The following is a 72,089-nucleotide window of genomic DNA, read 5'->3' as shown; positions in this document are numbered from 1 at the left end:
TGTATTTTAAACATGGGCTGTGAGCTTTCTACAAATTTTTTTTTAAATATAAAAAAGCATGTCAGTCACCTGAAAGAGAATATTTTGGGACAAGCATGCAATACGCACCTACCTCACACAGCTAACAGCCTTGGCTGAAAGCTATCCGATGACTCTGGGCTGGGCTGGAAGCCTTGCCGCTGCATACCACAATTTGAACACTATTGACTGAGTTATTATTAGGTGTCTGACACTGTGATAGGTGTAGTAGGGACCGATAGATGTGTAGGATTCAGCCCCAATCTCAAGAACTTATAGACGAATGAAATTAGACCATACTGGTTATACAATAAGGCAGACCAGAATCTACTGTGCCAGAAATACGAAACACAGGGAGCTGGCATTATAAAAAGGAAAGATCACACCATTCGGTTTGAGGAATCAAGAAAGATTTCACAGAGGAAATGGTATTTGAAATAGGATCTTGGGATCTTGATATATAGAGACCGAAAAGTTCAGGTGATTTGATTTCTTTGTTTACACTGTGATGCCATTTAGGAAGGCACCCCATAAATCTTAACTAAGTAAAGATTCTTCACAACCTTGCCAGCTCATGGCAAGGATTAGAGATGGGGGAGAGAATGGCCATCCAATTTTACTAAAAGATAAAGAATATGAGCAGGAAAAATAGAAGATGACACTGGAATACATGATTTGGTTTTATAAAGACAGAAGACCTTGAATGCAAGTAGAGCAATTTAGCTATTAAATAAATTCAAGGCCGGGCGCGGTGGCTCGTGCCTGTAATCTCAGCACTTTGGGAAGCTGAGGTGGGTGGATCACCTGAGGTCAGGAGTTTGAGACCAGCCTGGCCAACATGGTGAAACCCCGTCTCTACTAAAAATACAAAACTTAGCCAGGTGCGGTGGCACGCACCAGTAGTCCCAGCTACTCGGGAGGCTGAGGCAGGAGAATTGCTTGAACCTGGGAAGTGGAGGTTGCAGTGAGCCAAGATTGAGCCACTGCACTCCAGCCTGGGTGACAAAGCCAGTCTCCATCTCAAAAAATAATTAATTAATTAAATTCAACCTGCAATGGGGAGTCACTGACCACTGCCAATATTCTAGGTTGTGATTTTACTTCTAAATTCTACATCCAGGTGGGCGTGGGGAGGGACTATGTAAGGAAAGATGGTCACTGGCTATAGTGTAGTGAGTGTATAGTATATGACCCTACCTATTCTATTGACAGCCTGGATTATGACAGCACTTCTCAAATTTTTCGCTACTTCAGAGTCCTCTGGTGGGCTTGTTACAACACAGACTGCTGGGTCACACCTGACAGAGTATGAGTGAGATCTGAGTTCTTGTTAAATGCCAGTGTTGCTGGTCTAGGCACTATACATAAAAAACAGCTTGTCTATAGGCTCTACAGAACATTTTCCAAGGTATAGAAAGCCACCTCATCCTAAGGATCATATTGCAAAAGTATCTCCTGAATCCCTCCTCCTTAATTACTGTTTCTAAATCTCAATGATCAGTAACATCAGATAATTTTTACCTTAACTACATGCCTATTTGGGGTAAAACCATTTTACTGTTGAAAACATGGTATGCATAATGATATAAAAACTAATTTTTAGATGAGGCATGGTGGCTCATGCCATAATTCCAGCACTTTGGAAGGCTGAGGCAGGACTGCTTGAGCCCCAAGAGTTCATGACCAGCCTAGACAACATGGTGACACCCATCTCTAAAAAAAATTTTTTTTTAAATTAGCCTGGCATGGTGGCATGTGCCCGTAGTTTCAGCTACTCACGAGGCTGAGGTAGAAGGATTGCTTGAGCCCAGGAGGTTAAGGCTGCAGTGAGCCGTGATTGCACCACTGCACTCCAGCCTGGATGACAGAATGAGACCCTGTCTCAAAAAGAAAAACAAAAACTAAGTTTTAGAATAGGATTTTAAACTGCACATTCTGCAATCATAACCAGGTGTCCAGTTGTCAGGGTCTGGAATAACTTAAAAGATAGTACAAAAACAGAGATATAAAAAAAACAAATTGATAAGTGAGCAAGATCCCTTTTGGTAAATTTTGGTTCTTTAAAAAATCAAAGCACACAAGTTATTATCAACTGCTACAGTCCATGTATATCCTATTTTTATATTTGACTTCCCCAAAAGGAAAATATAAATAGCCAAGAAAAATAAATGTGTAAAATGGCAGAGACAATTATTAAACTGAATGTTCAAGAAAAGGAAAAGACTAAAGTTCAGCACATATGCATATTCGCTAATTTGAAGTCAGAAAAGTCTTTCGACCTGATTTAACGTGATCTTCATGTGATCTATAGTCTGGGCCAGATCAAGTATGGGTGCGCCCCAACTTTTAGCAAATACCACACATAAAAATCTAGCTTTACAGAAAAGATTGAGATTCATTGAATGTTAAGGCTGAAAGAGTTCTGGAGGTAACTTATGGCTTTATTTTCAGTTAAGGAAGGTGAAGCCTAAAGATTAAGAAATGTCCCCAAAGCCATCCGGTTCCTTCTTTCCATCCCCCTTCTGACCTAACTCCACAGCCAGTGAGTAAATCCTCTTCCCTGCTCTCATTTTCCACACCATTCATGGGTAAAGACCACAGGGCGGCATTTGCTTAAACCAGGCCTGGAGTCCCTGGCCATTGTTCCCCATCTGTTGGTTCTGTCTCTCCAGCAATGATTGCAAATGCCTCAAAAACAGGAACCGCTTCTTCAATCCTCTCCTGAATTCCCTATGGATACATGAAGAGGCTGATTATTCCGTTGATTAAAAAAAAAAAAAAGGAATCTCCAAATTACAAAAGCATTCACAATGGCATCTGTATTCTATAGGCTCTTTCAGGTTGCAAGAGCAAGGGAGACCAATCATGCTTCCCTCATTAATGGGGGTTTATTGTAAGGACAAACAGTACGAGGTCTAGCAGCTGCACACCCAGCCAGGCTCCGCTGGGAACTCATCACTGCTTGTTATTGTCCTGGATAAACCTGTGGCTCTCACAGCCAGGCAGCTGCTCTCCTGACTTAACTGCTTACCCTCTCTGTGCCTTGGGTCCTTCACGTCTAAAATGGAGATGATAATAATACCTCATTGGGTTCTTGTGAGGATTAACTAAGTTGACATGTGTAAAGCCCTTACAAGGATATCTAGGGCATAGTAAATGCTAGAAGATGTTAGCTATCATGATTAATTCAGTGCAATCCGACAGGTCTCCTTGAATGGGAAAGCTCTGACTCCTCTGACGGATAGAGGTGAGAAATTCCCTTTTTGTCTTCTTTGAGAATTTGACTTTTTCTCTCTCCTAGTTTCTGCTCATTAGGATCATTACTTCCCTGGTGGAGAAAATCAGCTCACTGCCCGTCCCTTCAGAAAAGATATTAGGAGCTACCGACTCCACGGAAACTTGCCACTGGTGAGCAATCATTTATTCTACTGCCAAACTGCTGGAGTGTGGAGAGAGGAAATAGAGGATTTAGCAGTTTGGCTTCCTTGTACTGAGACAGTTTGATTTTTCTCTACAAGTTTTGGCAAATCTTAACTATAGCATGCCTAAATTATGCAAACACCGTGGGATGGGAAGTGCACGTTTCTGGGTGGACCAGAGCTGAAATGTTATACATAGACCTGTGTTGCTCCTGAGGAGTGCTCCTTGGGGCTAGCTGCAAATCCAGCTGAGGTTAACCGCGTTTTATCATACTGCAAAGAAGCTCCCTTGTAGTTAACCCTGCTGTGGAATTCAGAGCCTGTCCTGAGCCTTTTTGCTTGAGGCTATGCACGTGGACCTTGGCAGAGCATCATTAAAACCCCTATTAGTGAGAGTAGACTGCTTTTCCCTGTGAGGAAAAGTATTACATTGCAGTAAAATGCAAATCCACTAACAGGCAACTGCAGATTTATAGCACTGCAGTTCCACAGGAATCACAGGGAGATAGAACCTTGTTTCCCCCGGCAGATTGGAGTTACTAGTGTGTACAAATTGCCCAGAATTCCACACAGGACCAGGTACGTAATTTGCAGGGCCCAGTGCAAAATGTTCAAATATTATTGAGATTTGTTCAAATAGTATTGAGATTTTCAAGATGGCGGCAACAGATCATTCGTCTAAGCATCTGGTCATTCTGAACACAGGGTCCTGTGCTACTGCCCAGATTCTATGTGTCATTGAAAAATGGCACTTTCAATTTTGGACACATCATATGGCCTTTGGGGAAAGAATATAAGTGCAGATGTAAACCTTGTTAACCCAATTCCTTCAGCCTGGGGACACCCACACATTGGTAGATAATCAAAATGGCATGAGCTACTGAGCCCCCACCTAGTGTTATTATTGATATTGTAAGTCCCCTCCCACCACCACACACACTCACTGACCTCCTTTTGCTGTGAGTATGAGGACACTCACACTCCTCCTCTGATCCTTATGTTTTTTTGCTTTGTATTCAGTAAGAAATGGAATAGCACAATACTTAAGCGTATAGACTCAATACTACTAGTAGTTGTGCACCCTTGGGCAAGTTATTTAACCTCTGTGTGGCTCGGTTCCTTCATCTGTTAAAAAAAGCAGATAATAATAGTACCTGCCTAAGAAAGCATAGTGTTAGCACACATAAAATACTTAGCATTGTCCCTGGCACATGGCAAATGCTCTGGAGGTGTTAGCTGGTATTAACCTGCTACCTTTGCCCCAACTGCAGTCAACTCCACTGCTGCCACCACTGCTGTCCTCTAAAGTCCTAATGTTCATGTAAGGGCATTCCTTTATGAGAAAAGAGGGCATTAAGCTAGGACCTCAATTAAGGGCCAAAATTAGACAATTATTGTTTATTTCCAAATGAGTTTAGATACATACTGTCACAGAAGTACACTGACAGTGTTGGAAGAGCCTTCAACTCTCATACAAATATAATTGCTAATAGGTGTAAACATTTTAACTACAACAGAAACCTATTTTGACATGTCTTCATTTTAAAATATACCTGGAGTCTGGAAAAATAGAGGTGGCCTTAGCAGTGTGGAAGGTCCCTGAAGCAACCACTCTTGATCATCCTCATTTTTCCTTTAATTATAAGAGCAAGAACAGAATTCACATTGTTTTGCAAATGAGGAAGCGTGCAGGAAAGAGGACAATAGCAATGGCCCTGGAGCTCTGGGGAAGCAAACCTGACTCAGACACCAACTCTGTTTTCCATGGGGCAAGCCACATCATTTGAAGGGGACGTGCATCTTTTTTCCTGTAGAATGCAGTTCATAATGAGGGTCCTCCCTAGGTCATGGTGCTGCTGGCAATTGTGCAGGATATGGACATTAGAAAACACACTTAGAAATGAGCCAAGGGGACAGAAAAATGAGAAACATTTTGAGGAAGCAAACAAGAACAAAATCAATATGGCATCAACTAAATCATTTCAGGCATCAAGGATGACTGAAAATGGAAATATGGAATGAAGTAGGAGTTGAATTTAGGGCTCTGAAGGAAAACAAAGTAAAAGTTAAAACTTACTTTGTAAACAGGGAACCACCCGGAGAGTTATTATGTTAATTTCTTTCTCTTCTTTGGTGGTGGCTTAAAAGAATTTTGAATAAAACATGAAAGTATCTTTCCTAATGGGGGGAAAAAAGAAAACCCTACCTTTCATTTCAAATGAGTTAATGGATGGGACAGTGCCTTGAAAAGTCCTATTATGAAACCAGCCAGAGCATTATCAGCCTTTCTTCTTAGATTCAGTCGCCACAGCTGCCAGGCCTGTCCAAACAGCAAACAGGAAATGAGAAAGGATCTGACACCACAGCTTCAGAGAGTTCTTACCGACCTCCTGGAGGTGTGGGGGCAGACAGAGAATCTTGAGCAAATATGTGTACTTTCCACTTTATTGATAAAAATATACTTTTATTGCACAAGATTTATCAAAGTGGCCCTGTCTACAAGTGTTTGTTCATTCTTTTAAAACATTTTTAATGGAAAAATTGCATTTCATTTGCTTAGATCTATGGATTAAGAGTTTTTTTTTAAAAAAGCATAAAAGTTCCTATTGCAGCAAATGATCAAAGACAGCTGATTTCCTCCCATAGCTGTTCCTTCAGGTGTTTTTTATTCTGAAAGGTTATTTTCCTCTTCTTTTCAAAATGGTGCTCAGAATGAAAAGGCAATCTGTATTTAAATGTTTGCTTTATATTTCCTTTGTTATTCAAGAAATTGTATGTGCCTGGACATTTAGTGTTCACATTACACTTATAAGAAAACTGGAACAAGTACTCTGAAACTGTATATCTGTAATTTGGGAGAATGTGTTTAAATTTAAAAAATAAAACTTTTTCCAGGAAGAGGCTCTATGCACAGTATCAGGATGGGGCTACTCCATTCAGAATCTGTTGCCATGGTGACCGACCTGGGAGCCTCGTGGGCTCTGTACAGGAGGCATGTGTGGTAATTATATAAGCTGAAGTGCTGTTGAATAACCCCAGGAAGGCAGGACTGCCACAGTGCAATTTCTCGGAAACCACTATTTAAAAATTCATACATCATAATGCCTTCTTCTTTTATATGAAAATCCGCCATTTAAGTATTTTTCTTACATCAATCTGATAAGACTGATATAACGGAAAATAGAACTTACTCAATTCTGAGCGTATAAAGTATGCCAAATGAGCTGCATTATATACTAACGAATTTATTTCCAATAATTTTATTTTTTATGAACGAGCAATGAACCAACAATTAAATGCATTACTGTTGTTCTCATAATAAGCCATATGACTTACTCCTTTTCTTTAATATGTAATATATAATAATTATAAAAGTATAAGTAGGCAATTGATTGAAACAATAAATCAATGCCATTTTTAATTGAATAAACAAGTGAAATTAGTTAAGCATGAAGTGCAATCAATACATATTTTCCGATAAAAAATGGAAAATTTTCTCATTCCTGTTCACATTTAACATTTTACATTGTCACATGTAGGTCACAGGCCACACTTGTAGGAGACAGATCATTACCTGACACATAGGAAATTGGTTTCTGGTGATGATGTAATGTTATTCTTTCATTCAACAAATTGTTATTGAATGAGGAAAACTAAATGTTTGATCTTAGCAAGTCTTTTTGCCTCCTCAGGCCTTCAGTTTCCTCATCTGAGGGCCTTTTGACCTCAAAAATTCTATCATTCCAGAACTCACAAGATAAAATTGTCTGCATGTCAGTTGTTTTATAATTTTACTTTGAAGCAACAGAACAACTGTTATGTACTGAGTGTATTCTAACACTGTGACAGACATTTAACTGATATTACCTGTAGCACTGTAAGGTAGACACTGCTTTCCCATTTAACAAATGAAGACACAACTTATATAATTTAAATCTGCCCAGCTCCAAACAAATGGAATGAACTTTGTATTGCCCCATGCTGCCCATACACTGGTGAAGAAACTTCAACTCTCTTACAGATAAATTATTTTTTGTACTGATAAAGAAATGGAAAGTATGATTGTACAACATGTCAAAAACTCTAAGAGCACTGATTTTTTAAAATTTTTAAAGAACCCTGGAATCAAAGCAACAAAAGACTAAATTGAACTGTCACAAAACAGGGATTTCCAGATTCATCCAAAGGCAATGAGATGCAGAAAGTGGATGCTACTTATTGTAAGAACAATGCTAAAAACAGGACTTGGACATGCGTTTACTGCTCATTAGTACCCACTTACGTCTAGTCATACACAAGTGATTAATCATGGCTCTATGTCTGATCAATTGAATTTTGTACAAAATTAAATGACGGTTAAAAATAAGCATTGTAATGAGCACTTAAAATGACAGATATGACTTAGTGCAGGGTTTCTTCATTAACTTGAGTGTTTTTCCTACTACTCTTCTGAAAGTGCTTTCTCTCTCCCTGTATTTGAAGATGTGGCTGATAATGATGTTACCATTCAGGTGTCCACATTTATTTGTGAAACCATTGTGCGTTCCACAAGCTCCCTCCATTACATGCATGGTCTTCTGTTCAGTGGTTTTACATACTTTTTACTGAATTAGTACTGGCCCTTTCCTGTTCTGTTCATAGAAGAGGCCCCCCCACATGCTTTACAAGTCAATGAATGCAATTTCTGCCTCTTTATCCTGGAGACTTTTTTGCCTCAAGTCTCAGTGTTATACCCCATCTTGGTTTTTGTTGTGTAAAAGAGTGGACTGATGACAGATTTCATTTCCCAGAATTTATTACCTATTGTGTATATTGCAGTTCATTCACAATGACTCCATCTGCATTTAGGTTGAATGGGGCCCCCCCAACCCAATTTAATAAAAAAATAATGAGGCCACTCAAAGCTCATAGATGTGTCAGCACTATGAAAAGGCTCTATAATCAATGCAAATGTGATGTTTTCCTGCTTTGTGGAGCACAGAGGTTTGACACCCATCTCTTTTGCTGGATCAAATCAGGCTCCCTCTTTGCTTTGAGAATCTAATGAAAGGTATGGGCTCTCTTCTTCCCTCAAAAAAAAATGTATGTGGCTGCATAATTTATTGAAATGTTAATTGGTGAGTTGTTTCATGCTGGAGTTTTCCTGTCTCCTGCTCCAAGAATGTGGTCAAGCCTCTTGAGATGTGAATGGTGCCCCTAAGGTTGTGCAGAGCATAGACTACAATCCATTTATGCGAGCCCCGCTGGAAAGTTCAGGAACCTTTGCACTGCCCACAGGTGGGGCTAGGAGAGTATCAGCAATGACTGAGCTTAGATTTTCTCCCATCCAAGACACAATGGTGGCTTCAGATCAAGTTAAATTTGATTTAAAATGTATTAAGTAATATGTTTTTGCACATGTGTGTAGGTGTAAGTTCACATCTTCTGTATAGGTCTATAAACACATACACACACACACACACACACACACAATTTTACAATGTTTCTGAGGACTTGTGATCTCTGTCCTCTAGCATACCCTATCCCACTCCCTGAGGCCAATAGTAAGAAATTTAACATTTATCAAGTGCTTACTACTGAGTTTTCTTTTTTTCCCCACACCCCACCCATCCACTACTGAGCTTTCACAAAAAGTAATTCATCTATTTTTGTGAAAAGGAATAAGGGTTCAGAAATTAAGTAACTTTCTCAGGGTCACACAAGCTGTGTTGGTGGAGTCACGATTTGTATCCAGATATGAAGAGGGTAGCAGTAGGCTATACTATTGCCACAAAAACCACTGCCTCTAACATTAATAAATGCTGTATTAATGGATGCATATATTTTTGTTGAAATTAGTATTTCTTTGCATACGATTTTATATTCTCAATAAGCATGATTTGTTAAATGAGTTTTAAGTAACTTAATTTTTACATTTGGTAAGCTGTTTACGTATATATAAGTTCACAGAAAAAAATCATTCTTTATTTTGTGGTTCTAGAAAAATAACTTATTGTTGGCTGATATAGTTTGGCTGTGTCCCCACCCAAATCTCATCTTGAATTGTAGCTCCCATAATCCCCACGTGTCATGGGAGGGACCCGGTGGGAGGTAATTGAATCATGGGTGCAGGTTTTTCCATGCTGTTCTCATGATAGTGAATAAGTCTCACAATATCTGATAGTTTTATAAAGAGAGTTCCCCTGCACATGCTCTCTTGCCTGCCTCCATGTAAGACTTGCCTTTGTTCTTCCTTTGTCTTCTGCCATGATTGTGAGGCCTCCCCAGCCATGTGGAATTGTTAGTCCATTAAACCTCTTTTTCTTTATAAATTTCCCAGTCTTGGGTATTTCTTCATAGCAGTATGAAAATGGACTAATACACTGGCAATAAACATAAAATGTCTTCTTTTTTTAGTTTGTATAAATTGACTTCTTTATAAGTTAAGGGTGGTAAGATAAAAATGTCTTCCTTTACACAACCATAGTATTTTGAACATATTTCACTGTTGTTTTTGGATTCCATAAAAATTATGTTTACAAATATCCATTTTCCCAAACTAGACTTAGGACTCCTCAGGACTGGATTTGGTTTCTTTCATTTTTCTTAGCTTCCTAAAAATATACTTGAGTAGTCCATAAATCTAAACTTGGTCATAATGTACCCATTCCCTACACAGTGATCAGGCACTATAAACATTCTATCATGTTAAAGGGTCCCTGCTGTACGCCCTCACCTTTTAAACCCAACTCCCCATCTCATTACCTCACCTCTTAGAACTGTGTGGCTTTGACTGGCTATCTTATCTCTTGAAACTCCAAAATCTTTATAAGTAGAATAGGGATGATAAGAATACTGATGACATGAGATTGTTGTATGAATTATATAAAAAGCAGGGGACATTAAATACTTGGCATAACCAAGGTGGCTGGATAGCTCAGTTGATTAAAGCATGGTGGTAATACTTGGTATAGGGCCTAGGACATGATAAGAGTCCAGTAAATGGCAGCTTATTATCATACTTAAATTGCACTATTCTAATTGGGAAGACTTGCATTCAGTTTTCTTTTTGTTTGTTTGTTTGTTTGTTTCAGAAACAGGATATCATTATGTTGCCTAGGCTGGAGTACAGTGGTTACTCATAGTTGCAATTGTAGTGCACTGCAGCCTTGAACTCCTGGGCTCAAGCAATCCTCTTACCCCAATCTCCCGAGTAGCTAGGACTACAGGTAAGTGCCACTGCACCTGGCCTTGGTTGTCTTTAAAAGCAAACAAGCAAGGTGGGAGGATCACTTGAGATCAGGAGTTCAAGACCAGCCTGGTCAACATAGTGAGACTCCATCTCTAAAAAAATTTTTAAAAATTAGCCAGGCATAGTGGCATGTGCCTGTAGTCCCAGCCACTCAGGAGGCTAAGGAGGGAGGATTGCTTGAGGCCAGGAGTTCAAGGCTGCAGTGAGCTATGACCATGCCACCGCACTCCAGCCTGGGCAGCAGAGCAAGACCCTGTCTCAGAAATTTTTTTTTTAAGTGAACAAGACCATGAGTCTGGGATGATTCCTCTAGACTTCTAAACTCTTCTTTTGCACTACCATAGTATTTTGAACATATTTCTCTGTCATTTTTTAGATTCCATAGAAATTAGTTTTACTTATATACATTTTCCCTAACTAAACTGAGCATATCATATCGATCTTTGACATCTCAGTATCTAGCCTGGGAGCCAGAGGCTCCAGAGGATGCCATTTATATTTCTTATAAGTAGCATCCACACCAGCCCCAGTTGTGCCTTGCTGCACTCTGGGTAAGCCTAGAATAAAATATGGCTATAATAAGGATAATTCTGTATGTTGAAATGCTAGGTATAAAGTCATATTTGGAAAGAAATAGAAAAGGGCCAAGTGTGTTATTTTCAACTATTTCATCCTTTAGTATTAATCTTTTCCTGATTCTTCTGAGGTGTCATTTAATTTTCCCCTATAACAGAAAATTCAGAAGGTAGCAGTATTCCTAAAGACATCCAGCCATAAAGTACACTAAAGATTTTGTTAGATGTTCTTTATAGGATTTCATTTAGAATTTAATATTGAGAAAAATAACTTATTGTTGTCAATAAACATAAAATGTCTTACCTTTCCCTAGTTTGTAGAAATTGAGATATTTGTAAGTCAAGATTGGTAACATAAAAATGTCTTCCAAGCTGGTGCACAGAACTTCTGCACCAGTCATTTAAATGAGTTCTGAATGCATTTAAAAGAATCTTGATTTCATTCAACCTTACTATTGATGTGTCTCATGGGGAAAAAGGTTAACTGTAACAAAATCGTCAGACTTGAGGGAAGGTTTCAGGAGGATAAAATTAAAAGTGTTAAGAATGTAAAAGATAAATCAAGCTTTTCACTTTAGAACAGAATATAATTCAGGCTAGACTAATTTTAAATTTATGATAATTTCATTAACCGCAGAGAAGCTGCCTTAATCCAATCTATGAAAGAGTAGTTTGCTAATTAATAATTACAAAATATGGGCGATGTTTAAGCATTATTTTCAAGCACTATTTGCATTTGTTGTTTTCAAGCATCATTTACTCACAAGCTGCTAATTGTCACTTTAATTTATTTATCAATCTAGGTCTAACAGAATCTCTAGTAATGTTTTACTAGTCATTCCCAATGTTATTGTAATTACTAAAAAATTATATAAATGTATTTATGTTCAAATAATGTAACTCAGAATTTTTAAAGTAATTAAACTTCACCTAATGGTGCAGGCTATGTGTTAGCTTTCAACTTACTCAAAAAGATTTAACAGACAATTTCTAAGTTCATATGCTCAACTGTATAGTCAAGGGTGAAGAAAGTAAATAAACCAATTTGTCTTAGAAATTTATTAGAAAATTGGAAAATGACTGTTGGAAACCTGTCAGAATGATTTTTTTTTTTTACTAAGCTACAAAATTTTTATCTATCTGTCTAAAACTCACAATCATCAGATAAAATAATTTGTCTCAACTACTTAATGCACTAGGGCATCTTTTCCACTTTAGTTAAAATCCTTACATCTCCACAGCTGTCATAATTTATTTTTCTTTCTCAAGCTGTCCATGTTCATTTCAGTGGCAAAATGATAACTTATAGTAATTATTCTAACAGATGATTAGATTGAAGACAACCTGTATAAATCCAGGAGTGCTTTTCAAAATGATTCAATTCTTTCTATATCAAAAGTAATATGGAAGTCACAGTATTAGTCTGTTCCCACACTGCTATACAGAAATACCTGAGACTAGGTAATTTATAAAGAAAAGAGGTTTAAGTGGCTCACAGTTCCACAGGCTGCACAGGAAGCATGGCTGGAGAGACCTCAGGAAACTTACAATCATGGTGGAGGGGGAAGGGGAAGTGAGCACATATTCACATGGCCAGAGCAGGAGGAAGGGAGAGAGAAAGGGGCTGCTACACACTTTTAAACAACCAGATTTTGTAAGAACTCTACTGCAAGAGCAGCACTAAGGGGATGGTGCTAAACCATTAGAAACTGCTCCCATGAACCCATCACCTCCAACCAGGCCCAACCTCCAACATTGGGGATTACAACTGGACATGACATTTGGGTGGGAACACAGATTCAAACCATAGCAATCACAGATCCTCCAGTGTTCCTCTTAAATCTGTGACAAATCTTAGAAGTTCTCCTCGCTGGGCACAAAGGCTCATGCCTGTAATCCCAGTACTTTGGGAAGCAGAGGCAGGAGGGTCACTTGAGGCCAGGAGGTAGCAACTAGCCTGGGCAACATAGCAAGACCTCCACTCTACAAAAATTTAAAAAACAGGCCAGGTGTGGTGGTGTGCACTTGTGGGCCCCACTGAGGCAAGAGGATTGCTTGAGCCCAGGAGTTCAAGGTTCCAGTGAGCTATGATCATGCCACTGTACTCCACCCAAGGTGACAGAGCAAGACCTTGTCTCTTAAAAAAAAAAAAAAAAAAGACAAGAACTTGTTTCTTAAGAAAAAGAAAAAAAGAAAGTCTCCCTGAGACTTCCCTTATTTCTCTTTTCTCTGGGTTTCCCTTAGGATTCTCACCTAAATTTTTTTCCTTTCTCCTTCTCATTCACCTTTTGTATAATCTCAACTACTGCTATGGAGTCAACCATTATAATAGTTCCCAAATCAATAGCTGTCTAATTTCTCACAAGCAGCTCAATCCAATAGCTCAATTTGTGTTTGTGGTATGTCTTTATATATGCAAAACCAGAATAATCCCAGTTTTAGTTATTCAAATGCTAATACTAGTTGATGCATACATTTTTGCTAAAATTAGTATTTTTTGCATATAATTTCATAATTATCAGTAAGCGTGATTTGTTAAATGAGTTCCATGTTATGTAAGCCTTTTACGTGTTAATAAGGTCACAGGAAAAACATTCATTATCTTCTCGTTCTAGATGACAGACTAGGCCCATGTAGAAGTCTCTTGTTTTGATACTAAATAACTAGAAATAACAGAAAGATAAGCCATTTGAAAATTTACTGTCACAGAGGTAAATTTCTTTTTAAAGGAAGTAAATATGAGGGGGGGGAAATCCTGCTAAAATATAAATAGGTGCTATAACAAGATGTCTTAGAAAAAAAAAGAACTTTTTTAAATAAAAGAGCATAAATAGGAAAAAGCTATTACAAAGGGGGCTGCTCTGGAGATTTCTGGTTCCAGATAAGATGGAGTAAACACATTCCATTTTATTCCTCCCACTAATCACAGGAAAGAATCCTGGACCAAAAATATATATATTTATATCACAGAGAAGACTTTGAAAGGAGGAACAAACAAGGTAAAATGGCTGGAAACCTCAGAACTTGAGAAACAACCTGGAAGTGAGCTTCCTGAGTATTTTGTTGCCTCATAAATACCTTGGCCTGGGTGCTAGAGAAGGCCACTATATTAGTCCATTCTCATGCTGCTATGAAGAAATACCCAAGACTGGGTAATTTATAAAGGAAAGAGGGTCAATTGACTAACAGTTCCACATGGCACGGGAGGCCTCAGGAAACTTACAATCATGGCAGAAGGAGAAGGAAACATGTCCCTCTTCACATGGCAGCAGGAGAGAGAAGTGCCAAGCAAAAAGGGGAAAAGCCCCTTTTAAGCCCCACTTAGTTGATGGTTTTAACATCAAATCTTGTGAGAACTCACTCACTATTACAAGAACAGCATGAGGATCACCCCCATGATTCAATTACCTCCCACCAGCTTCCTTCCATGACACGTGGGGTTTATGAGAACTACAATTCAAGATGAAATTTGAGTGGGGACGCAACCAAACCATATCATTCCACCCTGGTCCCTCCCAAATCTCATGTACTCACATTTCAAAACACAATCATGCCCTTCCAACAGTCCCCAAAGTCTTAAATCATTCCAGCATTACCTCAAAAGTCTGTAATCCAAAGTCTCATCTGAAACAAGGCAAGTCTCTTCTGCCTATGAGCCTGTTAAATCAAAAGCAAGTTAGTTACTTCCTAGATACAATGGGGGTATAGGCATTGGGTAAATACACTCATTCCAAATGGGAGAAATTGACCAAAACAAAGGGGCTACAGGTCCCATGCAAGTCCGAAATCCAGTAGGGCAGTCGTTAAATCTTAACGTTCCAAAATGATCTCCTTTGACTCCATGTTTACATCCAGGGCATGCTGATGCAAGAGGTGGGCCCCCACAGCCTTAGGCAGCTTCACCTCTGTGGCTTTGCAGGGTACAACTTCCATTCTGGCTGTTTTCATGGGCTGGCATTGAGTGTCTGTGGCTTTTCCAGGCACACAGTGCAAGCTGTCAGCAGATCTATCATTCTGGAGTCTGGAGGATAGTGGCCTTCTTCTCACAGATCCACTAGGCAGTGCCCCAGTGGGGACTCTGTGAGGGGTCTCCACCCCCCACATTTCCCTTTTGCACTGCCCTAGCAGATGTTCTCCATGAGGACTTTGCCCCTGCAGCACACCTCTGCCTGGACATCCTCCACACGTAAGCTGCCAAGGCTTGGGGCTTGCACCCTCTGAAGCAATGGCCTGAGCTGCACATTGGCCCCTATTAGCCATGCCTGGAGCTGCAGCAGCTGGGATGCAGGGCACCATGTCTCTAGGCTACATAGAGCACGGGGGCCCTGGACACAGCCCAGGAAACCATTTTTCCCTCCTAGGCCTCTGGGCCTCTGATGAGAGGGGCTACTTTGAAGGTCTCTGACATACCCTGGAGACATTTTCCCCATTGTCTTGGTGATTAACATTTGGCTCCTCATTACTTGTGCAACTTTCTGCAGCTGGCTTGAATTTCTCCCCAGAAAATGGGTTTTTCTTTTCTACTGTATTGTAAAGCTGCAAATTTTCTAAACTTTTATGATCTGCTTCCTCTTGAATGCTTTGCCACTTAGAAATTTCTTCCACCAGATACCCTAAATCATCTCTGTCAATTTCAAAGCTCCACAGATCTCTAGGGCAAGGGCAAAATGCTGCCAGTCTCTTTGCATAGCAAGAATCACCTTTATTTCAGTTCCCAAGTTCCTCATCTCCACCTGAGGCCACCTCAGCCTGGACTTCATTGTCCATATCACTATCAGCATTTTGGTCAAAGCCATTCACTAAGTGTCTAAGAAGTTCCAAACTTTCCCATATTTTCCTGTCTTCTGAGCCCTCCAAGTTGCTAGGAAGTTCCAAACTTTCCCATATTTTCCTGTCTTCTTCTGAGCCCTCCAAACTGTTCCAACCTCTTCCTGTTACTCAGTTCCAAAGTTGCTTTCACATTTTGAGGTATCTTTACAGCAGCATCCCACTCTCTGTGGTACCAATTTACTGTACTAGTCCATTCTCATGCTACTGTGAAGAAATACCCAAGGCTGGGTAATTTATAAAGGAAAGAGGTTCAATTGACCTACAATTCCACATGGCTGGGGGAGGCCTCAGGAAACTTACAATCATGGTGGACAAATACATCCTTCTTCACAAGGTATCAGGAGAGAAGAGTACCAAGCAAAAGAGGGAAAAGCCCCTTATAAAACCATCAGATCTCACGAGAACTCACCATCACGAGAACAACATAAGGGTAATCGCCCCCATGATTCAATTACTTCCCACTGGGTCCCTCCCACAACATGTGGGGATTATGAGAACTACAATTCAAAATGAGATTTGGGTGGGACACAGCTAAACCATATCAGCCACAATCTAGAAACACCAGTAGTCACTGACAGAAAATAGCCCCCAAGAAAAGTCAGCTTTCTCTAGCCAGAGGATGAGGAAAGAGGCAGCCCAAAGACAAAAACCCTTTAATCATATCTGCCTGTTCTTTGGGTGAATACCAAGCAAACACCATATGTCTCCCCCACCACAATGGCACTGCAGTGGCAGAACCAGTGGGCAGAGCATCGTATTCTGCCCTGCTCTTCACAGTAACAAGAAGGTGCTCCTTCCTCCAGGGTCTGTGGGCAGAACTCTGACTTCTACATGTCCTTTGAAGGAATGGGCATGCCTCCTCCCTGCATAATCTTTGGGAATAACTATGACTTCAACCCTTTTCCTGGAGGTGAAAGGAAGATGCTGCTTGCCCACAGAGTCTATGTGTAGAGCTCTAACTTATAATCCCCACTTCAGTAATGTGGAGGTAACTATCACCAGCTGAATCAGTAGGTAAAATCTTGTCTTCTAAAGTCTTCCATGTAGTAAAGAGTGGCACCCCTCCAACTATCCAGCTAGTGCTAAAAGACTGTGGGATGCAGTGCTGTCATCTGGGTAACACAGAAATGGAGGAGATCAGAAGTGTAGCATGGTAAAGTCTTACTAAATTAGGCTAATATTTGCACTACAACTCACAAAAAGAGTGTCAGGATATGCATTTTGAACCTCGACAGTTTGCTAAAGTAGAATATTTAATAGGAACCAGAGTCTTAAAACAACATTCAAAATGTCCAGGATACATTCCGAATTACTGGTCATACCAAGAACTAAGAAAATCTAAATTCAAATGAGAAAAGATGATCAATAGACGCTAATGCCAAGATGACACAGATATTGTAATTGTCTGAATGTGGTTTTCAAGAAGCTGTCAAAAAGTGGTTTAACAAGCAATTATGAAAACTTTTGGAACAAAAGAAAAATTTAAAAATATCATCAAAGAAATAGAAGATGTGGTAGGGCATGGTGGCTCATGCCTATAATCCTAACACTTTGTGAAGCCAAGGCAGGAGGATCATTTGAGTTCTGGAGTTTAAGATGAGCCTTGGCAACATAGTGAGACCTCATCTCTATAAAATTTTTTAAAAATTAGCCAGATATGGTGGCATGTGTCTGTGGTTTCAGATACCTGGGAGGCTGAGATGGGAGGACTGCTTGAGCCTGGGAGTCAGAGGCTACAGTGAGCTATGATTGCACCACTGCACTCCAGCCTGGATGACATATGCGAGACCATGTCACAAAAAAAGAAAAAAAAGATATAAAGAAGAATAAAATGTAAATTTTATAACTGAAAAATACAATAACCTAAATTTAAAAACATTTACTAGGTGGGCACAATAGCAGACTAGAGATGGCCAGGAAAGAATCAGTGAACCTGGGAGCCCCTCTGAACATATCCTGGTTTTGGAGCTGCCCATTGGAAAAAAAAAAGAATCAGTGAACTTTAAGACAAATAAACAGGAAGTGTTCAATTTAAAAAACAGGAAGAAAATGAATTGAACCCTATACACCAATGAGATAATAACAATTCATCTAACATTTCCATCATCAAAGTTCTAGAAGAAGGGAAAAAAGAATGCAAGACTGAAAAATACCTAAAGAAATAATGGCTAAAAACTTCCTAAATGTGATGAAAGTCACAAACTTACATATTCCAGAAGCTGAGGAAACCCCAAACACAGTAAACCCAAAGAGATCAACACCCAAATACATCACTGTCAAAACTGTGAAAACTTAAGACAAAAGAAAAAATCTTGAAAGCAGTTAGAAGAAAATGACAATACCTACAGGGCAACAATGATTCAAATAATAGCAGATTACCCATCAGAAATCACAGGGCCAGAGGAAGTGGTACAACATTTTTAAGTGATGAAAGAAAAGAATCGTCAACCCAGAATTCTATATCCAGTGAAAATATCCTTCAAGAATAAGAAGAATCAATGCATTTGAAGACTTAAAACAACAAAACAACAACTAAGGGTATTTATCACTGGCAGAATAAAAGAATAGCTAGAAGAAATAGTTTGTACAGAAAGAAAATGATAACAGAACTAAGAACTTAGTTCTGTTGCAACTAAGAACATCAGATATGAAGAAAGATGTAAAGAATAAATATAAGTTTAATAAATAATTTTTTCCTTGTGATTTAAAAAATGTGTTTAATAGTTAAAAGCAAAACTTATGATAATGTCTGCTTTGGTTCTCAATGAATGTAGAATATTTTCAGACAACTATAAAGGGAGAGAGTAAAATGACCTAAATTGTGGTGATGCATCCATATTCCACAGGAAGTAGGAAAATCTTGATAGTAGTAGATTATTAATTGTAACCCCTAGAACAACGGCTTAAAAAAAAACTGTGAAGCAACACACTCAAGAGTTATATTGTAGATAAATCAGAAAACTAAAGTAGTGCTCAAGTAGCCCACAAGAAGACTGGAAAGGAGAAACAGAGAAATAAAAAAAAGAAGAAGCAAACAAAATAAGTTTAAAAATGGCATCCATAAATTATAAAATATTAATCATTACCTTAAATCTAAATGGTCCAAAAACACCAATTAAAAGACAACAATTGATAAAAGGATTTTAAAAATATGACCAACTATATGCTGTCTACACAACTCACTTTAAACATAGCAATAGAGGTATGTTAGAGGTGAAAGGAATAGAAAAATTATACCATGCAAACAACTAATCAAAAGAAAGTTGAAGAGGCTATGTTAATACTAGATGAAGTGGACTTCAGAACAAAGAAAATTACCAGGGACAAAACAAGGCATTACATAATGATAAAAGGGTCAACTCATGAACAGAATATAACAATCTTAAATGTATATGTACCAATGCACACAGGGCTTCAAAATACATGAAGCAACAACTCACAGGAATGAAAGGATAAATAAACAAATCTACAATTATAATTGAGGACTTCAACAACCCTTTGCTAAAAATTGGTAGAAACACTAGACAAAATGTCAGCAAGGACTTAAAAGAATTGAACAATATCAATTAATAAAATCTAATTGATATTCATAAGAACACTTCACCCAACAACAGCTGAATACACATTCTTTTTAAGTATGCATGAGATATTCACAAGATTCCAGGTCTTAGATTATAAAATAAACCTTAACAAATTCAAAATAATTGAGATCATAAAAAGTATATTCTCTGATCATAATGGAATCAAACTAGAATACCACAATAGAAAGATATCAGAAAAGTCTCCAAACACTTGAAAATCAAGCACCCTATGTCTAAATAATTTACATGTCAAAGAGAAAGAGGTTAGGGAAAGGGGAGATGAGAGGATGGTGGGTTGGTTATAAAAGGGCAACAGAAGGGTTCTTTGTGGTATTGGAACTGTTTGGTATCTTGACTGTGATGGTGGATACAGGAACCTACAAAGGTGACAAAATTGTTTAATATTTAATACACACACACAAGTACACATGCAATGAGTACAAGCAAAACCAGGAAAATCTACATAATATCAATGGGTTTTATTAATGTCAATATCATGGTTGTAAAATTATACTATGTTTTGGAGAATATTATCACTGGGGGGAATCTGGGCAAAGTATATAAGGGCTATATCTCTCTGTATTATTTCTTAACCACTGCATGTAAATCTGTGGGATATAGCTAAAGCACTGCTTAGGGGAGATTTATAGCAATAAAAAGCTCATCCTTTAACCCAAGTTGCCACTAATTTTTGCTCAGAAAGCTCTGACTGCAAAACTATGAAAATATTAGCTGTATTAGTTATATTCTAGACAAATAGATCATAGATTTAAATGTGAAATGTAAAATGATACAACTTTTAGAAGAAAACAGGTGAAACTTTTGGTGATCTAGGGTTAGGTGACCAGTTAGACATGACATCAAAAGCATGAGTCATAAAAGAAATAATGAATTATAGTAGGTCAAAATTTAAAATGTTTGTCTGCAAAATACACTACAAAGAGGATGAAAAAACAAGCCAAACACTGGGAGAAAATATTTGCAAAGTATATATCCAATAAAGCCCTCGAATCCAGAATACGTAAAGAAAATTCTAAACTCAACAGTGACTCAAACAAGCCAATTAGTAATTGTGTAATTAGAAGGATGTGGACAGGCACTTTACCAAAGGAGATATGTGGGTGGCAAATAAATACATCAAAAGCTATTTAACAGCATTATTATACTGGGCAGAATAATGGTCTCCAAAAGATTTCCACCCCTTAGTTCCTGGAGCCTGTGAATATGTTGTCTTACTTAGCAAAAGAGACTTTAGAGATGTGATTGAGGTTAAGATGATCCCAGTCTAATCATATGAGTCCTTAAAAGGTGACACCTTTTCCTGGCTGCAGTCAGACATATGTGAAAACAGAAGAAGGGTCACAGAGATGTGATATTGCTGGCTTTGAAGATGGACGAAGGGGAGCCACAAAGCAAGGAATGCTGGGAACCTCTAGAAACTAGAAAAGGCAAGGAAAGATTTTCCCCTAGATACTCCAGAAAAAAACACAGCCTTGCCTATGCTGTGATATCATCACAGTGAGACTTGTATCAGACTTCTGACCTACAGAACTATAAAATAAGAAATTTGTGCTCCTTTAAACTGCTAAAGTTGTGGTAATTTGTTATTGCAGAAATACAAAACTAACACAATTAGTCATTACAGAAATCGAATAAAACCATGATGAGATACTACTACATGCCTATTAGAATAGCTAAAATAAAAATTACTGACAGTTCCAAACACTGGAGAGGATGCAGAGAAACTGGATCTTCATAAATTGCTGGTAAGAATGTAAAAATTATAGGCTATGAGAAATAGTTTTGCAGTTTCTTAAAAAGACTAAACATGCAACAATCACAAGACCCAGCAAGTGCACTCCTGGGCATTTATCCTAGAGAAATGAAAACAAATGTTTACACAAAAACTTACAAAGAATGTTTATAACAGCTTTATTTGGAATAGTTGCAAACTGGAAACAATCCAAATGTCCTTCAATGGATAAATAAACTGTGGTATATTCGTACTATGGAATACTTCTCAGCAATGAATAGAAACAAAATATAAATATATGCAACAAGTTGGATGGATCTCAAGAGTATTATTCTGAGCAGAGAAAGTCAGTCTCAAGGGAGTTAAAGACTCCCTTGAGATTCCATTTGCATAACATTCTCAAAGTGACAAACTAAGGGTATGGCGAACAGATCAGTGGTTTCCAGTGGTTACAGTAGGGGGAAATGTGTGACTATTAAGGAGTAACATGAAGAAATTTATTTGTGTTGATGGAACAGTTCTGTATCATAGTTGTGGTAATAGTTATTTGAATCTATATGATAAAATATTATAGCACTGCCTCCCCATAAAAGTATATCCAGCATTATACATAATACCCAAAAGGTAGAAACAACCCAAATATCCATCAGCTGATGAATGGATACCCAAGTGTGGTATATCAATACAATTAAATGTTATTTGACAATTTAAAAAAATTGTTCATCCATGTTGTGTATGAAAAGAAAAAGAAAAAAATGAAGTACTGATATGTGCTACAACATGGATGAAAACATTAGGCAAATCTATGGAGACAGAAGGTAAATTAGCAATTGCCTAGGGCTGGATGGTGTGGAATCAAGACTAACCACCACTGGGTACTGGTCTTCTTTTGGAGTTGATGAAAATGTTCTAAAATTAAATTGTATTGATGATTGCACAACTTTGTGGATATACTAAAAATTATTGAATCATACACTTTAAATGGATTAATTCAGTGGTATATGAATTGTATGGCATATGTATATGAATCACATCTCAATAAAGCAGGAGTTTTTTTTAAGAGAATGTATATAAAAATTGATGGAGAGCCAGGTGCAGTGGCACATGCCTGCAGTCTCAGCTACTCAGAAGACTGAGGTGGGAGGATCCATCAAGCCCAGGAATTCAAGTCCAGCCTGGGCAATATAGTGAAAACCTCATCTGGAAAAAAAAAAGGAAAGAGAAAAGAGAGAGGAAGGGAGGATAGGGGAGGAGAGGGGAGGATAGTGGAGGGGAAGGGAGGGGAAGGGAGGGGAGGGGAGGAGAGGGGAAGGAAGAGAAGGGAAGAGTAAGGGAAGATGGGAAAAAAGGGTTAAAGGGAAGAAGGGAAGAGAAGGGAAGAAGGGAAAGGAGAAACCCTGGTGGAACCTGAATAAAGTTTGTACCTGGGCCGGGCGCGGTGGCTCATGCCTGTAATCCCAGCACTTTGGGAAGCCAAGGCAGGCAGATTGCTTGAGGCCAGGGGTTTGAGACAAGCCTGGCCAACATGGTGAAACCCCGTCTCTACTAAAAATACAAAAATTAACCAGGTATGGTGGTGCATGCCTGTAATCCCAGCTATTCGAGAGGTTGAGGCACAAGAATCGCTTGAACCCGGGAGGCGGAGGTTGCAGTGAGCTGAGATCGTGCTACTGCACTCCAACCTGGGCAATAGAGTGAAATCTGTCTCCTAAAAACAAAAAAAAAGTCTGTACCTGAATTAATAGTATTGTACCAACATGAGTTTTCTGGAGAGTACGTAGAAATTCTCTGTACTATTTTGTTGCTTCCTGCAAATCTTAAGCTATATCAAAATAAAAATGTTATTTTTAATAAAATGGTACTGCTCGATGCACATAAGTAAAGATATTTGAAGTAGGATGGCAACTTGGAGGCTTAGGACAGTGAATAGAAAGATAGTGTGGTTATTAGAGTAGGAACAGACAAGTAGGTCAACCGCCCCATGCTTCCTTCTGCATAAAGCATCAAGCAAAAGTGGTACCTGCCTTTAGGCAGCAGTAACAAATGTAGGGGCCTCAATTGGAAAGGAAGGACTAGGGCCTTTAGAATAATGGTCACTGTCAGGACAATGAGGAGTATCTAGCCCAGAGACTAGGTATAGGTACACCCCAACCAGCAGCCTATTCTGCCTCTCCCCCAAAGCAGCTAGCGGCAGTCTGCTGGTCCACTCCAGCATGACTTTAAGAGTTTCTTCCATAAGCAGACTGGAGTGATTAAATTGAGCTTTCTTAGGATGGCCTGGCAGGGCCTCCCAAATACAAAAATGCACACATGAATAATTGAGGTAAGCCAGCATCATGAGAGAGAGGCACCAAATATGGAAGAATGAACACACAAACAAAGTTAATAGAGTAGGCAGCACTGGACTTTAGAAACACCATCATCACTTCATTCAACACATATTTCTTGAGCCTCTCTAAACTGGACACTCTTAATTTTGAGGGACACTGCAGTAAACAAAACAGGCAAGGTCTCTACCATCACGGACATTGCAGTTTACTGATTGAGACAGGCAATGAAAAAATAAGCAAAACAAAATATCTGTAGGCAAAAAGTATTTTGGACAAAAATAAAGCACAGTAAGTAAGCGGTGGGGGAAAGAGAATACATATGAGGATATGAAGTGCCACTTTGGGTAAGGTAGCCAGGGAATCCCTCTCTGCTGAGGAAATGACTGTTAAACAGAGACCTGAATAATGTGCCAGAGCAAGCTCCTATCATCCAGGGGGAGACCACAGCAGCAGGGCTAGGAACAAGTGTACATGCTTAGAGCTTTGAAATGTTGACAACAGCAGGGAGGCCAAAATGTTTGGAGCAGAATGGGAATGAGGGGAAAAGGTCAGAGAATGCACAGGGGGCCCTGTCATATAGGCCATTCTAGGCCATTAGATTTTTTATTTTATTCTAATGTAGGCCATTCTAGGCCATTAGACTTTTGATTTTATTCTAAGTTTAATTAATACAGTATGTTCCAAGAGATACAAGAGAGTATTTTCACCAGCAATTCTTTTAAAAGAATCAACCAGCAGGCCAGGCACGGTGGCTTATGCCTGTAATCCCAGCACTTTGGGAGGCCGAGGCGGGTGGATTACCTGAGGTTGGGAGCTCAAGACCCACCTGGCTAACATGGTGAAACCCCGTCTCTATCACAAAATTAGCTGGGTGTGGTGGCAGTTGCCTGTAATCCCAGCTACTCGGGAGGCTGAGGCAGGAGAATCACTTGAACCCGGGAGGTAGAGGTTGCAGTGAGCCAGGATGGAGCCATTGCACTCCAGCCTGGGCAACAGAGTGAGACTCCATCTCAGAAAAAAAAAAAAAAAAAAAAAGATCAACAAGCAATCACGTAAAGTAAAGGTTTCATTTTTGAAATGAATCATTCAATAGATGAGTAGAATAGCAGATGGGACACCAAAAAAAGAGCAAATTAGTGAGCTGTACAAAAAAAAAACAAAACATTTTTTCTCAGAATACAGGACACACACAGAAAAAGATGTAAAGGAAGAAAAGGAAGACTTAAATGACCCATCCAGGAGATCCAAATTTATTTAATACAAGTGTTGAAAGAGACTATTAGAAAAGTCCATTTAGGAAAAATGAAGATGGAGCAACAATATTCAAAACAATATAAATATAAACATATGCTTGAATTTTCATTAAAATCTTTAATTTATAGGAAACAGAAAAACTCCATATCTAATAAAGATACAAATACTTATCAAATAACCATTCATTATAAAATTTGGTCATATACTATACCACAAAAGAGATCTCAACATTTTCAGAGAACAGTCATGATACCAATCATGGTTTTGGACCTTATTGCAATAAAATTTAAAACAAATAAATTGATTCCTTTTTTAAATTCCATGAATTTACAAATAAAATATATTCTAAATAGTTTGAGTTAACAAAATCAAATACCATTTTACATCCACCAGAATGGAAAAGGGGAAAAAAAAAGACAATACCAAGTATTAAAGAGTGTGGAGGGGCCAGACGCGGTGGCTCACGCCTGTAATCCCAGCACTTTGGTAAGCCGAGGCAGGCGGATCACAAGATCAGAAGTTCGAGACCAGTCTGGCCAACATGGTGAAACCCTGTCTCTACTAAAAATACAAAAATTAGCCGGGTGTGGTGGTGTACCTTAGTTGGGGGAAAAACTGAGAAGCGCTGGTTAAGTGCACAGGCTCACCAGAAGACTCAGACTGTAAAACCATTTTCCGCCCCCAATACCTTACCACCAGATCACTAAAGGTAGAACGGGATGACTAGACTAGAGCTGTCACTGGGTATTTTTCTTCCCTAAGGTAGGTTAGGCTCTGATGAAACCCTAGTAGGTTAGGTTTTCGTGAAACAGTTTCTTCTGAGGTCACACCTTGTTAAGAAGAGTAGAATGCAATGAAGTATTTCAGAATACTTTTTCCCTCCCTCTACCAAAAGCAGGAGGGGATTTTTCTCTGATACTCACTATGAAGACTTGTCAGAGCTCCTGAAAGTAAAATTCACAAAAGCATGGGAATCTCCCTATGACTGGCTTTCCCTGGGGTTCGTAAACTGTCAGACTTGACCTCACTGCACCACCAGCAGTTGTAATTCAGGTGTTCCTTCCCTGGCATTGGATGGTCTGGAGATTTCTGCTCTTGGGTTTCTGCTCCTGTAAGTTGTGGTGATTCTTTGTAGTTGCCTATTTCTCTAATTTGGGGGGTGGTAGATTGCCCTGTGACCTCACTTCTCTGATGGATCTAAGAAGAGTTGCTGATTTTTCAGTTTGTTCAGATTTTTATTAATACTTGTTGTTAGAACACAGTGGCAACTTCTAAGCTTATATGCCCTATATTTTATCTTCTTAAATAGTCTTAGCACAGTAAGTATATAAGGAAACTTCTTTAACTTGAAAAAAGGTATCTATCAAAAACTTAGGCCAGGCATGGTGGTGCACACCTGTAATCCCAAGACTTTGAAAGGCCAAGATGGGAGGATTGCTTGAGCCCAGGAGCTTGAGACCAGACTGGGGAACATAAGGAGAGCCCATCTTTCCAAAAAAAAAAAAAAAAATTAGCTTGGCGTGGTGGCACACACATATGGTCCCAGTTTGAGCCCCAGAGGTGGAGTCTATAGTGAGCTATAATTGCGCCACTGCACTCCAGCCAGAGCAACAGAGCCTAGATATATAATTTACATGTAAAAATTAATATCTTTTCTATATTACATTAATTAGTGACCAGTTAGAATATATATCAGAAAAAAAGTTATTTCCTAATTGTAATGTCCCCCTGAAATTCATGTTTACTCAGAACCTCAAAATGTGACTTTATTGGGAAATAGAGTCTTTGCACATGTAATTATTTAAGGATCTCGAGATAAAATCATCTGGGATTTAGGATAAGCCCTAAATCCAGTGACTGGTATCTCTGCAGGAGAAAAGACATGAAAATTTTAGGGACACAGGGAGGAAGGCCATGTGAAGATGAAGGCGGAGATTGGAGTTATGCAGCCACAAACCAAGTAATATGAGGAGCCAGCAGAAACTGAACAGGGCAAGGAAGAATCCACTTCTAGAGCCACTGGAGGGAGCGTAGCCCTACTATACCTTGATTTTTAACCTTTGGCCATCAGAACTATGAGAAAATAAATTTCTGTTCTTTTAAGCCACTGATTTTGTGGTAATTTTGTTGTTGTTTTGAGACAGGGTCTCATTCTATTACCCAGGCTGGAGTGTAGTAGCACAATCATGGCTCACTGCAGCCTCAAACTCCTGGGCTCAAGCAATTCTCCTGTCTCAGCCGCCTGAATAGCTGGGACTACAAGCATGCACAATCATACCTGGCTAATAGTTTTATTTTGTAGAGACAGGGATCTCACTTTGTTGCCCAGTCTGGGCTCAAACTCCTGGGCTCAAGCGATCCTCCAGCCTTGGCCTCCCAAAGTGTTGGGATTACAGGTGTAAGCCACCATGCCTGGCCGGTGGTAATTTTTTATGTCAGCCCTGGGAAACTAGTATGCCATGATATCACAAAAAAACTATAAATTACCTAGGAATAAATAAATATGCACAATACTTGTGAAAAAAATAACATCTTTTACAGACAAAAAGAAGAACTAAATAAATGAATAAATACCAAGTCCAAGGATGGGAACATCCACCATTTAAAAAAATGTCAATTCTCCAAAAATTAATCTATAAATTCAGTGTACAACATGCCTAAGGTCAAAATGATTTTTCATACCTTTACCTGGTGATTATAAAATTATATGAAACTGTACATTTTTAAGAATAACCAAGATTAAAAAAAAAATTGGGCTAGAACAATAAACTCATTCAACCTAATGTGAAGTTGTATTATAAATCTATAGTGATTAAAATAGTGAGCTATTGATATGATAAGTAAAACAGCTCAATACACAAAAGGATAAAGATTCCAGAAACAGATATATATATATCTGTTTATATATAAGAAAGCCAATTGCAGAATATATAATATATAAGAATATATAAGAAAGCCAATTGCAGAATTATAAATGGCAAATGAATATCCAAAAAGTTACTTAGCTTCACAAGAATTCAGAAGAATGCAAATAAAAAGGAAAATAAAATACTCTTTTTTAATGCAAGTCTGGCAAAATATAAAATTTTTAAATTATATCTACTGGTAAGAATGAGGGGAAGAGCTATTTTCATATTGCTTATGTTTTAAATTAGTATAACTACTCTGGAGGGCAATTGGCAGTACAGTCATTGATTAAAATTAATATGTGCACCCCAGCAAATCTAATTCTAAGCATTTATTCTATAGAAACACCTGTACTGTTGTATAAGAAACCACATCCGGGATTATTTATTGAAGAATTATTTATGGTAGCAAAAATTAGAAACAATCTGAATGACTATTCATATAAGAATGTAAACTATAAGATACATCTATAATATTTTATCAGTAAAACAAACTATGGTACACCCATTCAATGAACTATTATGCATCAAAAAATAAAGTACTATTAATACTTTATTATATTTATATATTATATTAATAAAGTACTTTAATAATACTATTTAATCAAAGAACAAAGTACCATTAAAGTACTTTGTACTATTAAGTAAATTACCAAATACATTTTAACACTTAGTATTAGTATTTTAAAGTACTATTAAAGTACTTTGTACTATTAAGTACAAACAAAGTACTATTATGCATCAAAGAATAAAGTACTAATAAAGAATTAGAACCAACAAGGATAGTATGCATACATGACCACATGCTCAGAGATAATACTTAAATATTTGTAACAGTTTTATATGGTCTTAATGATAGACAGTATTGATAGACAGTATAATAAAAGAGTTCAGGTAGGTTTTATGCAAGTTCAAAAGTCTTAATGGTTACATGGAAATACATTTACTTAAAATTTTTTTTTGAAACAGGGTCTCACTCTGTCACCCAGGCTAATGTGCAGTGGTACAATCATGGCTCACTGCAGCCTCCACCTCCCAAGGTCCAAGCAATCTTCCTACCTTGGCCTCCTGAGTAGCTGGGACTGCAGGTGTGCACCACCATACCCAGCTAATTTTTAAATTATTTGTAGAGATGGCGTTTCCTGTGTTGCCCAGGCTGTTCTCAAACTTCTGAACTTTAGTGATCCTCCTACCTTGGCCTCCCATGCGCTGGCATTATAGGTGTGAGCCACTGCTCCTGGCCAGATTTTCTTATTTTAGCCATAGAAACATAAAATTTAATCAAGTGATGTTGCCAACTGGGTGAGGAGTTCACATTCTAATCTGATTTAAATTATGAGTAACTGTAATGATCAATTTTATATGTCAACTTGGTTAGGCCAGTATGCTCAGATAGTTGGTCAAATGTTATTCTGGATGTTTCTGTGAAGGTGTTTTTTGGATAAGATTAACACTGAAATTCGTGGAGTTTACATAAAGCAAATTACTCTTCATAATGTAGGTAGGCCTCATCCAATCAACTGAAGGTCTTAATAGAACAAAGACTGACCTTTCCCAAGGGAGAAGGAATGCTGATAGTAGACTGCCTTTAGATTGAGACGGTACATCTTCCCTGAGTCGCCAGCGTGCAAGCCTTCCTTGCAGATTTCGGACTTACAAAGCCTCTGTAATTGCATGAGCAAGGTCTTTAAAATAAACCTCTCTTTCTATGTATAAATACTCTGTTACTTCTGTTTCTCTAGATAACCCAATGCAGTGATGATATGGCCAAAATCCAGGGATGTAAGATAGGTATGTGGCTAGCTCACTCTTGAGATTGGTGCATATCATCATGGTCACAGTGGTTCACTCATATAACAGTTTATATCCTCTGTTTGCTAGGAAACACCATCAAGCAAAGAAAGCAACCTCAAAATTATATAGCAAAATAAGCTCAAAAATCATGTGAGATAACGTAAGTTTTCTTTAGTAGGTAAGCATTTTTCAACCCCAAGAATATTTGAAATTAAGTATATAAATGTCAAGATAAATCTGTATTATCAACAATTTAGTATTAAGAATTTTACACATATTTATTGTCTATATACCTGTAATAATTTAGATTTGGTCTAGTAGAAGAATAGCTTATTTGAACAACAGTCTTGTGATTCTAATTTTAAATGTATTATTAAGTAATTTATTTAGACTTGTGAGTTTAATTTAGTATCATTTCTTTATAAGCATTAATGGAACGGAACATTAAGAAAACTTAAGAATCACCTCTTTGGCCAGGCTTGGAGGCTCATACCTGTAATCTCAGCACATTGGGAGGTTAAGATAAGAGAATGACTTGATCCCAGGAGTTCCAGACCAGCCTGGGCAATATAGTGAGACCTCGTCTCTACAAATATAAAAAAATTAGCCAGGTCTGGTGACACATGCCTGTAGTCCCACCTACTCGGGAGACTGAGGTGGGAGGACTACTTGATTTTTTGAGCTCAGGAAGTCGAGGCTACAGTGAACCATGATTGCACCACTGTACTTCAGCCTGGGCAACAGAGAGAAAGACCTTGTTTAAAAAAAAGAAAAGAATCAATTTATTTGATATATGAGTTATTTAAGTACTCAAAAAATTTTGTTAAATCACACAATGTAGAGCTTAAAAAGGAAAAAGAATATGTTAGTTTTTGTGAATACAGCTTGACAAAGAAGTCTAGGTAACTACATTTATAAATTGGACTTCACATTAATCAAAGACCTCTTACAAGTGATTGCTAAAATTTGGTTTCATAGCCTACACCTTTAATAAACTGCTAATTTTTAAAACCAAAGATAACCTTTGAAAAGTATTTTCTTTTCTTTCCTTTTTTTTTTTTAATTTTGAGACAGTTTCATTCTGTCACCCAGGCTGGAGTGCAGTGGCATGATCTTGGCTCACTGCAATATCTGCCTCCTGGGTTCAAGCGATTCCCCCAATTCAGCCTCCCGAGGCATGTAGCTGGGATTACAGGCATGCACCACCACATCCGGCTAATTTTTATATTTTTAGTAGAGACAGGGTTTCACAATGTTGGCCAAGCTAGTCTCAAACTCCTGACCTCAGGTGATCTGCCTGCCTTGGCCTCCCAAAGTGTTGGGATTACAGGTGTGGGCCACTGCACCTGGCTGGTAGAGTATTTTCTATAGCAAAAAAAGTCATGCTTGGGGCACCAAAAAATTAGTTGACAATATTGCTGAATACACACACACACACACACACACACACACACACACACAATAGTACCATATGTTTCTACAGGAACTTTTTTTTTAATTACACATATGAAAATAAGAGAATGATCATAAGTAAGAAAATAAGATGATGGATAAGAAAGGCATACATCTTAAGCTGAAAATAGTGTTTTCTTCTAGAAGAAAGCCAGGGAGACTATAATTTTACCAGTAACCTTTGAATATTTTGCAATGCAAGAGCATTCATGTATTGCCTGTGTATGGAAAAATAAAGAAAGCCCTTTATCAAGTTATGTGTACCTATTTTGGGTTCAATAATCTGGGTCAACATACTTCTGACCCTCTATCTTGTCTCAAAATGAGTCTGTGTCAAGGGGTTTAACCTTGCTCTTTTTATTAGCAACAGAAAGCTAATCTCCTAGCACTACATTTTCCAACCACCTTTCTGCTTGAGGAGTTTCACATAATGGGCAAAACTAAAAAATACAAACTATATTCAGAATGCAATTTTGGCACTAACGTTGAGAGTTTAGTTTTATTTGATAATATGACCGTGGCAAGGAGTGAAACATCTTCTAATGGTTTAGGGAATATTAATGAGAGAAGCAAAAAAGCATGCTTAAAAAGGGTCACTGGGGTGGGAAGCTATTGTCAATAGAGACCATATTTTCCAAATATAACCAGGAGAAAACACTTGTTATTTTCAAAGGACTAAAGGTAGAAATCTTCTTCAAAGGACTAAAGGTAAGACTCTTGTTTGTTTGCTATATGTTGGTGCAAAAGTAATTGGGGTTCTTGCCATTACTTTTAATAGCAAAAGAACATGCAGGCAGGTTCCATGTGAAGTAATAGCCTTTGAGGCATGGTCTGGAAGAGAAGGCAGAACAGAGAGAAAGCTGAAATCCTTGGCATAAAGCTTTCATCCTAGGGCAAAACTGGGAGGATCCTAATATTGAAGCTGAGTGTTCTTTTTTAGAGACGGAGTCTCACTCTTGTTGCCCAGGCTGGAGTACAATGGTGCAATCTCAGCCCACTGCAACCTCTGCCTCCTGAGTTCAAGCAATTCTCCTGCCTCAGCCTCCCAAGTAGCTGGAATTACAGACATGTGCCACCATGCCTGGCTGATTTTGTATTTTTAGTAGAGATGGGGTTTCGCCATGTCGGTCAGGCTGGTCTCGAACTCCTGACCTCATGTGATCCACCTGCCTTGGCCTCCCAAAGTGCTGGGATTACAGGCATGATCCTTTTAAAATTATCCTTTTTGATTTTGTCTTGAAGAAAAAATAGGCAAAATAAAGTGGCATTACTAGAGCTTGTATACAAAGGTTTGAGGAAGATGGAATATTTAATTAAAATTACAGCTACCTGTTGAAAACCTGTGCTTACAAAATTCTATTAGGTTATAAAATCATGAGGTTTTAATTTTATTTATTATTTTTTCTTAAGAAATAGATCAGTGATGCATATTGTCTTCCTTGATAACGCTTTAGTAATTATCTGTTAAGATTACCACCTTGTTGAAATTATTATTTATTATTTTTTTTTTGAGACAGGCTCTTACTCTGTCAGCCAGGCTGGAGTGCGGTGTCACGAACACAGCTCACTACAGCCTTGACCTCCCATCTGGGCTCCAGTTATCCTCTCACCTCAGCGTCCTGAGTAGCTGGATCTACAGGCATGTACAACCACACCCGTCTAATTTTTTTTTTTTTTTGGTAGAGACAGGGTCTCGCAATGTTGCCCAGGCTGGTCTCAAACTCCTGGGCTCAAGTGATCCTCCTGTTTTAGCCTCCCAAAGTGCTGGGACTACAGGCATGAGCCACTGTGCCCAGCTCCTTGCTGAAATTCTGTGTGAAAACTTGCCCAGCATAGGAGACAGCCCCACTTTGAGCTGGAAACCAGAGCCTGTTGCTGAAAGTTCTGATCCAACCTTCCTTTTTTCCCATGTGTTAAGCCTCAGAAGAACAAGAATCTCAGGCTTTCCAGGTGAGATACCCAACTGCTAAGCAGAGCTGAACTCTGCAGGACCCTCCAGGTGAGCATCAGCTCTCCTCTCCATGGCCCACCAGTGTCTCAGCGTGGCTGCAACCAAGATCATTTATTTTTCCACATAGTCAGGATGTTAGGTACAATTAATCAAAAAAGACCAATTGGGATTATTTACAGAGAAACATTTTTCAGTGCTTTTCTGGAACAATAAGTAAATGGAAAGGATTTTGGATTTGCCCTTTGGAGACCAAAGAGGGGGAAAAAGGTGCTGGAGAAATGGATTGAGCACGAGGTTTCGGTGAGGACACAAATCCAAACCATGTCAGTATACTTACAGTGTACTATCTCCAGAATTTTACTAAAAACCCATATTATAAAGAATCAGCATAGGCTGGGTGTGGTGGCTCATGCCTGTAATCCCAGCACTTTGGGAGGCCAAGGTAGGCGGATCACCTGAGGTCGGGAGTTCGAGACCAGCCTGACCAGCACGGAGAAAGCCTGTCTCTACTAAAAATACAAAATTAGCCGAGTGTGGTGGCGCATGCCTATAAACTCAATCACTTAGGAGACTGAGACAGGAGAATTGCTTGAACCCGAGAAGCGGAGGTTGCAGTGAGCCAAGATCACACCATTGCACTCCAGCCTGGGCAACAAGAGCAAAACTCCTTCTCAAAAAAAAATAAAAGAATCACCCAGCACTTTGGGAGGCCGAGGCGGGTCGATCACGAGGTCAGGAGATCGAGACCATCCTGGCTAACACGGTGAAACCCCATTTCTACTAAAAAATACAAAAAATTAGCCAGGCCTGGTGGTGGAAGCCTGTAGTCCCAGCTACTCGGGAGGCTGAGGAAGGAGAATGGCGTGAACCCAGGAGGCAGAGCTTGCAGTCAGCCGAGATCGCGCCACTGCACTCCAGCCTGGGCGACAGAGTGAGACTCTGCCTCAAAAAAAAAAAACAAAAAAGAATCAGCACTGGACAAAGTAGAATAAAATGGAGTATGTGTGTAGTGAGAGGCAATAGTTTTAGCAGTCAGACATCAAAGCGGGGTCAAAAAGTTTCAAACGTGGAGTACAAGAGGGAATGAGCTAAAAAAAACAAGAGGTGGTGATTGGAAGATGAGATCTTAAAATTGTGATTTTGGAGGTGTTGTCATTACCAGTAATGGAAAAGTCTTCAAGTATAACCACAGGAGTAGGTGTCAAAGTGGAGTAGAGACAAGGTCATTGGAAGAGAGGAGATTATGGAACTGAAAAGTTAGGTATGAAAAGGTTACACATGGATGCTAAAATCACCAGGAATTTTGACGGTGTGTTATAAAAGAGAATGACTGTGAGCCAGGAGCTAGAACCTTTTGGAACAGGTGGGAAAATGTCCTGGCATTGGGGGTCAGTAGATAACATGAAAGTATTGAAGAGACTATTTAGAGATATTGTGAATATAAGGGATTTTGCTAATGATTGACTATGATTTCCAGGGGACATAAGGAAGGAGTTTGGGGAGTTGGGGGTGAATTGGGAGATGGAGAAAAGTACCCAACCACATAGGGAAGAGAGTCTGGAAGATGAGGGTTGCTGGGGGAACCGCAACTTCTTTTGGGGACTGAAGAAATCTAGATCAAGGGATACCACAAATATTGGAAGTGAGGCAGTAAGCACTGAAGAAGAGAGCGATCTTGCCAGAAGCACACTCCAGGGCTTGCTAGTCACTCCTTGCTGCTGGGGGTGTAGAAAGCAGGAGACAGGCTGTCTTATGTCAAGCAAAACTAATAGGAGATTTCTTTCCAACCTCCTATCCCCATCCTCTTCTTCCAGTTGGTTTCCAGGCTCTGTGGAGGGATAGCAAATAAGGTTTCATTCTCCATAGATACAGAATGACTGCCTGGAGCCAGTATGAATTTCAAGGTCACATATACAGATTCAGGGGAAAGAGAAAAGGACACCTTTATGTCAGCATCTGCTTTCCTTGGTTTAAGGTGATCCCTAAAGCTCAAATCAATTTCTAATTCTCCATTCTATTTCTCCGCCTTTCCCCGTCTCCTAGCCACCTGCATACTGATAAAGCTCTTAGGAATTCTACTTACACCACTTCAGGCTACAGCCTCAAACCTTCCTGTAAGTCATTTACTCAGATTGCTACACTCTCGGTTAATGATTCCCAAGTCTCCATCTCCAGACAAGATCTCATTCCTGAGCAGCAGAAACTTAGCTGCAAATGTTTACTGGGCCTTGAGCGCATCAAATGTGCTATGTCCCAGGCCGTACTCACTATTTTGTCCTATCCCTGCCACCTCAAACTGTTCATCCCCCATCCCAGTTAATATGCCCCCATTCACTCATTTCCTTCCATGTTTTTTCTCTTTTTAAAAAAACTCTAATCCCATAACAGATTACACCCGCATTAAAAAAAAAAAAAAAAAAAGAGTCTCATTATGTTGCTGAAACTGGACTGGAACTCCTGGGCTCAAGTGATCCTCCCACCTCAGCCTGCAGAAGAGTCTCTGCCCACCCCCATTTTATTAGCCATTTCTATCCATTCAACCTTCAAAATTCATTAAATCTGCTCCTCTCCACCATCCCCATACCTCTGCCTTGTACACATCTGTATCTTCTCTTGAATAGACTCCAGTCCACCTTCTCAATATCCCCAGAGCCATCATAGTGACCTTTGAAAACACAAATGTGCCTCCCTTCCTAAAAAGTCATTAGTGGTTTTACATCATACACAGGATAGAGATCAAAGTTCTGAGCCCCTGTTACAACATTGCATGTTTGTCCAACTGCCTAGACTCTGACCGCCACCAAGGCAGGGAAGGTCTGCCTCCGTTATCTTTGAATTCCCAGTAACTGCTTGGATACACAGAATATCATCAATATTAAGTGAATTACTGTAAGCAGGCAGAGGAAAAGTATAAAAAGCAACCTAGTTTTAAACTCTCCCTCATGCAAGTTTATATGATGCGATTTTCTACAACTCTCACTACCAGCTCATTCATCTCTGCTCTGACCATGAATAGCAAAGAAATAGAAATCATATTTTATTTGACAATTAACAAAAGACATATCAAGGTGGGTATGTGGTCTCAGTATAAATTTTTTTATACTGGGTCCTGACCCTACCATTTCCAGGTGTATAACCCTGGGTCAGAGACTTAATCTCTGGCCTCAATTTCATCATTTATGAATTGGTGATAATAATAGTACCTAATTCAAATGGTTGTTAAATGAGGCAGTGTGTGGAATAAGAAGTGCTCAATAAATTATACCTGTAGTTGTTACTTCAGCAGACCCCTTCATTAAGCCTGTTTCATTAAGGCTTCTAAAAGGAGTAGAAAGTACGGTTCATTCATGGAGAACTACAAACAATGCTGCTTTGGACAATGGAAAACATGCATGCATTTCCTAGAAAAGGATGTAACATGTCTTTACTTTTTCCATAGAGTTCAGCCCATCCAAAGTCAGCCTCACATGGAGGTTGGGGAGTTTTTGTATCTTTCTCTTCCTGCTCCCCTCTTTTCTCCCAGTGTTTTCTCCCTCTCTGTCCTCTTCCCCAGGGTTCAATGGCTCCTGGAAGAGAGGCAGCAAAGCCTATAGCTCTCCAAATAAATAGGCTTGGGTCTCATGGGGACAGGCAAGCCAACTGGCCTAGACGTGAAGTTTAAAAAGAGCCCTAAATGTTGACTTTCAACATTATCTCACAATTCATTTATTCATACATCATAAAGATACAGTGACACAACTGAAAAAACTCATTCATTTTAAACTTAAGTTCCATGACTGGACCACTCTTCCTATAGCAAACCAGGAATAAATATTTTTTATGAATTGCATAATTATTTTGTAACTAGCACATTACATTGTATTTTATCTCTGTTTATGAATTTGACCTCTACAAACAAGTTAATATCATTCAACCTATTATTTGAAGATGTTAATTTGTTGAACATAAATATTAAAAAAAACTTTATGTTTCTGTTATGCCATTTCTTCACTTTTTAATATGTTGGAATTCTCAGAAAACGGCCTGGCTGTGGGGAGGTTTCCTTTACTCTTTGAGAAGCCATGGAGTGAGGCATCTACAAGGCAAATCTTTCTTTTGCTGATAATAACCATCTTTGATAGCATCCCTTCAATGCATTTTTGCTCCCTTTTTAAAACAGAAGTAAGGAGAAGAAGGGATAAAAGGAATATGGAGGGCCGAACTCCCTGTCACATATTATATAAAATTACAATAATCACGAGTCACCTATTTCACAAATTACTGTGAGCGTTACAATTAAGAATACACTGCAAAGAACTTTAAAGAGTTAAAAGTACAATTATGAAAGGCAGTGTGCTCCAGGGACCATTTCAGTCTGTGAACTCTTTGTTTCTGGTCCATGGCTAGTTAAGTATAAAAAATTGAAAGTAAGCATTTAGAAACTGTTACAGAAATTTGACAAAGTAATTTTATGTCTGTTGAACCAAATAATAAAAGATTTGGGCTTGTATTTTGTATGTCTGGTTTTTTTACTTCCTCTTCCAGTAAGTCATTTTCATTGCATTTTACAAAGGCCAAGAAAAACCTGTCCTTCACTGCACATAGTTTGAGAAGCATTGATAAAAGGTATTATTATTTCTGAAATTTTGCTTAAAAACCACTTAATAACCACTAAATAAGTCAGAAGTCATTATCTGAGAAATACTGTTTCATACCAAGTATAAGGAGTTGCCAGCACACAAGCAAGTTCCAGAACAAGTTTGTTTTGTATTGAGTAACTTGATTATTTGGTAGTCAGAAACCACTTTCCCCAGGAAACAAACGTAAACCAGGGGTTATGTTCTTGGTGTGGCCTATACATCCTAGTTATCTCAAAAGACAGCTAAACTATACTATACAATGTAACAACCACTATAACATTCTTACAATGGTTTCTGATTTCCAAATTAGAAAATATGTCTCATCTCCATCCCCATGTGAGGAATGACAATTCCAGCCCTAGCATGGTGGTGGGGCTGGGGGTAAAGATGGATACTACTTCTGCAAAAGTTGCTTCAACCGCAACATTCAGAAAGAGAAAGAATATGGGGGTAGAAGATTCCTCACACAGATTATTGGGGGAACTCACTGGTCATGTTAATAAAGTTAAAATAAGGTTTCCATTTCTCTTGATTCTCTGAGGGTGAGCTTAGGTAGCTTTTGGTGGACTTGAAAGTCCTGGCTCATTATCACAAATGCTTCCATGCTAAATCCCAAGGTGCTGTTCCTCCTGACCACCCAGCACCAAGATGGCAAACAGGTTTCATCCTGAACTGAAATCTGTTCCCTAGCTCAGGGATTCTTATTTCCCTTTTGTTGTTGTTTTAAAAAATTGTGAGGACAAGTCTGGGTGTGATGAGACACTTTGCCAAAATCAATTAGTGACGCCTACCATGGGCCAGGGAAGAAAGGAAAGTCAGCACAAAAGCTGGTTGTGGTTGTTGTTGTTGTTTTTGCTATCCTGAGACTAGCCTAAAAGATGTAGACCTCCAACCCTTTAATGTCACCTGGAACCAGGTTGAAGAACATGACTATTAAGAACATGACTTTTTTCTCTTTTTAAAAAATTGGGAATAGCAAAAGGGAAATAGACAGAGAATAGCATATACTTGGATATTCTTATTTGCCATCTATGTGGTTTCCTCATTTTGTGGAACCTGTGGAAAGACACGGTAGCCTGGCTCCTGACCCAGAATCCATGAGGCATAGTTGTATGTACTTCCCTTGGGGCCTAAGAGATTAAGAGAGAAGCCCAGACAATAGTCCAAGGCCCTCTGCTTTAGGTCTTTCTTCTAAATTCTGATTCTTTAATTTTTTTTTGTTAATTTTAATTTTTTTTTTGTAGAGATGGGTTCTCCCTATGTTGCCCACGATGGTCTTGAACTCCCCGCTTCAAGTGATCCTCCCACCTGGGCCTTTCAAAGTGCTGAGATTATAGGCAAGAGCTACCTTGCCAGGCCTAAATTCTGATTTTGTATCTGAGGCTCTTCTCTTCCTCAATAATTGACACCAAAAATAGTCCTAGAAAGGAGATTCCACCCTTCTCTAAACAGTCATAGCCTTAGCCTATGTCAGAGTTCTTAACCCAGTGGTCCATTGATAGTTCAGAGGAATTAATGACCTTGGATAAGAAAAAAAAAAAAATCTTGATTTCAAATGGAATTTAGCATTTTCTTCAATTACAAAACTAGCAGACAAACCTCAGAAGCATTTGCAGTACTCGTGACTGTTACTAATGGAAATAACAGTTATTTTCATTATTTCATTATAGTTGTTTTCAGTATCATGAAAGAACATTTGCACTCCTCTTTATTTAAAAGAATGTTGCTAGATCTTGTTATTTAATATGTTAAATAATGTTGCACACATTACATTACCACATTACTATAGCAAAAAATTATGTTTTAGATATTTTAACAATTACATTTCAATTGTTGACCTTTAATTTTAAAGCTAAGGCAAAATTAATGTAAGTAGAGAGTTTATTTGGGCCAAGTTTGAGTACTGCAACCCAGGAGTATAGATTCAAGTTTCCCTAAATGTACACTCTGATTAGCAGCAGTTACACATAGATTTTTAAGGGGAAGGAAGAGGCAGTTCCTAAACTCCTTGCGTTAAAATAACATAAGCTGTGGATTGGTTATACTTTGTTCTTTGTATCATAAATTCCAGGAATATGAAGATAATGGGTGGGACAGCTACTCGGGAACAAAATGTCTTTAAACAACTGTCCCCAGGCGTGGGTATTGGGGCATGACTGAAGTCCCATACTCATGTCGCCCTGGGCCTGATAAATTTTGCATACCTCACAAAGCTCAGACTGCTCTCAGCTATTTTTTTTCCTTACAATGTAATTGATTTTCTTTGCAATCTATACATTTTATTCATTTATTTAAAAATTTTTTTCTTTTCTTTCTTTTTTTCATGAACCTCACAGGAGAAAATTTATGCATTTTATTGTAAGCATTTATAAACATTATTCTGAGAAGTTATCCACAGGCTCACCACTGCCAGAAGGGTCCACGACACAAAAAAGGTAATGCCTCATGGGCTTTCAAAGGACAATTTTTACTTCTCTTTCTACCATCCAGTATAATCCAATATCCCTTAGGACTGAAGCAGAGATACACACACACAGGGAGAGAGGTGTTTGTGCTTTTTTTTTTTTTTTTTGGTGAGAGGCAGGTGGGAAATTGGCATCCACTTTTATTTACTGGTTCTTTATAAAACTGATATTTGTTGAAAATTGTCAAGTGTGACCATTTCTGCCTACATACTGTAGGGTGGCAATTAAATACCGAAAACCATTAGAAGCTTATTTCAGATGTACTCATTTATTGTAATGGTATCAATCTTGATGGGTAAATTTCATTTTACTTTTAAAATTGTATTTTAAATTATTCCTTCATGTTACGGTTGTTAGAGTAAAAAAGGAAAAGAAAAAAACTACACTTCTTCCCTTTGAGTTTGGATGAAAAAGACGTGTCTAAGTCCTTAAGTCTGTAGTCTGGAAGTATTAATAGAGGCTGGGCATGGTGGCTCATTCCTGTAATTCTAGCACTTTGGGAGGCTGAGGCAGGAGGATGGCTTGAGTCCAGGAGTTTGAGACCAACCTGGGCAACACAGCAAGACTCGGTCTCCACACACACACACACACACAGACACACACACAACTGACACACACTTAGCTAGGTGTAATGGTACGTGCCTGCGGTCCCAGCTACTCAGGAGGCTGAGGCTGGAGGGTCCCTTGAGTCCGGGAGGTCCAGACTGCAGTGAGCTATGATTGTGCCAATGTACTCCAGCCTAGGCAACACAGCGAGACCCTGTTAAAAAAAAAAAAGTATTACGAGGCACAGGATGTTTATTTATTTGCAACTACGTCCTGTTATAAAAAGTAGTGATTCCAACGTTAAATATTTACAAGACGCATCCCATTACTTTCCCTCCCTTGGCCACCGACCCCCATCCCCAAAAGCTGCTTTCTATGTAAGTTTCTCACTGGAATAGCGAGTGAGAAATGTGTTTGAAGACTAGGGAAACGAGAAAGGTATGCGGGCTGCTAGAGGGTTTCGGGTGGGTTGTTTGAAAAAGGAAGTGAAGGAATTCAAAATTTCACGTCATGAGCCTAAAGTAAGGCGTGTCCGGGCCGTCCCGAAGGTATCTGGGGAAATAGGTTTGTGAGGACAAAGACCAGGGCCAGGCCCAGGGCGGAGCCTCCGCGGCCCCGGCGCAGGGACTCGGTCTAGGCGGAGGACGGGGCGGAGCGCGGCCGGCACCGTCGAGCCGGGAAGATGGCACCGCCCACGGAGCTGCTGGCCAGGCCGGAGCGAAGCAGCGCGCCCGGCTCCCGCGCCATGGGGCGGCTGGTGGCTGTGGGCTTGCTGGGGATCGCGCTGGCGCTCCTGGGCGAGAGGCTTCTGGCACTCAGGTAGGTGGGACTCCCGCGCGCCCCTCCTCGGCGGTCCCCAGGCTCGGGGTGGCCGCGTGGTGCGGGGAGGGCGCAGGCTGGGGGAGGGATTCCTGCGGGACCTGGCCCTGCGGCCGGGGGTGGAGAATTTTTGAATGCTGTCCCTCCCCCAGCTAGTTGAACCCCCATCACCCCGACTCTCCGCTTCTAGTGAAAAAACTAGCAAAGTTTGGAGTGAATCGCGACACTTTCTTGAAAGTTTATAAGCCCTTGCTGCTAACAAAGTTCTCTTCTGCTTAGGCTGACAAGAGAATGCTTTGCAATTACTCAAGGGCCAAACTGGTGGTTTAAATTGAAAACAAAATGACTACTCATGCATTGAAACCTTAATTATGAAGATTTATTTCAGGTCATTGGTGCTGTTTCTCCTTGTTGCCCAAACCAGACCCGTCTTTAATAAAGTTGTTCTCCACCCATTTCTGCATAGTTTGAGAAACTCTTCAGCTGTAGATCAAAGACACTTGAAATATTCAGCTACTGTTCTTACTTCCTATTTATTCACCAGGGAAGCCTGAAGCCAGAATGCCAGACAGCGCAGACACTATTCCATCTCGCATTTTAGTTTTAATGAAAATCTCTGGTAGGTAGACATCATCGTTTATAAATTACCAACTCAACGTTTGTTGTTTATTTTATTTTTTGTAGAGATGGGGTCTTGCTGTATTGCCCAGGCTGTTCCCTAACTCTTGCACTCAAGCAATCCTCCAGCCTAGGCCTCCTGACAGTGCTGGGATTACAGGTGTGAGCTGTTCTGCCCTGCCTCAACCAAAATTTTATAGGCCTCATGCAAAAGAGTTCCAGAAATACTGAGCACCTGCTATGTGTAATGTTCTCTCTTAGGCTTCTGTAGTAGAGTACGACCCTTATGGAGTTTAATACAGGGGAAGAGAGAATTAAAATACAGTAAATGTATAAATTAGGATGTCCCAAGGAAAGACACAAATGAACCCCATAGGCTTAAAGAGGAAAGATTACATCCCCTGAAGGTGGAGTTCTAGAGGGAGGAAGAGACATTCGACCTGACCTTGAAGGGTGGGTGCAACACATATGGGCATGAAGGGGCCCATGCCAAATGTATAGTGCAGCAGGAGCAAAGGGGCTAAGGTGGGAAGTTGGAAGACTAGCAAATGGGCCAATTTGAAGGGAGCATAAAGTCAGGAGATGAGAATAGTAGGGTGGTGGGAAGGATAGGTTTTGAGGCCATTAAATATAAGTTTAAAAATGGGGCCCCACTTTCATAGGCCCAATAGTGCTTCAAAAGGGAAATATTGGTGGGTTTTGCTTTTCAACAAGAACTTAATATAACTAGTTGTGTTTTATAGAGATAAGCCTGGAAGGGGGGATTGGAGGAGAGCAATGGTTCTCTGTACATTAGAATCTCCTGGAGGGCTGGTGTCTGAGTGGCACCACCAAAGATTCTGATTCAGCTGTTCTGGATCAGAATCTACAGCTCACACCTGTAATCCCAGCACTGTTGGAGGCCTAAGCCAGAGGATTGCTTGAGCCCAGGAGTTAGTGACAGGCCTGGGCAACATAGCAAGATCCCACCTCTACCAAATGAATAAATAAATAAATAAATAAAAAACAAAATTTGAGTTGGTAATTTATAAACTATGGTGTCTACCTACCAGAGATTTTTCGTTATAATTAAAATGTGATATGGAATAATGTATTGTTTGGCAAGCTGGCTTCAGGGTTCCCAGGTAAATAGATAAATAAGGAAGTACATAATGTAAGAACAGTGGCTGACAGTAGCCACATTCCTGATAATTCTAATGAGCAGTCAAGGTCGAGAACTACTAGAATAGAGAGCAGACATGGGGTAACTGGTTAAGGTATTGCAGTAGGTCAGAGAGGATAACAGGGACCCAAACTCTGGAACCCCAGGGATGAGGGAGAAGTCAAAGGTGCTACCAGAGTTTGTGCCACAGCTCCACTGTCCCATGGTTGTAGTTTCATCTACTGATAAAGCAGTGCAAAGAGGAAGCGTGTGGTGGCTGAGATGGGAGTGAGAGTTGAGGAAAGAATGCTTATGGGTAGGAAATGGACATGTTGACCTTAATTTTCATGTTAGGTAATGCCCATTGTGCTCTACAGAACATTCATGAGTTGGATGACTTTGTATATGATCTGTCCTGCTCTCCATTTCAAAGGCAAGACCACCAAAATTCACAAGCTTATTATGTTGTCACTAATGTGTAAGCCACCAGTTTTTCTGCAAGTTGGAAGTTTTCTCAACAGTCAAATTTTCCCCCTTCTCACTAATCTTAAGGTTTTAAAGTTATAGCTGCAAATCTAAAAAAAAAGAAAAAGTAAATAAAACTTATTGACAGAATGCCTGATAGTTTATTTACAGGTTTTTGTTTGTTTGGTTTTTGTTTTTCTTTGTTTTTTATTTTGACACAAGGTCTTGCTCTGCCGCCCAAGCCAGAGTACAGTGGTACATCAAAGCTCACTGCAACCTCAAACGCCTAGGCACAAGCAGTCCTCCCTCCTCAGCCTCCTGAGTAGCTGGGACTACAGATGCATGCTACCATGCCCAGCTAGTATTTTTATTTCTTGCAGAGACAGGGTCTCACTTTGTTGCCCAGGCTAATCTCAAACTCCCAGCCTCAAGTGATGCTCCTGCCTCGGCCTCCCAAAGTGGTAGGATTATACACATGAGCCACCACCCTCGGCCTACTTTATAATTTGATGTACCTTTTCTTTACGTGACTGTGATGCACTTTAATGGGCAGTGACTTTATAAAATGGTAACTTTATTGGATATGTGGAGCCCCAAATGGGCTGACGTGAGAATGTTGGGGTAGGTGTGGGTGGCTGGATTTAGCAAAGAAAAATGTAGGCTACCCAGTTAACTTTGAATTTCACATGGATTTTTTTTTTTTTTTTTTAGTATAAGCATGAAATACTTATACCATACTTTTAGCATTAAGCGTGGAATTTGGGACATAATTATACTAAAATATCATTCATTGTTTATCTCAAATTAAAATATCACTGGGTACCCTGTATTTTATCATATGTTCGAGTGCCTTCTGTCAGAATTTGGTGACCCTTAGAGTCTGTTTTAAAAAGGAGCATGTTTGGCCGGACACAGTGGCTCACGTCTGTAATCCCAGCACTTTGGGAGGCTGAGGCGGGCAGATCACTAGAGGTCAGGGGTTCAAGACCAGCCTGGCCAACATGGTGAAACCCCATCTCTAATGAAAATACAAAAATTAGCCAGGTGTGGTGGTGCATCCCTGTAATCCCAGCTACTTGGGAGGCTGAGTCAGGAGAATTGCTTGAACCCCAGAGGTAGAGGTTGCAGTGAGCCAAGATTGAGCCACTGGACTCCAGCCTGGACAACAGAGAAAGACTCCCTCAAAAAAAAAGAAAAAAAGCATGTTCCCACCTCCCCATAAGGAAAGGCTCTTCAGAGGAAGTTGAAGGAACAGAGGCTTTATGTTTGATTTTTGCTTTAATCTGATGCCTACTGTTTGATTATTCAATATTTAGAGATGGTACTTTGGCAATCAAGTTATTTCTCTCCCCAGGTTGCCCACTTCAATTTTTAGTATAAGGATGTCCCAGAGGGATAAATGCCATCAAAGTTGTCTTTCTTCTTCTGAACTGTAACTGGGATTCCACACCCTCCTTTTCCACCCCTCCCTAGTTGTGCAATAAAGGGGAAAATAACAGTATACAAATATTCCCAGGCCAGTTCCTGGTGTCAAGGTACACAGCCATGGATGAATCATGAGGCTTGAGTGCATCAGAGACCTAAGCGTGGGCAGGAACCCCCAGAGTACCCATGTGAATGTTCTGCTTGCTGCCTGGCACCTTTTATGACAATTCCCACAAGAAGCTATGTGGTCTGTTTCTACTTCTGAAGGAGCAGCCTTTTTCCCTTTTTTTTTTTTTTTTAAACCACCATCCTTTAAATCATTTATTATGTAACTCTTGTGTGCTGGTCAGTCAGTGTGTCAAAAGTGTAAAAACTTCTTTATTTATTTTTTTAATCTATCTTTTAAAAAATATTTTCTTTCTTTTTTTCTTTTTTCTTCAAGGCAGGGTCTTGCTCTATCACCCAGGCTGGAGTGCAGCAGCACAGTCATAGCTCATTGTAACCCAGAACACCTGGGCTCAAGCAATCCTCCCACCTCAGCCTCCTAAGCAGTGAGGACTATAGGCATGCACCACTACACCTGGCTAATTAAAAAAACATGGCCGGGCATGGTGGCTCATTACTATAATCCCAGCACTTTGGGAGGCTGAGGCGGGTGGATACCTGAGGTCGGGAGTTCAAGACCAGCCTGACCAACATGGTGAAACCCCATCTCTACTAAAAATACAAAATTAGCCAGGCACGGTGGCACATGCCTGTAATCCCAGCTACTCAGGAGGCTGAGGCAGGAGAATCACTTGAACCCGGGAGGCGGAGGTTGCAGTGAGCCATTGCACTCCAGCCTGGCAACAGAGCGAGACTCTGTCTCAAAAAAAAAAAAACAAAAAAATTTTTTTGTAGAGATGGGGGTCTTGCTGTGTTGCCCAGGCTGATCTCAAACTTCTAGCCATAAGTGATCCTACCGCATCAACTTCCCAAAGCACTGGGATTATGGGTATGAGCTACTGAGCCCTGCCAAATTTCTTTATATTAAACCAAAACGTACATTTACTGATATTTGGAAAGAAAGCTCTTTTACTTTTATGCCTTCATCCAGTCTTCATAGATATCTTCCCTTTTACATTATAACTGTAAATACTGAGGTTAGAGAGGTTAACTAGTTAGTTCAACAGAATAATATAAATATTGAATAATATAATTAATGAATAATTAGTGCTGAACCTGTCGCCTCAGCCAGGTCTCCTGATTCCAAATACAGTTTGCCCCAGCTCCCCACAGTCTTCTAGCTTCTCTGCCAGTGGAGCAAATTTTCCCTAGGTTTACAGGCCTAAGCACAAATTCTTAGTTACTTAGTGCAAGTATTGCCAGAGCCCAAGGGGTGAATTCCAAAGGGTTTTTACAAGGCTATACATAAAAGATAAAGCCCTGGCTTGTATATCACTTGCACATAGGAGATAAAGCCCCAGCAGTTGTATGTAAATTTCAAAAGCAGAGAAGTATGGCACAAAGAAACTCCTGATAGTAACACTGTGTTCCCACTTTGCTTAGGGGCATATTGGCACCATAGCATGGTACACCCTTACTGCTACCTGCCATGAGGCCAGATAATAGCCAGCAGCCCCTGGTCTCATTCTACTCTGGATGGGTACTGCTGTTTCCTGAATGAAAGACACTGAGATTGATTTCATGCTAATGACTGTTGGTTAAGAGTTCATGCTTTCTATTCACAATAGCAAAGACTTGGAACCAACCCAAATGTCCATCAATGATAGACTGGATTAAGAAAACGTGGCACATATACACCATGGAATACTATGCAGCCATAAAAAAGGATGAGTTCATGTCCTTTGTAGGGACATGGATGAAGCTGGAAACCATCATTCTTAGCAAACTATTGCAAGGACAGAAAACCAAACACCACATGTTCTCACTTATAGGTGGGAATTGAACAATGAGAACACTTGGATACAGGAAGGGGAACATCACACACCGGGGCCTCTTGTGGGGTAGGGGGAGGGGGGAGGGATAGCATTAGGAGATATACCTAATGTAAATGACGAGTTAATGGGTGCAGCAGACCAACATGGCACATGTATACATATGTAACAAACCTGCACGTTGTGCACATGTACCCTAGAACTTAAAGTATAAAAAAAAAAAAAAGTTCATGCTTTGTGGACAGGTAGCCTGAGTTCATTCATAGCTCTACTATTTACCTGAAACCTTGGACTAATTGTTTCACTTTTCTGTGCCCCAGTGTTGTAATCTGTAGGATGGGGTACTGCCTGCTCCACAGTGGGACTATGAGAATGCTTAAAATAATGCCAGGCGCACAGTCAGCTCAATAAATGTCATCTATGTAGACAATGAAATTCAAGCATAATTCCTTAAACCTTTGTGCCATACATCCCTTTGGCAGTCTGGTAAAGCCTTCATTCCTTCTCAGCATCATGTTTTTAAATGAGTAAAATAAAATATATAGGATTACACAGGAAACCAATTAAATACTGCTACCAAGCTATTTAAAAATCTATGATATAATATGCTTTTTTAATTAAACCCTTAAATGGATCTAGAGGTAGGTAAATGTCTAACAGCAGATATTTTGAAGTTGCAATGAATGTAAATGGCACTTTGAGCTATCTACAACTGAAATGCGATAGAAAAGTATCTATAATTTCTATTAGTGACAGTCACAAATACTACTAATAGTATTGTGGTTTGTTGCTTATACTCATCATCAAAGGAAATACTCAATTTGAGTTAAAGGTTTAAATAAAGATGTATTTTTTCCCCATCCAAGTTCATGGATCCCTGAATTCTACCCATGGATTCCTTGGTCACTGGACTCCATAGGGGTCACTTGGGGAATGATTGTGACACCAATGAAGGAAGCCAGCGGATACTGTTTGCTGTATTATACCTACCATAGGCTTGTGATGAGGAAATAATAAAATAAATAACTGTAATGAAAAAGAAAAGAAAGGAAAACAAAAGGAAACTAAAACAGAGAAGGCAAATAGCTTTCCTTTTGAGTGTCAATTTTAACAGACTCCCTGTGGTTGCGAAACAATGTGTCTGAGGCTGGCTCTGGGTTAGAGGGAGAGTGCTGTTATTGATTAGCAATTCCTGCATGACAGCAGAGTGGCAACAGCCATGCATGTCTGACCTGGCACAGTCATAAGCATGTTATAGACATAAAGTGTTAGGGAACAAATAGGCTCTAGCAAAAGTAAAGAGTGTTCCTCCTCTCATATCATCACTTATATGTGTTTATACCATTTATGTTGTATTTTTTACATGAATACTTTTAGGTTTATTAATCTAATCCAAAAAGGTTTGTATAGCTTTCTCTATATTAAGAGAAATATGTGTATTTCTTAAATACACAAAGTTCTTAAATCTGATGCCAGCGAGGATTGCTTCCAGCCACAAGTAACATATATCAGATTAATAGTAGTTCATTCAAAGAGGGATTTATTTTCCTCACATGAAAAACAACTCTGTGGGTGACCCAATATAGAGCTTGTTCATTGAGCCAGTGATTATATCAAGGAACTGGGTTCTTCATATATTTTCATTCTTTGATCTCTCCCTATTGACTTTATAGCTGTATCTTTCTCAAGGATGCAGAATGGCTGCCGCAGTCTCAAACACTGCGTGTGTGTTCAAATCATGAAGAAAGGAGATTGAGTGATGCCAGCTAGCTCTCTTCTCGTGACTCTCCTTTGTATCTAGAACACAGTGTCTTTCCCCAAAACCTGGGTCATACACCTCAATACAGGGGAGTCTGGGAAAGCAAATGTTTGCTTTGCCCACCACTACAATGAAATGACAAGAGAGAAAGAAAGGGGGTTGGGCATGGCGTTAATTTTGTCAGCCGCTAGGGTCTGCCACCCAGAAAACAGAAGTCCACTAACAAGCAGGGAACTGATTGTTCTGCCAGGGAAAAAGTCTGGCAGTTTCCTACTGAAGAAATTTGGAAGTCTTGATGGTCCAGGAAGGATAAAGGCAAAACCTTCATTTTCTTTTATCAAAAAGGAAAGCCAAGAAAAAAATTAGTTAAGTAGAAGTTATGCACAACCCTCATGTAACTCTTCCATGTTAATAGCAGGTAGGCTGCATATGAAAACATATTATACAAGAAAACTAGTTGATGAAGATTGCCCTATTTAGCATCAATTACTTATGCAAACCTAAGTTGACTCTGAAACAGGAACCCCATATTAAACTTTTCAAACACATCAGAATATGTTACTTTGAACAGATTTTATTTAATCCAAAGAGATTATCTTTGAAAAAGGTAGATGGTAAACATCGTTATCCCTATTTTTGTTTAGTCAAATAGGCACAGTAGTAAGTTGTGTAAAATTGACATCCAAACCAATGCATGATACTAAAACTTGGTGTACAAACAGCGGTTATGACCTATTGCTTTGTATTTGCATCTGTTTCTGGAGTCATATAACATTAGTAGAATCTTGGAGGTGTTTTAGGCTCATCCTTATTTTATCCATAAAGAAGACTGACACCTATAGAGATTAACTGACCTGCCAAGGGTCATGGCAGTTTCACTGCTAAGACAAGAACACAGATCCCTTTACTTCTTTCTGAGAAAAGTACAAAGTAGTTTAAAGCAAAAGCTTCCCTGCTTCCAGCACTTCTGGCTAAGTTGCGCCGTGGGAAAATTGTTTTGTCTGATTCAGTTTTCTCATCTTTAAAACTGGAATAATGCTACCTAATTTACAGGGTTGTTTGAAGAATTAAATGAATGCATGGAGGTAAATCACTTAGAACAGCGGTAAATTATACTTTTTTATTATTTATTTCCTTTGACCACCCACAATTATCATCAGTGTCATCCTCATCATCACAATTAAGATTACTACCACATTAGGCTACATAAACTTTTTTTTTCGCTCTCTCTTTGTTTTATAATTTCAATTTTATTTTAGATTCAAGGGGTACATGTGCAGGTTTTACATGGGTATATTGTCTGATGCTGAGGTTTGGGGAACAACTGATGCCATCACCCAGGTAGTGAGTATAGTACCCTATAGTTTTTCAGCCCTTGTCCACTCCCTTCCCTTCCCCTTCTAGTGGTCCCCAGTGTCTACCATCGTCATCTTTATGTCCATGTGCACCATTGTTTAGCTCCCAGTTAAAGTGAGAACATGCAGTATTTGGTTTTCTAGCTTATTTTTCCTCTCTTAAATCACTTCTGTGACACGTAGGCCATGAGATTTATTGTATTTTTTAATGCTTTATTTAAAAATTTGTATTATTTAATACATTTAATGCATTATTTTTTATTATATTTAAATATTGATTTATTTGTACTTTTTGCCTTCTTGCTATATTGTTTCAAAAAATGTAACATTATTTGAGTTACATGATTTCAAATACATACTGATTAACATTTTAATTAGAAACTTTATGTATGATATGAATTGCCAAAATGTGTAGTTGGTACAACCTATGAGTCGTTCTGGGTTATCTAGAAGAAACTGGTAGCCTGCCCCATACTCTAGAAGCCTTCCCCAGTGTCTAGACCTCAGAAGCTGTCAGGAATATGCACAGGAGAAGGACACCTGGCAAATAGCTATTTCGTCTCTTAAATGTATGGTATGTGGGAACCACCGAAAAATGTAAAGTTTCTACAAGGTGCTATTTTTATTATTTATGGCTCTAGAGAACAGAGAAGGTGAAAAATGTGAGAGAGAAGGGAAAGCCAATAGTATGTGGCCTTCAAAACAAAAGATCCCACAGATATTGTCCCAAACTGCTTCCTGGCCCTCTAGAGTGGAGAGGGAGGGGGAAGACATCCTATTAGAGTTCAACATTCTCTTATTATTTCCTTCTTTTAATTTTCTGGGTATACAACAGCAAATAGTTTTGCTAAAGTAGTTACATAACTAGTTGGTGTTCTCCAACCTTCCTATTCCAATACATACTGTCATGGATGGGTACACTAAAATCTCAGAATTCACTGCTATATCACTCATCCATGTAACCAAAAACCACTTGTACCCCCAAAAGCTATTGAAATAAGATAAATAAATTCTTATTTAAAAAAATACTGTCATAGGGATGCTACCTTCTTTTCTTTTTTGTTAGTAACTACTTGTGGGATGTCTTTGGTGTGTCAGGCTCTGAGCAATGCCATTTTCTCTTGGCTTCTTTGCAGTCTCTGTGTGAGGCTTACAGTCATTTTTCACGTTTGACTCTTCAGAAGGAAGACAGGGCTTCTGGTTCTACATCTGGAACTCTTTTCCCACAACACCAACACTGAGAAATGTGACATGGTGCTGTGTTTACATTTGCATAGGAACTTGCATTATAAGTTTTATTTGTTGAGTTATTGGCTTTTTTTTTTAATAACCCACATCAGTATATAGAATTTTGTAATAGGCATTTTTGTTTTAACTTCATTTCTGGTGCAGTTTTATTTTCCTACCCTTGTTTTTCTATTTTCTCTTTCATCTGCTTTAGACTTAAACTGTGTTTTATGTATTGCTGTAAGCCTCTTTAAACCCTTTCTAAAACAAAGCAGGGAATAATAAACAAATAGTTTTTTGTTTTTTGTTTTTTTTCTTTGTAACAGAAATCGACTTAAAGCCTCCAGAGAAGTAGAATCTGTAGACCTTCCACACTGCCACCTGATTAAAGGAATTGGTATGTATATGAAAATGCTTGTTGGGCACATTGCATTTTTTGGCCATTAACATTAAAACACTCATTAATGGCATTTTAGCATGAAATTACTGCTTTTCAGTGGATAAATCACATTAGATCAACAAAAACCTCTTTGGTCAACCTCTTGATCTCATGAACCCTGTATTTATTCTTCTTTCCTACCCTCACTGTAAATTATTCTTTTTTGTGTGTAATTCTATGTTTAGCATTTGATTTCTTGCTTGTTTTGTGACTTCTCTGAACTATTTTTGTTGCGTCTGTATTGTTTGTCAGGTATGGCCGCTGCAGTCTGTGTTCTGTGAGCCTTGTGGTCAGCTAGTGAAGGAAGCTTTATGTAGGCAGTGACAGCATTTACCCTGCTCACTACTCTATAACTAGGATCTGATCTTATGGCTAACACGTAACTGACCAATATGGTTTGATTGTGTCCCCACCCAAATCTCATCTTGAATTGTAGTTCCCATAATCCCCATGTGTTTTGGGAGGCACCCAATGAGAGGTCATTGAATCATGAGGTGGTTACCCTGTGCTGCTGTTCTCGTGATAGTGAGTGAGTTCTCATGAGATCTGATGGTTTTATAAGGGCTTTTCCTTTTGCTCGGCACTTCTTGCTGCCGCCATGTGAAGAAGGGTGTGTTTTCTTCCCCTTCCACCAAGATTGTAAGTTTCCTGAGGCCTCCCCAACCACACGGAACAGTGAGTCAATTAAACCTCTTTCCTTTATAAATTACCCGGTCTCAGGTATGTCTTTATTAGCAGCCTGAGAACGGACTGATGTACCGGCACTTCACAATATGTATTGTAAAAACTTGTTTTTATTTTATCTTCTAAGCTATGACTGCAGAGGGGGAGTCTCCCTCTTCCCTTGACTTTATGTAGGATGTATTGTGGAGTCTGAGTCTTTGAGTAGGGGTTCCTAAGAGCAAGCCCCAATTTTGCTATAGATAAGGAGGGATCTGTCCAGATTCTTCTCCAGCACTGAGGGTCTCTCTGGTGTGTTTGCAGTTTTTCTCCAAGGTAGAGTCTGTGTCTTGCTGTCTTTTACCCTTTATCATCTACTAAGTACATGTCCCTAGTACATAATAGACTAGTAGTTAGTAACTATTGTTAAATTATCAATGAACAATAAATATTGGCTTTCCTTTTTTTTAATTTTTAATTTTTTTTTTTTTTGAGAGGTGGCCTCACTTTGTCACCCAGGCCAGAATGCAGTAGCGCAATCTTGGCTCACTGCAGCCCTGATCTCCTGGGCTCAAGCGATCCTCCCGCCTCATCCTCCCAGGTAGCTGAGACTACAGGCACATGCCACCACTCATGGCTAGTTTTTTATTTTTGTAGAGACAGGGTCTTGTTATGTTGTCCAGGCTGGTCTTGAACTCCTGGCCTCAAGCAGTCCTCCCAACTTGGTCTCTCAAAGTGCTGGGATTGCAGGCATGAGGCACTGAGCCCAGCCAATATTGGCTTTCCTTAGATATGGTTCATGGTATGATTAGAAACAAAAAGAATTAGCAGTCAAAACACCTAGTTTCTAGTTCTATTCTGCCACAATGTAACCTTAGGCAAAGTTGGTTTTTGTATTTGTCACCTATAATGATGAGTTTGTGATTAGACTAATGGTTTTTAGACTTTAAAAAGCCTGGGACCATTTATTTATAATCTTACTCTGAGAGCCACAGTGTGGAAATAACTAGACTGTCATTGAGTCACTTCTAGTCCTTTACAACAACATCCTTCTCTAGAGGTAGGAGAGACAATTTAATATTTTGTTTTACTCTTTAGAAATTAAAACTCAGGTTACATGGAAATGTTCTCTTCTCTGAATAGGTAACATTGTTAAACAAGTTTTGAGTGTCCTTCCATCTTTTTCTTTTTATGAATACTCCTGTACATAATTTTTAAAAACATAAATGAGGTCAAATTATGCATAATATTTCAAAACTAGCTTTTTGTACTTAATACTAGGTTTTGGAAACTTATGTTTGTACATAGAGTTACCTTTTCTTCACAACTGCACAGTATTTTTTGTGCAAAGTTCATATAAACAGTGTATGTGCAAACAATATAGAAAGATATAAAATGGAAAGTAAATAAAAATAAAAATCTCTCATCAAACTCTTCATCACCCCCAACAGAAATAACCCCAAAGATAAAGCTTCCTTTTTTATCTTTCCTGATAGTTTCAGTGCATTTGCAAACAAATATATTGACTCTTTTTTTCACAAATAGAATTTTAGTGTAAATATTTCACAACCTTCTTCATTCCTAAAACAGTGTGAGCAGCTTTCCACATCAGCATATATAGTTACTTTGTTCTTTTTAATATTTTCACATTCCATGATTTATTTAACCATTCCCCTTTTAATGTACATTTGGGTTGTTACAGTTTTTTGCAACTATGAACAAATCAGTGAACATCATTGCTGTTGAGTTTGTGTGTCTGTAGAATACATCCTTAACAGTGGGATTGTTGTTCCCTTAGAATATGTGTTTAGAGTTTTGACAGTCATTGCTAAATTGCTCTCAATTTGGCAACAGTAATAAACTCAGTACCTCATAGTTGTAACCACATTCACTCCAGACAGAGTTCTCAGCACTCTTTTAGTAAAAATAAACCATCAGTTGACAGTGCCACCTTCAGAGTTTCTCTACAAATACCTTGCTTGCCTCCCTTTCTTTTTTTCTTCTTTTAAATCGGCTTCCTCAGGTTGATCTGCCTCTCATTCCTTAGGCATCTGTTTCCTATGTGTTCTTTCTCCTTTTTTTCATTGATACTTTTGTATTTCCCCAGTTCTACCTCCCCTCCCCTAGACTGGTTGGCTGTCCTAGAATTTCCCTTCTTTCTTTCAATTGCCCAAACACTTAGTGGGAGGAGGCAAACTCATATCAAATAGCAGATTGACTGCATCTGTGCTGGATGATGCAGACAGTTCAAGAGTCCCAAGTAACTTAGCAGCTTCATCTTGCCTTCCAGCTGCAATCAAGAAGAGCCCTCTCAGAACTGGTCACTCAGCAAAAGCCAGATGGCATTAGTAAAAGATGTTGGGCAAGGGTGGGAGTTTGGGCCAGTGATCTCTTAGGTTACTTTTGCTGCTGAGTTAATAATTGTCACATTATTAAACAGCCCTTGGCCCTGGGAAATCCACCTTCTGTGAATACAAGTCTCAGAGTAGACAATAGGGCACAACCAGCCATGTTACATGACAGACTGCCAAGTGCATTCCTCTTACAACTCACTGGGATGGAGCGCTCCTCAGAGAAAAACAAGCCCAGCAACATTTGTATTCTGAACAGGCATCTGTCTATGTTTGTGACCTTTATGTTGTGATGTGTGTGAGCTGCTGTCTGGAATTGGAAAGAATGAGGAAATATGTCACCTATGGCCCCTCTTGTGAAGTGTTAAATGCCTCTGAGGCACTTCAAAAGGCAACAGAGCGGAGAGGATGAGTGATTAGAAGCACATTTGGGATACATTTTTAGATCTAATTAGAATTGTGCTTTTTTTTTTCTTTTTTGCTTTTGCCCTGTGGTTAGCACACACCATATGAACGTTTGTCGAATGCTATGTTAGTGATGCATAATGGTTAATAATAACTTTTGGTTATATATCTTTAACAACAGTTGCTTATTCACAGGTCTTTGATAAGAAGAAATAACAATGTGCTGGACACACATTTCTATACAGGCAAAAGTGACTTTTTATGATAGAGAGGGCTGTTTCTTATTTTCTGTTTTGAAAACAGTAGTAGCTATGCACTTGAGGCCAACTAATCCCTCTAAGAGGTGAACCTTCCTTCCCCCTTGCCCTTGATTCCCATCAACACACACATACATATGCACACACTACAGTGCTTCAGTCACCATCACTGGAAGTGAACTATGTGCAACTTTTGGGTGCTTTATATATATCATATCATATTGTGTCTGTTTTAATAAATCATAGTTATTGACTACATATCATACAGGATGTGTGCCTTCTGTGGGTCAGAAAGTAAGTTCACTATTTAGTCCTTTTCAAAAATTCCTTCCCGATCTATCTTATAGACAGAAACTAAGCTTTTATACACCCAAGATTTGGCAGATTAACATCTGCATATTAAAATGTCAAGAGCTAGTTAACTTTATTTGAGGCTTAAAAGTTAAAAAATCTGATTTTCTAAATGTCTGGCCTTCAAAATTTGAATGGACTGTCTTTCTCAAGATAACTAACAATTTTATGCACTTGGCAGTCAAGACCTTTACAATAACTGCTGCTTGGGAGATTGAGGGGAAAAAAGCATTAAAGTTTGTGGCCCTTACAATCAAGTACTTTACAGTCTACTGATGGGAGAAAAGGAAAACAAAACAAAACAAAACAAAAAACCACTGTGAGATATAGATATGTCTTTTCTTTCTCTAGCAGATAAGTACCTGAGGCTCAAGGAGGTTAAGCAACTTTTGCAAATTCACTTTCCAATATAGTGTCTTTTCCCAGGGTGACTAATGTATATACTTGATGAGTGAACCAGAAAAGTAGGAAATAATATGTTACATATGGGATGCTCTATTGGGTATAGTAAAGGATGCGTTGCTGTTATAAAATTATAGTCACTTAGAAAAGAGATGTTTATTTTTATTTTTCTCTCATCAGTCTTAAGGTAAGTGAATGGCCTAGGGTAGTTAGGTGACTGTGTTCCATACGGTCATTCAGGGGCAAATGCTGATGAAGCAACACAGCTGTCTTCATCTAAGACTAGAACTCTGCTTGTTGCCATTTCCCAGCAGGAAGGGGTTGAAAGAAAATTTATGTAGATTTTTTTTCTACCCAGTAGTTGCATATATATTGTATTCTCACATCCTATTGACCCAAACTTAGACATATGGCCACATCTGTCAGCCAGAAAGGGTGGGCAATGTTATCTATAGCTATGTTGCTACGTGCCTATTGCTAAAAAGGCTAAAAAGGAAGAAGGGGAACATGGATGCTGGTGAACACTTGGCCACCTCTGACACAGATAATTGCTAAAGTAATAAGAAGAGATGGAAATTACATGTGCTAAGCTAGGAGACTTTCTAAAGAAAGGGTTTGTCATGCTACGCTGTGCCATTCATGTGTTTTTGCTCATGCTGTTCCTTGTGCCTGGAAATTCTCCCCCTAATTCCCCTGAGCAGTGGATGCAATGGATACCCTCCCCAGATCCCCCCCAACTTCCCTGAGTGTTGGCTACCAAAAGCTCTGAGTGCACACAGGGAGCTAAGTCCTCCTGCCCACAGGCAATAATGGACTGACAGGGGGTAGATTAAAAGAAATAAGAGACACATCAATCAATTGAAATGTGTGGGACCTTACCTGGACTCTGAATTAAACAAACTGTAATTTTTTAAAGCTACACCTTTTAAACATGATTGGCTATTTGAACACTAACTAGATATTTGATGATATTGAGGAATTATTGTGAATTTTTAGTGTAATAATATTGTGGTTTGTATAAATATATTTAGGGATAATATGATGTCTGAGATTTGCTTTAAAATAACACAGGATGAGGATAAGTGGTAGGACTGCAAGGGAAACAAGACTGGCCATGAGCTGATAACTGTTGAAGGTGGGTACTGGGTATATAAGGGCTCATCACACCATTCTCTTGATTTGTGTCTATTTCCCATAATAAAAAGTTTAAAGAGAGAGAACCGATGAAGGGGAGGGAGAGAGTCAAGCACACAATAAGAGTGACAAACAGTGCCAAATCAGCCCACAGTATTAAGTTTTCACATATTTACATAAATATCACCTGGAATGCAATATTGAAATTAATGTATATCACTAGAATAAAAAAAGTAAAGATTTAATAAATTTGTTTTGAAATAAAATAAGTTGAAATACGAAAAAGACAGAAAAGGTTTTGAAAGAGGTTTTAAAGAAAAGTGCAGGATATTCATTGGTAAAGATGTTGGTGAGAGGCTTGGAAGCAAAACTTCAGGGGAAAAAGACAACATATGGAATTGACCACAGTTGAATTTACAAGTGAAGTGGCTTTACAGAGGAATCAGGGGATGTTTCTGAGAGAGGAAATTCATTAAATTCTAACTTGAATATTTTCTGTTTGCCTTTAAGTCAGAGCAAAGGCTTTGAGTCCCAGCTTCCCAGTTTGTGACCTTGAGCAATTGCTTAACTTTTCCAAAGCCTCCAATAGTCTTCACTCTAAAATAAAAGATAATCATACTGCCTCTTAGTGTTATGAAATCATATGAGATATTGTATGCAGGGTATTTACAAGGAGCCTGGTACTTGGTGTACCTAATGTATGTTAGTTATTATTATTAAATTAGAGGAGCAAAAATTTCTCTAGCATTGACTGCTCTTGACATAATCACACCGAAGAGGGGATATGCGATGATAAAACCTTCCTGCAGTAGTGGCTATAGAAATGATGACGGGGAGAAGATCTGGAAAATATTCCAAAGAAGGCTACAGATAGATACATTTTTTCCATTGGAATTAGGCAATGGAGTTAAACAGAAGTTACAATATGGTTGAAATAAATGTATTTTTTTTAAAAAAAGATTTCTCTTTCCTTAATTATTAAAAAATATACAATTTTGTAGAAAATTTTAAACAAAGTATAAAGAAAAAATAAAAATCATTCATAATCCTATCAAAGAAGCATTGTTAATTTTTTCTATATATCTTCTTTTTCCATGTGTGTAAGCATTGTATACTTGGAAATTAAATTTTCTAAAATAATTTTCAGGAAAAACAAATTTTAATTAATTGAGCTTCTACTAAATAGGACTGAAAAGCAAAACCTGGACTAGAATTCTCTCTCTCGGTGTGTGTGTCTGTGTGTGTGTGTGTGTGTGTGTGTGTGTACATGTGTATGTGCTGTGTATACATGTGTATGTGGTGTAGCGTTCCCCTGATTCTTAACTTATTACCAGTGGACAACCACCGTGGAACTAGAGTCTAGTCATTCTTAACCTTTTTGGGGGAATCACAGTCTCTTTTTTGAATCTGATGAAAATCAAGGACCGTTTTTACAGAAACGTTCTCATCTGTGCATACATGAGACATTTTGCACTGCATAGAATTTCCGAGGGTTCACAGATACTTTGAAGCCCAAAAGTGATCCACAGACCCCAGATTGAGAACTCCTCCACTATGCCATGCTTAAGCTTATCTCTGTGTATCTTCTTTCTGAGGAGCAGGCAGATGGGTCATCTTTACAATGTGAAGTTCTTGGCATTTTTATTTTATTTTGTTTTTCTGCACTACGATGGAGCAAGCAACACTGGAGGCAACTGGCTAAATGCAAACTCATGAAGCAAGACCAAAATGGCTGGATAGATAGATGCTGTTTGGTTTTGACAACCTAGAAATAACCTTGAAGAAATCCTATGGAGAAGTCTTAAAGAGGAAGATTGGATTTTGTAGACTCAAAGAATGTGTCATGGTTTGGCTTAATCTAAGCCATTTTTATTCTTCTTTTCTTGTGTTTGGGTCTATTATCTGTCTGTAGAATTTATACAGTGAGACTGCTGGGGAAAGTCTTATGTCTAATTATTTGCTGTGCTGTGTGGAGTGTGCTGCAGACAGTCAATAAACAATCAATAGTAATTGTAGCCTGCCTCAGAGACAGGAGTTAGAAACTTCAACTGGCTTAGGTGCATGGTATTTTTCATTAATTTTCTTCTGCTAGTTTTTTTCTCTAATTTAAAGCCTAAATTTAAAGATTAAATAGAAAAGCTTTCTTTGCTTATGAGCACAAGTAGGCACTGTTTTTAAAAGAAGGAATATATAATCCCAGGTGTTTTACCTCTGTTAATGAGAAAGATGTCTGTTTGCTTCAGATTGAATGAGCAAAGAAGAGGACAAGGATATTTGCATGGTTAAATGCCTATGAGCCCTTCCTTCAGAAAGTAATATTCCCCTGATGTCAATTACTTTTATACGGACATCTGGATGTTTATCATGAGAGTGTACAGATGTCAACTTTTTCAGTATTATAGCTGGAAATGTGGTGATAACTTGACTTTGATTTGAGTAAACATAAAATATCTAACATTTAAAGTCAGAAGTTCACTTCAGGAAGGGGTTTAAACTGACATTTATTAAAAAGAATGGTTCCTTGGAAAAAACATCAGAACCATCCCTAAAGATACAGTCACTCTGATAAAGTAAACAGAGTCCCAGTTATGCTCTGTGTAACAAATAACAGAACTTGAACATGACATTTATCTGTTCCTTAAACTTACAGAAGCTGGCTCTGAAGATATTGACATACTTCCCAATGGTCTGGCTTTTTTTAGTGTGGTGAGTGTCTTCTTCCTTCCCCAAATTCAGCAGAGGAGATACAAGGGTATTTGATGAGGGCTGCAGAACAGTAAGTTGCTTTTAAAATTCATTTTCCAAAATGCATTCTGAAGAAAAGAGAGGTCAAACAAGATCTTGGAAAACTTCCTCCAGCTTTTCTAAATGTAGAGATGAAGACTCTTTGCCCATTGAGATAGTGTTCTTTATTTCCCCATTGCATTGCACTAAAATATTCCAATGCAGTCTGTGTTTTGTTTTGTTTTTTCTTTTTTAATTTTTTTTATTTTTTGAGACGGAGTCTTGTTCTGGTTGCCCCGGCTGGAGTGCAGTGGCATGATCTCAGCTTACTGCAACCTCCGCCTCCCGGGTTCAAGCAATTCTTTTGCCTCAGCCTCCCGAGTAGCTGGGATTACAGGCGCCCGCCACCATGCCCGGCTAATTTTTGTATTTTTAGTAGAGATGGGGTTTTGCCGTGTTGGCCAGGCTGGTCTCAAACTCCTGACCTCAGGTGATCGCCTGCCTCAGCCTCCCAAAGTGCTGGCATTACGGGAGTGAGCCACCACGCCCAGCGCAATCTGTGTTTTAAATGTGCATTATTAAAAGGGATATTTGAGGTCTTACTGTGGATACTCAATACTAACATTATACTATTTTAAATACAGCATCTACTCATCTTTCTATTACTATTCAACTTGAAGCAAATATTCTTGCCATTATTATTTATTTTCAAATATTATACCAACCTTGCCCTTTTGCTTTCTTTCTTTTTTCCCCTGAATAGCCAATCATAAGTGGAAAGTCATTGAGTTTATTTACACCCTTCATTTTGCCTTGATTCTTGTAAGCTGAAAAACAATATCCTTTCTGGGTATACAATAGAAAGACTTTAAAAACAATTGGCTTGTGAATATTGTTGTGAATATTGTTGAAACTAGCTTGTAACAATGTCCATTCTAATTGGAAATCCAGATAAGGGGACAGATGAGGAGGTTCTGACCACCTACCTCCCTGGCTTGGGCAGACATAGGAGTTCTTGGCATCTTCATAGGTCCAGTTTTTCTGGAGGAAGAAGTAACCAACTCTGACACCTGACTGTAATTATTCCATTTCCTCTCAACATCCATTATTTTCAGGCTCTGAGACTCAAGAGGGATGTGAAATACTGGGAGATACTTAGAAGGGAGTCACCACACTAATAAAATAGTTGTTAGACTTATGAGAAAGGTGAGAGAACTCAGCTTGGAGTAGAATGAGAATTAGAACACTCTTCAGGTTCCTGATGGTTTTTATGTGGAAGACAGTGAGCAGCTGGTTATTACCACTGAGGCAATAAAGAGATACTGTGGGCTTTAGCAGAAACACCAGTATATATATTTAGTTTTTAAAATAAGGTTTTAAAAGGAATGTTTTATTTAATTGCCTACACAGAATGAATAAAGTGATATTTATAGTAGGACTCTGGGTTTGTTGAGGAGCACATGCTTGCACATGTGTGGCTTAGGAAAAACCACTGGGACCACTAGTCTAAAATATTCATAAGTAAAGATGCAAACATTCTGAATAAAGTAGAAGGCAGTTGCATTGATTTTTTTATTTGTTTGTTTATTTGTGTTTTTTGTTGTTGTTTTGCAAGGATGTGTTCTTGGAGATTTTTATAATCTAGAATTCACCTATTTCAAGATTTCTCTCCAGCCCCCATAGTAATAAATCTGAAGTAGGAGGGATGAGGTCTCCAAACACATAAATCTACAGCCATTTTAGCTTGGGGGCATGTTATAGTTACAAAGATCTTATACCCATATCAATAGAACTTTTTCTGCTTTTTTTCTGTTACCCTCCTTTGTTCATTTGACTTTTTTTAAAATTTAGAAACATTCCCAGTTTGCTGCTGTTTTTCATTTACTTGGCATTGTCTCTAATAAAACCTAGAGTGTACTCTCTTCTAAATAAAGAGGTCCTACATTGTGGAGGTTGTTCATTCTTCTTCCTAGCATTTTAGCTCATCTAACCCAACCTATTTTACAGTTATGAGTTGAGGGTCACCTCAAAACTAATGTCACACTTCATGAAGAATTGGATGACATAGAATAAAATATAAAAAATGTAAACAATGTGAGTGTGCTTAACACCACTGAACTGTACACTTAAAAATGGTGAAAGTGATAAATGTTATATGTATTTTATCACAATTAAAAATAAATTTTTAAAAAGAGAAAAAATACTTAAATAAATAAGGAGTGCGAACATAACCATGACTAGTTATCACCATCTGATAGTGCTTCCTTTGCATGTAAATCATGCTTTTGTTTTGGGGACATTCATAAAGGATAGGGATTAACTGAAGTGGCACTGCCATGTAACAATAGCATAATTCCAGTTTGTTCTACTTACCAGGCCTGCCCTCCATGAAAATATACAATTGTAGATAATCTTTTTTAATTGGAGAGATTTCCTCTTATGTCCAATTTTATACATAAAGTAAGACTTTTTTATTGTGTGCCTAAATTTGTGTAAATATGACTGCATCGTATTTGTAAACTGAATTAGGTAGTGCATTCACATAAAATTTAACATCACCAAGAAGGCTTTACCTTAAGAATGTAATGATGAATCACCATTTTAGATAGACTGATAGGTAATTTATTAACTGATTTAAAAGAGAAAAGACCTATATCATCTCAGTGAGTACCAAAAAAGCATTTAATAAAATTCAATACTCATTCCTAAAGTTCCAAGCAAACTAGAAAGATAAGGAAAATTCCCACAAAACTACAGCAAACATCATTCTTGATGGTGAAGCATTGGCTGCATTTGCATTAATGCTCAGAACAGGAAGAAAATACCCAACACCACAACCATCAGTAATCTACTGGAGTTCTTAGTAATTCAGTAAAACGAGAAAAAGAAATGTGAGATAGAAAAGAAAAAGACAAAACTGTCATTAGAGAAGCAGGGACTGGCTCAATTGCCCAGGCTGATGTGCAGTAGTGCAATCATAGCTCACTGCAGCCTGAACTCCTAAACTCCTGTGCTCAAGAGGTCCTTCCACCTCAGCCTTCCGAGCAGCTAGGACTACAAGTGCTCACCATAACACTCAGCTAATTTTTTTTTTTTTTTTTTTTTTTTTGTAGAGACAGAGTCTTGCTATGTTGCCCAGGCTGGTCTCAAACTGCTGGCCTCAAGCAGTCCTCCCACGTCAGCCTCCCAAAGTGCTGGAATTATAGGCATGAGCCACCAGGCCTGACCTAAAGCTGTAGTAATTTAAAAAGTGTTATATTGGCACAGGACTAGACATGAGACATTAAAAGAACAAAACAGAGAGTCCCTAAATAGACCAATATGTAAATGTCAGAGATCTAGCACATGATAAAGGTGATATTTTGAATCAGTGGGAGAAGGATGGACTGTATGCCAGGCACTGTTCCAGGCACTGGGATCTAGCAGTGAACAAATTTCCACAGTCAGTATGTAGATGTCACTTTTCTCCACCCTCAGCTCTCCCTGGAATCATCTAGTCCACCAACCTTCTGATTACTCTCTGAAGAGAATAAATCCCTGATCTTCTTTTCAGTTATTTTCAGGCTTTCAGTATTCCACCTCCCCGTTATTATTTTTTCTGTTATCTTTTCTCTGTTTTTTGAGTTTTTGTGGCTTTATGCCACTACTTTAACCACAATCTCTATTTATCCTTCATGTACAGTTCCCATGTTAGTCCATAAAAATACTTAAGCTTTTGTATTTAACATTTTTCACCGTTTTGGAAAGGGTCTAAAATTCCCAGGACTCCACAGCTTTGCACCAGATAAGCCTGGAGGAATACTAATGATGGATCTAAAAGAAGAAAAACCAAGGGCACGGGAATTAAGAATCAGCCGTGGGTTTGATTTGGCCTCATTCAATCCACATGGCATCAGCACTTTCATAGACAACGGTAAGAGCCAATGGGCTACCAACATTTAGTAATGTGTGATGGTTCACAAATGACTGTGAAAAATAGATTCGGATCATATTTATAGGAAGAGAAGAACAATTAACTCATGAGTGATTTCTGTATTCTTCATTACAAAGAACTTGTTCATTTGCCTCTTCAGCTGGCAGTAAGTTATGCTACATTTTGAAATTCCTAACAGGTAACACCTGAAAGAATGTTTAGATTTCATAATCTTTTCATATACCTACGATCATCACATTTAAAAAAGAACTGTATTTTTGAATTAAAGTAGAAACAGATTATGCATGAATTCTGTATATGGAGTAGGAAACACTTTCTTAAAGGTCAGGGAACCAATGATCAGAAATAACACCAGACGGACAGCAATAGGAAAGACAGAGAATGATCTGTTAGGTCGTCTAACAGCTTATACATTCAACCTTTCCTTGCCTGTGGTATTTAAATGTCAGTGCCTGCCCAGAGGTCCCGTAGTTATGTCTTGTAAATTAACTCTGTTCTTTCAATTCTTTAGATGACACAGTTTATCTCTTTGTTGTAAACCACCCAGAATTCAAGAATACAGTGGAAATTTTTAAATTTGAAGAAGCAGAAAATTCTCTGTTGCATCTGAAAACAGTCAAACATGAGCTTCTTCCAAGGTACTTCCTCATTTTGTTCCTTCTCTAATTTATCCCCAGCATTTGCAAACAATCCCTATGGTGGGTTGTCCTGTCATCTTTTATAAGCGCTAATGTATATATTAGCTAATATGTAAGAGCTAAAGAGCTTATATTTCCTTATTTATAAATGTGTGTGTATAGTTTCCTTATAAACCAGGGCAAGCATGGCATATGAAAGTTGATGTCACTCATTATACTATTCACTGTTCTATGCGGACTCCTTTGAGAAATGATGAAGTGCCCGACTACAGGGTGATACTCTTCAGGCCCATCTTGAGGGTAGAAGGCAAACCCTAACATTTTTTCCTGCTGTCACCCTCCATCTTAGATGACTCATCACCCAGATGAGTGTCTTGCCAAGGAAGAATGGCCTGTTTTTTATTGGGTTTGTATGCTTTGCATGGGACTTTATACCAATCGCTTTCATAGGGTTAGTGATGGTTGCATGCTAGTAATCCCACAGAATTAGAGCCACTCAAGTTGAGAGTGAGTCATTACACTTCAAGAACATAAAGCTGGTTGAAAATGTGGCTAAAAGAGAATCATGTGTACCCCCACCCCCAATTCAGTGTGTATTAGCCTACTGCTTCTTTTAGTTTAAACTTGATGAATATTTTTAATTTCTAATGAAATTTCATTTCTAATGAAATTAAAAACATTGCCTATCTAGGGCCTATCTATGCCTATCTAGGGCATAAGCATGTAACTTCCAATCATTCCTTCCAAAAATGCACTTGATAAAAAAAAAATAGGAGCATAAATACCATCCAAGCATTGTGGTGCTCTTTCAGAAAAATGAGACCTACCTTCCCTGTAGCTCTATATTTTTCATTTAGCAAAGAATAAAGCAGCTCTTTCAGAAATTTTTGCATAGAGTAATTGGAATTTAAATTTAATAACACCCTCACCTAACTGGTCTTAAAATGAAATTGTTTTTAGCATATAAATCTCTCACCTGAAGCATTGTACTATGGCAATTTTATCATCCATCTCTCTGCAAGTGTTTATCGAGTGCCTGTTCATTCTCGGCATGTCAGCTTTGTGAAGCAGGTAGAAATTGAACAGTCAACCTTAGTTTGACTAATAACTAAGCCAGGGAAATTAGAAAAATCCAGGAACTGAGTAAATGGAAGCTAGGTAAATGTTACTGACTGCCTAACCAGCTCACCAGCCAATCAGGCTCTCTCCAGCTCTGTACTGTGGACAGCTCTGTCCTTATGTATAATTGTTAAACCCTACATTTCTTGCTGTCAAAAAACATGCCCTGATGGCACTAAGTTCTTTCTTCTCTTATGGTAATCCTGCCATAATTGCTAAATGACCTGTGTTCAGATTACCTGGTACCATACAAAATTGTTCTCTGGCAACAATATTATAGTATATTGTATATGACTATAGTCGTGATTTTTAGCTCGTCTTTCCCTCTTACCAAAAATTTAAAGCACATGTTGCATAAATCTTATGAGTACTTAATATTTAATATGGAGACCAACAGGCCTTTTATTTCCTCTCACATGCTATTTTTCTTTTTCAGTGTGAATGATATCACAGCTGTTGGACCGGCACATTTCTATGCCACAAATGACCACTACTTCTCTGATCCTTTCTTAAAGTATTTAGAAACATACTTGAACTTACACTGGGCAAATGTTGTTTACTACAGTCCAAATGAAGTTAAAGTGGTAGCAGAAGGATTTGATTCAGCAAATGGGATCAATATTTCACCTGATGATAAGTACGGCGCCTTATAGAATATCTTCATTTTTCTTCAGTTGTGGTGCTGGCCAAATTCTTTACTTTGCTTTCTTTGTCAATGTGAAAATAGTTTTCTTGACATTTATGGTATATTATACATATAATATATAGATACACTATATATATAATTATATATATTTTGTATATATATTTACATATACTTAGTCACATGTATTTATATGCAAATACAATACCATATTTAAGTAAACTATATAATACAGTAATATATATGTATTTATATATAATATATAAAGTTTGGAATACATCATTGTCAAATTTAATTTTATAAATATAAATTTTAAAGTGTGATCATACTGATGCATACATATTGAAGTATCAGGTATTTCCTTTTAAATAAATGTATTATTTTTATTGGCTATACATTATTCCATTATAAGGATGATCTTAAACTAATTTAACCAATTCTCTATTGATGGATATGTGTATAGGGGTGGGGAGTTCTACATAAAAAATATTTTATACTTCTTATTTACCATGGAATTTTAAACAAGTATTTTTTTTAAAGAAAAAGTCCCTAGGAGAGTGTTTTTTGTTTTGTTTTGTTTTTTGGAGATGGAGTCTCACTCCATCGCCCAGGCTGGAGTGCAATGGCATGATCTCAGCTCACCTCAACCTCCGCCTCCTGGGTTCAAGTGATTCTCCTGCCTCAGCCTCCCAAGTAGCTGGGATTATAGGCATGCGCCACCATGCTTGGCTAATTTTGTATTTTTAGTAGAGATGAGGTTTCTCCATGTTGGTCAGGCTAGTCTTGAACCTCCGACCTCAGGTGATCCGCCCACCTCAGCCTCCCAAAGTGCTGGGATTACAGGCATAAGCCACCACACCTGGCTCTAAGAGAGTATTATAACATAATGGTTAAACTTGCAGATTTTGGACTCATACAGGCCTGGGTTCAAATCCCACCCAGGGCACTGGCTAAATGGTTCTATGAGCTACTTTTCTGTAGAACAGACCCCTAGAAATAGAACTATTTGCTCAAACAGTGTGATTCTTTTAAATGTTAACTTTAATAGATATTGCCAAATTGTCCTCCAGAATTATCTCATTATTTTTATATGCACAACCACAACCTATAAGAGAAGATATTAAATTCTTGATAGCTTTCTTATCTACTGCCTCAGCACACTGAAAAATTTAAACTACTACAAATACAACATAAAATAAATTTGGCACTCCTTGACAACTAAATGCCCTTATTTTTGTAATCCAATTTCTTCTCCTTTCTTGTTGACTATAGAAAAAGAATGTAGAATCATTTAATTTAAATTGTCTCTAACTGACCTGATCCAACCTCTGCAGCCAAATCTGTTTTTCACTCTTATATTTCCATTATGAGAGTCAAACTTTCCAATCACCCAAGCTAACAAAAAAATAACAATAATGAAAAGGGAGAATCAGCTTTTACTCCTCTTTCACCATTCCTATCCAGCCTGTAGGCAGGTCCTGTTGGTTCTACCTGTGCCTCCTTCCTCTACCCCCAAACTCCTTTCCCTTTGAGTGAGACCTGCCTAGTTTAGGTTGTCATCCTCTCTGACTAGCATATGAGACTTTCTTCCAATTTGTTTTCTGTCTACTTGGATTTTTTTCACTCTTGCCAATTTTGTCTATCTCTATTAGCCTTGAAGGGCTCCCCAAAGAGGGAACTCTGTCTTCCTCACCTTTGACTCCTTATGCCAGTACAGTGCCAGGCACAAAGCAAATGCTCAGGAATTGTGGAACAGAACTGACCATTTGTTGCCACTTTATTATTCTAAGATTTCAGTGGAATCCAATGCTTATCAAATCAAGGCAGGGTAAAGGGTTGGACTTTGTTTAACAGGCCACCTCCAACCTCCCTTTTCTACTATTTCCATGCTTTCTATGCTTTAGACAAAGAACTCATTGTTTTAAACATTCCTTCCTCTTCTTGCTCCTGTGATTCTGCTCTTGTGCTTGCTTCTGCCTGGGAAGTGCCTCCTCCGTCCTCATCTCCTCAAATCTCATCTCTCTTTACATAGCCACTGCAGATGCCCCTTCCTTGGTGAGCCTTTCTGTGTCCTCGGAAGTTAGCTATTTCTAGACCTGAACTATTTCTCATGCTTATTAGGTGTTTAATGTGTACAAACCAGTGAGATTGTTCCAACACACTATAAACTTTCAAGGAGAGAGGCTGTGTCTTCTTCATGTTTATATCTGCTACAACACTGAGTTCATGGCTTTTCACACATAATTGCTCAACAGAGCAGGTGCCATGGAACAGTCAATTCAATGAGTAAAATTACCTCAAAATAGTCCGTTAATTCACTCACCTTTGACGTAGACAGATTATTCTGAATTGATACTTATCTCTTACTCTTAAAATTCGCTATGTATTAATAAATATTTTATTGAATATTAAGGAATGATTACTATTTTAATAAGATGTTCTTTACCATATATTTCTATATGTACATGATAATTAGAAGTATCAAATTATATTGTGGAATGTAAAAGCTTTTCTTGTGAAGCCAAGCATTTGTTTTATTGTCATTTCAGTGGCAAATATGGACTTCATATTCAAAATGATGTTCTATATTATTTTTCCTTACAAGCTTTTTGAAAAACAATTTAATAATTCCATGATTGTTGTGGCACCACTGAATTGATTCTGAAAGCTTACTTTTTAAATAGAAATTGACGTTTATCAAGCATTCCTTGAGGGCCCATGATTGATTAACTTCTTGGCAGGTTATTAAGACTTATTCTTTCATACTGTATTAATGAAGCTTTATATTGGCATGGAGCTCTAACCACTGTGTCCTTTCTGCAAAGGTATATCTATGTTGCTGACATATTGGCTCATGAAATTCATGTTTTGGAAAAACACACTAATATGAATTTAACTCAGTTGAAGGTAAAATATTTATTTTTACATATAGACAGTAATCTATTATGCTTTGCAATGACATAGTTTTTCTATAAGAGTACCACACGTAGAACAAAATATGGATGCCAGTGTAGCTATTCTGGGTTTTTAAATACTCCCTACAACTAGAGAAAGCTCCTGTTTCCAGCGATCACAAGAACTGACCATGATTACATGCAGCAGCAGGTTGAGAGTGATATTCATCAGATTTAGGGCCCATTCCATGAAGTATTGATGGCAGTGGAAGAATTCCAATAAGAATTTTCACAATTGAAAATACTAATAGATGAATTCTCAAATGAAGGTTTATGCACAGTGTCAGTTCTTTCAATAATAAATGAAGGTAGAAATTGGGTTCCACACCATTATTATTTTCTTCCTACTCAACAACACATATTTTAGGTTGATTAAGAATTTCCTATCTTGCTTTGATTGAGTTCCTTGAGCTAACTGATCATTGTGCATCTTTTAAAGGAAAAGGAGTTCAGTTTGTAAGAGAGATTTTTAGAGAGACCGATTATCACCCTAACTTTCTTAATTTCAGGGAAGAAGAAAAGTGGCTCCAAACCAGTTTTTAATACATTCCTTTTAAGCAATATTGGTGTTAGAAGGTGGAAGCAGGGCGATGTGTAATTTTCTCACATGCATAGAGGCAGGAAGGTTACCTCTAAATTACTTAATCAAGTTTCTCATGTCATTTAGATATTGACAATTTCTCATTTGGAAGGTACTTGAGCTGGATACACTGGTGGATAATTTATCTATTGATCCTTCCTCGGGGGACATCTGGGTAGGCTGTCATCCTAATGGCCAGAAGCTCTTCGTGTATGACCCGAACAATCCTCCCTCGTCAGAGGTTTTTATATTTTCAGTTTTTAAAACTTAATTATTCAAGTCCTTTTGAACTAATAATACAATAAATTGTCACAGGGATGATTTGTTTAGTTATTTTAAAGCAATAATAAGCTTATGTCGTGGTTTTGTAATTGCGTTAAGCCAATAATTGGCAGAATGTTACATTGTTCAAATACTTTAAGAAAGGTAATCTTTTGATGTATTAAATTATGGTGGAAACTAGTCAAAAGGCATTTTTATAAAGACATGTGCCCTTCTTGGGTGGTATACTGGCAATTTTTAAAATATCTGATTTATTGTCAGCTCACCACATGATGTGATATTTGTTCATGTTGAAGTAGTGTGAAAGTAGGCACATTAGTATGAAAGTATTTCTATTAAAGCTGAATTGCTATAATAACACTAAATCCTGTGTTGGCATGGAATAACTAGATGGTTTTAAGAAAGTACTTTCTTTGAAGATTGGAGAAAGTACTTTAATTTAAACATTAAAAAGATTGGTAACTGCTATTTTCAACAGCATGTCCCCTTAATCAGTGTGTCATTGTGGAAAACAGGGCTTATTGATGATTGAGTGACATGCATGTACGGTGGTCTTATATTAATACTTTGTATCCCCTGAATAGGTTCTCCGCATCCAGAACATTCTATCTGAGAAGCCTACAGTGACTACAGTTTATGCCAACAATGGGTCTGTTCTCCAAGGAAGTTCTGTAGCCTCAGTGTATGATGGGAAGCTGCTCATAGGCACTTTATACCACAGAGCCTTGTATTGTGAACTCTAAATTGTACTTTTGGCATGAAAGTGCGATAACTTAACAATTAATTTTCTATGAATTGCTAATTCTGAGGGAATTTAACCAGTAACATTGACCCAGAAATGTATGGCATGTGTAGTTAATTTTATTCCAGTAAGGAATGGCCCTTTTAGTTCTTAGAGCACTTTTAACAAAAAAGGAAAATGAACAGGTTCCTTAAAATGCCAAGCAAGGGACAGAAAAGAAAGCTGCTTTCGAATAAAGTGAATACATTTTGCACAAAGTAAGCCTCACCTTTGCCTTCCAACTGCCAGAACATGGATTCCACTGAAATAGAGTGAATTATATTTCCTTAAAATGTGAGTGACCTCAGTTCTGGCACTGTGACCACTATGGCTGTTTAGAACTACTGATAATAACGTATTTTGATGTTTTGTACTTACATCTTTGTTTACCATTAAAAAGTTGGAGTTATATTAAAGACTAACTAAAATCCCAGTTTTGTCTGTGTTTAATTCTCAAGGCATATGGCTAGGAGAAATGGGAAAGCAGCTGCTTCCTTATGGAGTTTGGATAGGCAGGCATGGCCATATTAATTTCTCTTGTGGAAAGCTGAAAGTGAATGGACTCTTAATTTGAAACAACAACAACAAAAATCAATGAAATATTGCCACTCAAATTCCCAGTTCCTAAGGAGGTTTCCATCAGCTCTCTTCCTTAATGGGAGTCCACTTTAGATACAAAGAGGAAATAAGGGTTTGGACAGGAAGGTCTTGCCACCTCCTCATTGAACAGAACTGTGAACTAAAGCCAGGAGAATGAAGTCAGTTGTCCGTGACCACATGGTTAAGCAGCAGCAATGCTAGGATCAGGGCCGCGTGCCCAGCTCACAGAGGGAGAGTTTTTCTGCTCACTGTACCTCCTATAAAATCATCATAAGCCCTAGAGAGAGACTTTCATGTGTTTCTTTCCATTGTAATTTATCAAAGCACTTTACTTCACTTCTCATACTTTTTCCCTATCATCATCA

At 38.5% G+C, this 72,089-nt stretch overlaps 1 protein-coding gene across 2 annotated transcripts; it reads left to right on the top strand.

The window, feature by feature from the left end:
* Nucleotides 1-41,234: 41,234 nt before the first annotated feature.
* Nucleotides 41,235-71,557, top strand: PON2 (paraoxonase 2). Of its 2 annotated transcripts, none has more exons than XM_003809710.6 (9): nt 41,235-41,543; nt 51,797-51,867; nt 60,120-60,175; nt 63,941-64,106; nt 64,675-64,765; nt 66,321-66,521; nt 69,353-69,434; nt 70,174-70,302; nt 70,928-71,557. In XM_003809710.6, the coding sequence occupies exons 1-9, from the start codon at nt 41,407-41,409 to the stop codon at nt 71,084-71,086; spliced, it is 1,092 nt and encodes a 363-aa protein (XP_003809758.2). In that variant the 5' UTR covers nt 41,235-41,406; the 3' UTR covers nt 71,087-71,557. The 2 variants fall into 2 exon arrangements, with proteins under 2 accessions (XP_003809758.2, XP_003809757.2); XM_003809709.6 differs by having other exon boundaries at nt 64,639-64,765.
* Nucleotides 71,558-72,089: the final 532 nt, after the last annotated feature.

This window comes from Pan paniscus, chromosome 6, assembly GCF_029289425.2.
Source record: "Pan paniscus chromosome 6, NHGRI_mPanPan1-v2.0_pri, whole genome shotgun sequence".
In the NCBI taxonomy this organism is placed as follows: Eukaryota; Metazoa; Chordata; class Mammalia; order Primates; family Hominidae; genus Pan; species Pan paniscus.
This window is presented reverse-complemented; position numbering and strand designations above follow the sequence as displayed.

Coding starts and splice junctions, on each gene's coding strand:
- PON2 (XM_003809709.6), top strand. CDS start 41,407: ATGGCACCGCCCACGGAGCTGCTGGCCAGGCCGGAGCGAAGCAGCGCG. Junction 64,766..66,320: donor AAACATGAGCTTCTTCCAAG/GTACTTCCTCAT, acceptor TTTCTTTTTCAG/TGTGAATGATATCACAGCTG. Junction 69,435..70,173: donor TGAATTTAACTCAGTTGAAG/GTAAAATATTTA, acceptor CTCATTTGGAAG/GTACTTGAGCTGGATACACT.